This window comes from Numenius arquata, unplaced genomic scaffold, assembly GCF_964106895.1.
Source record: "Numenius arquata unplaced genomic scaffold, bNumArq3.hap1.1 HAP1_SCAFFOLD_429, whole genome shotgun sequence".
NCBI classification, from domain to species: Eukaryota; Metazoa; Chordata; class Aves; order Charadriiformes; family Scolopacidae; genus Numenius; species Numenius arquata.
In genome coordinates, this window is record NW_027415565.1 from 28298 (window position 1) to 98592 (window position 70295).

Consider the following 70295-nt stretch of genomic DNA (forward strand, 5'->3'; position numbering starts at 1 on the left):
TCTTACCACGCTGAGAACAAACAGGTTTCTGCCCAATACGCTGTTAATTTCAGAGAGTTAGAAGAGGCTTAGCTAAAAGTAAAATTAGTGAACAGAAAGCTTCATGTCTTCCAGGTCTCCTGGGACAGGGTCATTGGTTCTTTAGTGGAAAAGAAGTCAGGGTTAATAGTCCAAGGGATGAACAAGCTTCAGCAGCCTCTCAGCAATGCCCCCTTTCATCAAGGACAGAGCTCCTTAGAAGCTGCGAGAGCTTGCCAGCAGCTTCCAGCAATCATGGTCTGCTCTGACCAGCCTTAGATGGCAGCAACATAGAGCAAGATTGAAGTTCCCCAAGGAAAGTCTTGCAAAGTCCTCAGAAGAGGTTTTCAGGACTCTCCTGGACAAAGTGAATTGGAAGGAAGTTGTGGTGAATTCATTGTTGACCCTGTTGTGAGCAGGAGGTTGGTCTAGAGACGTCCCAAGCTCCCTTCACACTTGAACAGTCCCATGATAAACCTGTTGTCTCTGATGATGGCTGCTGTGGTTCTTGCAGCCATTAACTCCTCATCTGCATGTGGGTCAGCACCAGGCATGGAAACCCTTGAGTCAGACCCTCACAGTGGTCTCATGGTGCCACCAGGGCCTGGAACATTGGAAGTTCAGTGTGTCATTGTGGATGACAGCTTTTCCAGACAGAACAGGCTCTCCTGACAGCCTGCAAGAGCTGTGCTTTGCAAGAGGATGACAAATGAGAGTGACACATGCAGGAAGTGATGACATGAGGGTGATGATATTCCAACATCCCTGAGGTCCCTTGGAAATCCAGTAAAATCCAGTAGGACTGGAAGAGCCCTCACCCTCTCAGGCAGCATTTGCAAGGTTGAACTTATCAGTATGAAAGGCTGAGAGAGATGAAGTTGTTCAATTGTGACAAGAGAGCTTTGGGAAGAACTAAAATTGACCTTTCTATGACTACCAGGAGGTCATCAAGAAGGCGGATCCATGCTCTTCCCTGTGGTGTGTGAAGAAACACCATCTACCCATGAAACACTGCACTGTCCAATACAAACATCCCACCTCTGCTCCCTCTTTCCTCACTGGCTGTGGCTTTGCAGCTGTTTCTGAGATGGCCACCATGGCTAACCCTGCATTGGAAAGAAATTGCAATAAAGAGCACCACCTTTGAGTATTTGTGGTTCCCTGCAGGCCCCCATGCTGTTCCCTTGTGAGGGACACCACCATCGGGGTAACCATCTGCACGCTAATATGGACAGCTGACAAAATGGAGCTTCAGTCCAGGGGGACCTTGAGAAACCCTGGGATTTGGGCAACAGAAGCCTCTGGAAGTTTCACAGGGAGAAGTGGCCAGAGCTGCATCGGGGGGAAGAATAACCCCGTAGATGAGGGCAGCCTGGGACCTGACTGGCTGGGCAGGGATCCTGAGGAGAAGGGCCTGGGCACCCCGAGGGATGCCATAGGAGCCAGTAGTGCACGGTCACCAGGAACAAGGGCAGCTGCATGTGGGGCTGCGTTAGGAGGAGCGTGGGTCACCCACCCCAGGGGAGCTGTCATCCCACTCCTCTGAAACCTGGTGTGGCCACCTCTGGACTCGTGTGGCCCTCTTTGGGGCTTCCTGTTCTAGAGAAGTGGGGAGGACTGGGGAGTGTCCAGAGGAGCTCTGCCAAGAGGGGATTCATGGCCTCAAGGCCATGAGGCCCCTTTCTGGGGAGGCTGAGGGACATGGCCTTCTCCAGCCTGGTGAAGTGGAGGCTCAGAGCACCACAGTCACAGCCTGGAACTGCTTGAAGGGGGGTTTCAGAGATGGTGGAGCTTTTCTTCATAATGGAAAAAAAAACCATGGGAAAGGAAGGATGCCACAAACTGTGTCTGGGGAGGTTGAGGTTAGAACTGAAGACAAGGAGATGTCATTCCAAGGGCAGTGCTGTGGTCCAAGAGGTCAATCAGAGGAAGGCTGGACCAGCCCATGGCTTTTTTGTTCCAGGAACAGCCAGGGAGGATGGAGAGATATCAGGAAGGGTAGTGAGCTGTTGGGGTGAAACTGAAAAGACAATTGGGTGCCTTTAGAGACAGAGGTGCAGGTGTGGGACACCGTAGGACAGACAGTGGTGGAGACCGTTGAGGGCCATGGAAAGCCTGAAAGCCCCCAAAAGAGGTGACCTCTCTGTCACCATGGCTATTGTCTCTGCCACCAAGTCCTACCAGAAGGTCCTTTAACCTCACTCAGGAAGACCTCTTGACCTCCTTGCCCCACCCAGATGGGTCCTGCCAGTGTCCTGCCCTTGGCATTGCACATCCCCACATCACACTGCCCCAGGAAGAGCCCTGGGCCAGGTGGGAGGGACAAGATCTCCTTTCCCAGGGGCTGGGGGTCAGAGCCTGGCCCTTTGCCTTAATGGGACGCAGTCAGGTTTCCTCAGCATCAGAGCCACCGTTAATTGTCCTTTGCCTGCCTGTCCTTATTGCCTCCAGTTTTTTGCTCTAACGAGCCCCGGGGGAGGCTTTGTTGGGAATGGTCCTCACTGGGACCCATGAACACCACCAGAAAGTGTTTCTTTTGGAGATGATGTCACAGCTTGACTTCTTGAGAGGTTTCTTCCACTTGCTCTCAGTGTCTGAGGTTCATGGGCTCAGTACCAAACCCACCAGAGGGGTCATTAAACTGCCTCGGGCTGGTCCTCTGCTGCTGAGCTGGGCCGGGCTCTTGGGACAGAGGCAGCTCCTGGCAAGCGGGCAGAGCTGCAGAGAGACAGTTTTAGCCAGCGCAGCAGGGCTGAGGGAAGAGCTTCAGGCGCGAGGATGAGAGGATCAATGCGGAGAGAGGTTCAAGGCAGTTGGGAGTGGTAGGAGAGCTGAGAGCTGACGGTGGGACAAAGCTTCACAGCCCTCTCCACGGTGAGTCTCGGGCTGCAGGGCAACGGCCCTGCAGATCCTGAAGGGTTCTCCTCAATCTGTCATCGCCCACAGCCTTTGGGCTCTCTCTGCAGTGCAGAGGAGGATGAGGGTGTGCTCCAGAGCAGGGCTTCCCTGCAGCACCCTCAGAGGGACAGGAGAGGATGGGTGCCTTGTGCTGGGGATGGTGCAGGGTGGGAAGGTGGGTGAGCAGCCAGGGGCTGAGTATAAACCTTGTACATTTTATATTGGTATCGGAAAGGATACTGGTTCTTTACTATTTAATGTACTTAGAAGTGTTTCAGTGTTAATTATTTCATCTTATTCTACAAATCTGTTTATATTTAAATCCTTTGGGTTTCCTTTATTTTTCCTCATGTGGGAGGTATCATAGAGTGATAGAGTAATTGTCTAAACGACAATAAATGGTTGTGAGATCTTCAAACTCAAGCAAGGTTTCAGCAGGAGCTCAGACACTGACCCTTCAGGTCCTGCCATGCTGATGGTGCCCCCAGTCCTCTTCGAAACTGTGGGTCTCCAGGCAATGCAGTCCATGGGGTGGGGGTAACGTTAACTCCCCATTAAGGACACCCCATCTTCTGGGCATCCAAAAGCTGACAGATCTTCACTGGGGAGGGGAGTTTGCAGATCTGCACTTTGGAACTGGACTCCTCTGCTCTCCATGGGATCATCCTCCAGACCAAAGGGGTTCCAGCACAAAGCAGCTGAGAGCAGGAGTGATGGAGAGAGCAGCTCTCCTCCTTCTGCACTGAGGGTCTGTCCTGTTGCCTCCCAGGACTCTCAAAACAGCACTTGTAGTGTAGCAAAAATGCCAGGGATTTCTGCCTTCAGAAATGACTCCTCAGGTGGGACAGGGGCAACAGCAGAAAAATACACACACACACACACACCCCCACACACACCCCCTCTGAGCTCTGTTCCGCATCCAGGGGACCTGGGAGTGACAATGGTCAGAAGCTCTTTCCTCTCAGGGGTAGATGTAACCTGCGACCACTCCTGGTTCCTCTCTGCCTGTTGCTGCACAGCACGACTGACTCCTCTGGAGCCCCCAGCAGAGTCCCCTGCTTCCCATTGCACCCTCAGCCAGCACCAACCAAGGATCACGCCAGGATCTGCACCAAGGTCTCCCTGGAAGGACAGAGGTCATTTGGGGGAGCTCAGTGTGACAAGTGGAAGAGGTTCTGCTCAGAGGTGTCTGTACTGACTCCTCGTTCTCTTTTCCTTTTTTGAACAGGCCCACATGTGTAGAGGGAACAAATGTCCAACGGCAGCTCCATCACTGAGTTCCTCCTCCTGGCATTCGCAGACACACGGGAGCTGCAGCTCTTGCACTTCTGGCTCTTCCTGGGCATCTACCTGGCTGCCCTCCTGGGCAACGGCCTCATCATCACTGCCATAGCCTGTGACCACCGCCTCCACACCCCCATGTACTTCTTCCTCCTCAGCCTCTCCCTCCTCGACCTGGGCTCCATCTCCACCACTCTCCCCAAAGCCATGGCCAATTCCCTCTGGGACACCAGCATCATCTCCTTCTCGGGATGTGCTGCCCAGGTCTTTCTTATTGCATTCTTGATCTCAGCAGAGTTTTATCTTCTCACCGTCATGTCCTACGACCGCTGCGTTGCCATCTGCAAACCCCTGCACTACGGGACCCTCCTGGGCAGCAGAGCTTGTGTCCACATGGCAGCAGCTGCCTGGGGCAGTGGGTTTCTCTATGCTCTTCTACACACGGCCAGTACATTTTCAATACTCCTCTGCCAAGGCAATGGCATAGACCAGTTCTTCTGTGAAATCCCCCAGATCCTCAAGCTCTCCTGCTCACACTCCTACCTCAGGGAAGTTGGGCTTCTTGTACTTAGTGCCTGTTTATTCTTTGTGTGTTTTGTGTTCATTGTAGTGTCCTATGTGCAGATCTTCAGGGCCGTGCTGAGGATCCCCTCTGAGCAGGGACAGCACAAAGCATTTTCCACGTCCCTCCCTCACCTGGCCGTGGTCTCCCTGTTTGTCAGCACTGCGGTATTTGCCTACGTGAAACCCCTCTCTATCTCCTCCCCATCCCTCGACCTAATGATGGCTGTTCTGTACTCGGTGGTGCCTCCAACAGTGAACCCGCTCATCTACAGCATGAGGAACCAGGAGCTCAGGGACGCCCTGAGAAAACTGTTCAATGGATCTTCCACTATCACCAGTAATTTTCTTCTCCTTCACTGCAGAGCTCCCAAAATTTATTATAGACAAAACCTCTGCTTTTCTTTCACTGATCATACTCCTTCGAGGTAATTTCTTGGGTTCATAGCACTTCTGTTGGAGCTCTGTCCTGTTGCGTCTGATCCCTGAAGAACCAGGAGTCACCTCTTGCCTCCATAACGGCATCTCTGAAATAAAAGGAGACCTTTGAAATATAGTGTCTGAAGGCTGGACTCTCCTTGATAGAGTTATAGCTAAGGAAAATCCAAAGGAATTGGACTTTCCAAGTGTCTTTCCACCTTGTTTTCTCCTTGTATTTGTGGGAATAATCTCACAGCATCACTGGAATCTGTTGGATACAGAGAACTTTATGAAGGCTCTCTTCTTGGTGTCCAGGAGCATTAGAATCAGTATATCAGCTCCCAGTCCCCTTCCTCAGGCTGTCCCAGCTATGATGGGTCTGATGGCAGGTGTCAGTCCATGTGGAAAGCAATCTGGAGGGGTCAGGAGAGGATGGAGACACTCCATGCACTCTGGGGTGGGAAGTGGATGGAGATTCAGAAGGTGAAACACTCTCAGAGGTTAATTCCCCCCCAGGATAAAGCACTAGAGGCAGGAACCCAGAGAGCAGGAGTGTGCAGGGCCGTGGGAGGCAGTGAAGATGCATCAGGCAGAGGGAAGGGAGACTGGAGAGATGCGGGAGCTGCCTGAGGAGCCCCAGGGCCAGGACTCTCCTGCTGTCCTGGGGAGCAGGGCAGGCGGGGAGGCAGAGCGGGGCAAAGGCAGTTTGGGCTGGGGATGCCCTGCAGCTGAATGCAGGAGAGGCAGAGAGTGAGTGGCCTCTGCTGGCACTTGGGGCCAGCTCCAGCCCCGGGGGGACGGGGAGGCTGAGAGCCCTCTCTGCCCCCAGCAGCTGCTGTGCCCTTCAGAGGGGCTGGGGCTGTGGGGGGAGTGCCCAGAGCTCTGCAGCACCCTGTGGGGAGCAGCGCTGTGGGGCCAGCCCAGACTGGGGGGCTCTGCTGGGCTGGGCTGGGAGAGGGCAGGGGAGGTGGGGGAGAGCCAGAGAGGGGCTGGACTGGTCTGGGAAGGTCCCAGGAGAGGAAAGCCCCAATGGCAGCGGAGCTGTGTGACCATGCCGGGTGAGGACCTGCTCCAGTGGGCATGTGGGGCAGAGCCAGGTCTCCTGGAGAAGGAAGCAAGTCATGAGAGGGGCAGAGAGAGGAGCTGGTCTGTGCCATGTTCCCTGGCCATCCTGGGGAAGCTGCCCCAGGGCAATGGGGAGGGGATCGTCCAACTGGGGGGCTGCTGGGGGTGGGGGCAGGGAGGGTGGCCATGGGGACTGTGCTGGTGGGGACCTTTCCCCACCTCATGAACACACCCTGATCTGTGTGGTGCCTTCACCGCAGGGCTGTGGGGCCATGCTGGGCAGTGGGGCTTGTCCAGCCCCAGTGAGGAGGTCTCCTCCTCTTGCCCCACGCTCCCCAGCACAGTTTCAGCCGACAGGCGTTGCCACAGTCCCTGTGGGCTGGGTGTTGGGGGTCTCCATGTGTCCTGCTGGGATCCCATGCAGGGACCTGCCGTGTGTGTCTCCGCTTGGAGCTGGTCACCATGGCCTGGCTGTGCAGTCCCAGGAGATCCTGGCCGGGCTGTGCTTGGAGATGGGCTGTGATGGTCCTCACCCACAGCAGGAACCGAGCACCAGCAGAGAGAGCTTCCCAGGGGACGAGTGCCTCACGCTGTGCTGGGTGCACGTGTGAGCCTTGGGGGATGTCCTCACACTGAGATTCTTCCTGGTACAGAAGGGGAACCATGGTATCCCAAAGTAACTGGAGCTGGGTGGGAGCCGTGAGTGTTGCAAAAGGCTCACACACAGAAAGACTATTATAAAAAGAAAAAAAAACCCTTTATTGATCTCTACTGATTCCAGTGCAGTGGGGGTGCACACAGACAGGGCTCTGACACCCAATTCACCACCGCTGTCACTAAAGATCAGAGCGGTTTCATGCTGGCACCCACTGACACCCCGTGTCCCATAGCTCTTGCCAAAGTTGGTCTCTAACCCAAAGCCCTCCTCAGACACCTCCCCATAGATCAGGGGCTCAGGGACTAGTCTCAGCAAATTGGACCACCCTTCTGGCCGCTGCTGGAAAGTCCCCATTCTGTCAGGGTCTTTCTCGCTGCTGCTGCCAGAATCATGCTCATGAGGGCTTTTTTGTTTTCTAATATTTTACTTTCTTAGGTTTTTAGGATTATATTTTCACCAGCCCTAGGCCTGTGTTTTCCATTCCTTTAGGGCCCTCCATGGAGACTTCAGCTTGTATTAATCTCTCGCCCATCATGAAGGGACTATCCTGGGATCATCCATCACCATCCTGGGACTGAGCATTCACCCTGAGCTGCGGGTTCCTCTCTTCCTGCTATTCCTGATACTCTGCCCCATGGCCATGGCTGCAAACTTCTCCACTGTTGTGCTGGTGGTGGCTGACAGGCACCTCCCCACCCCCATGTACCTCTTCATGAGAAACTCATCCTGCCTGGAGGCCTGCTGCAGCTCCACCATCCTGCCCAGGCTGCTGGCCACCTTCCTGATGGGGACGGGGCCATGTTCAGGCATGTTCCCGTGCCTTCAAGATGCCATTCAGCAAAACCCTGGCAGGTGGGACACTTTGCCACAAACCTCCTGAAATCCAACAAGAACTACCAATGGGTCCTGAACCTGGGATAGAGCAGCCCCCTCCAGTGATAGGGGCTGGGGATCATCTGACTGGGATGCAGTTCTCTGGAACATACCCATGGGACAAAAGGCAAAACACCTTCCATTAGCATGTGCTGGGTAGGGAAGAAGTGTCCAGGGCTGTATGAGCAGGAGCTTCACCCAGAGATGGAGGGAAGTGATTATCTCTCCCCACTCATCACTCATTAGAGCACATCAGAACACAGGGCCAGCTTTTGGGCTCCCAGTACAAGGCAGAGGTTAAGAACTGGGAGCAAGATCAGCAGAGACCCACAATGGTGCCCTTGACCTGGAGCACTTCCCAGCCAGGAGAAGCTGCAGGACAGGGCACTGTCATTCTCTGGAATGGGAGGGCTTTGGGACCCTCAGAGTCTTCATCCTTCAGTATTTTTAATTCCTTCCTGGATTAAGTCCTGAGCGACCCGATCCCATCGCTGAGCCTGTGGTGAGCAGGAGGTATGAGCAGAGACCTCCTGAGGTGCCTAAATGCCTGAACGATGCTGAGTTCAAAGAAGTAATGCAAGACATACTGTACCGCTTCCCATGACTCATTCTATGTCTGTTATTCAGTACCGCTCGCCATAATTTGTTGTATACCCGTTGCTAATTAACACAATACATACCTTACCGCTTGTTGTAACTTGTTATTTACCAAAGCAATTATCATGGACCTCGTTAAGACCTGGTCACTGACCTAATAAATGTTTGTATTTGGACCTTGAGCTTTGTCTCACCTGAGTCCGCGCCGCTGGGCATTTGTGAATCTGAGTCACTCACCCCCCTCTTTCCTGAGTGGGACATGACAATGTCCCAGCCTCTCATGAGGCCCCGTGATGTCACAAAGGGGGGCTCTGACTGCACCGTGATGTCACAAAGGGGGCCGTGTCTCCCTGCCCTACTATAAAAGGGGAGCACGGATGCGCTGGGCACCACAGTCTGGCATCGTGCAGGCAAACTGCAGCCTCTGCTCCCCAGCAGTGTTGGGGTCCCGTCACTGGGGACCCCGGAGGTCACTGGGGATCCCCATCACGGGCCTGTGCTGGCCACTGGTGGGGTGGTGTGTGTCGCTGGTGAGGGAGCCAAGGAGGGAAGGAGCTGGACCTGCTGTTTGTGACCAGGGAAGGACTGGTCTCCTCTCGCTGAGGAGCCCAGCTCCAGTGCAGGTGAGTCCCCACTGGGGAAGGGAATTGTGGCAAAAAGGGCTGGCAAGGGGCTCTTTTGGGGGCTTCTCGAAGCCGGGGAAAGTGGCCTGTGCTGGGAACCAGCAGGTTGTGGGCGGCTGCTGAGGTGGTGTGGATGGAGCCAGCACCACCGGTGGCAGATCTAAACGAGGCATAAACGGTGAGGCCACTTTCCCCCTCATAAAAGAAGCTCTTTTTTAGGGATGAGCAAGGAAGCAGCGAGTGGGCATCACCCAGGGCGTTCCTTGGGAGCACCATGGCAAGGACAGGCTCCCTGGGTGGGCAAACGGGGCACGGCACGACAGTCAGGGCGCAGCAGTTTGCACAGCACTTTGCACCGGAGAGCACTGAGAGACGGCCAACTCAGCCAGGAAACAACGGTGTCCACTGGGAAGAAGAACCACGGCACCCAGGAGCTCTGCACCCAGCAGTTCTGATGCAGCTTCGCAGACGGCGCTCTCCTGGGAACACGCTGCCCCCCAGACGTGGGGCTGCAGAGTGTGCCCTGCTCTTAGGCGGGTGTCCCATGGCAGCGGTGAGCGCCTGTGGGAGCTGTGCCCCAGGAGAGGAGCTCCTCCGCTTAGGGATGGAGCTCAGGGAGGAGGGGAGCAGGTTGAGGGCCATCAGGGGATGTGAGAGAGAGAGACAGATCCCTGGAGTCGCCGCCGGCCTCCCGGGATAGAAACCCAGCAGGCAGACAGAGCCCCTGCTCCAGAGAACTCTCTCCCGAAACGAGTCAGGAATCTCGCGAGGGAGTCGAGAGGCTGACGTGGCTGGGGGCGGGCCGGGCGAGCCGCGGCAAATTTAGAAGCGGCTCCAGCCGCAGCAGGGGCAGAGCGCGTGCCGGGCGCACGTGAGCGCACGGGCGGGTACGTTAGCGCGCAGGTGCATGTGCGCAGAGAGTGTGGGGCTCGTGCACAGGACAAAGAGGGAGAGTCTGAGGGCAAACGGTCCGTCCGGGCTCAGGAGAGGAAATGGCAACGAAACGCCCCAAAGCCCCTGTGAAGAAGAATGTGGGAACTCAGACCAAGCTCCCGCGCCAAGACGCGGCTGTACAGGGCCCTGGCTGCACCGAATGCCTGAGCCTGGCTGTGGTACCACAGGGACCCAGAGACATCCATTGTGTGCGATGCGAGCAGATAAACGACCTGCTCAGGCAGGTGGTGGAACTGAGAGAAGAGGTGGAAAGATTAAGAAGCATTAGGGAATGCGAAAGTGAAATAGACTGGTGGAGCCGTACCCTGAGGCAAAGGCAGCAAGAAGAGGCTCTAATAAAAGTAGATGATCCCCTCCCACCCTGTCACCGGGCAGAGAGAGGGGACTTAATAGAAAGGGGGGAACGGAGGCTGGTTCTTCCTCGGAGAGGCAAGCGGAACCCCCAGCAGCCTCCCTCACCTTCCCAGTTACATCTGCATAATAGGTTTGGAGTTCTGGATTTTGGGGATGAGGTAAATGAGAACGAAGAGGACGATCTACACAGTGAGGCACCCAGGACCAGTCACCCACCCCCATGCCTCAGGACCTCATCAACTAAGAAAAAAAGAAAGGTGATTGTAATAGGTGATTCCCTTCTGGGTGGAACAGAGGGCCCAATCTGTAGACCAGACCCGTCCCACAGGGAAGTCACCTGCCTCCCTGGGGCCAGGATTAAGGATATACAGAGGGAAATTCACTCCCTGGTTCAGCCCTCAGATTATTACCCACTTCTGATATTTCAAGTGGGCAATGATGAGGTAGCCACCAGAAGCCTAAAGGCAATCAAAAGGGGCTTCAGAGTGCTGGGACGACTGGTCAAGGGATCAGGAGCACAAGTGGTGTTCTCTTCTATCCCACCAGTCACAGGGATGAATGGGGGGATAAATAGGAAGAATCAAAAGATCAACTCATGGCTGAAAGACTGGTGTAAACGGCAGGACATTGGATTCTTTGATCACGGGCAGATCTACAGCTCACCAGGCATACTGGCAGCACGTGGGGGAAGCCTAACCCAAAGGGGAAAAAGGATATTGGGACAAGAATTAGCAGGGCTCATTGAGAGAGCTTTAAACTAGATTTGAAGGGGGACGGGGCTGGAACCAGGGTTACTAAAGTGGTGCCCGGGAGTAGCGTGCCAGTGCTAGTAGGTAAAGGTGCCAGCACGGCCTTGCAGCCTGTTGCGGCAGTTGATGAGGGAGAGAAGGACACATGTGGCAGTGAAGACATGAGTAGTGATAAGATGGTAACTGCAGAAATGTCTGCACATGAACAGGTGGGAATTAGTGCTTGCCCTCCCAGCAAAATAGTGGGACGATTAGCCCAGCTGAAGTGTATCTACATGAACGCACGCAGCATGGGTAACAAACAGGAGGAGCTGGAGGCCATCGTACAGCAAGAAAACTATGATCTAGTTGCCATCACAGAAACGTGGTGGGAGGACTCGCATAACTGGAGTGCTGTGATTGATGGTTACCAACTTTTCAGAAGGGACAGGCAAGGAAAGAGAGGTGGTGGGGTGGCCCTTTATGTTAAGAGCAGTATTGTATGCCTCGAACTTAGCAATACGCACAACGTTGAGTGTCTATGGATAAGAATTAAGGGGAAGACCAATAAGGCAGACATCATGGTGGGAATTTGTTATAGACCCCCAAACCAGGATATAAAGGCAGATGAAATATTCTATAAGCAGCTGGCAGAGGCCTCACAATCACTCCCCCTTGTACTCACGGGGGACTTCAACTTCCCAGATATCTGCTGGAAATATAACACAGCAGAGAGGCAACAGTCCTGGAGATTCTTGGAGTGCATGGAAGACAACTTCCTAACGCAGCTGGTGAGGGAACCAACTAGGGAAAGTGCCCTACTGGACCTGCTGATAGTTAACTCAGAAGGTCTTGTGGGGGATGTAGACGTTGGAGGTCGTCTTGGACAGAGTGATCATGAAATGATACAATTTTCAATTCTTGCTGAAGCAAGGAGGGGGGCCAGCAAAACTGCCACCTTGGACTTCCGAAGGGCAGACTTTGGCCTCTTCAGGAGCATGGTTGAAAGTGTCCCTTGGGAGACAGTTCTGAAGGGCAAAGGTGCCCAGGATGGCTGGTTGTACTTCAAGGAGGCACTCTTAAAAGTCCAGGAAAGAGCCATACCGAAATCCCAAAAAACAAGCAGGAAGGGAAGAAGATCAGCCTGGCTAAATAGAGAGCTTTGGCTGGAGCTCAGGAACAAAAAGAAGGTTTATGATCTTTGGAAAAGGGGCCTGGCAGGCAAGGAGAAATACCAGGAAGCGGTGAAGATATGCAGGGGAGAAATTAGAAGGGCCAAGGCTCAAGCCGAGCTCATCTTGGCCACTACAGTTAAGAATAACAAAAAAGGTTTTTTTCAGTATGTAAACAGTAAAAGGAAGATTAGGGATAATGTGGGCCCACTGATGAATGAGATGGGCACCCTAGTGGTGGAAGACACGGAGAAAGCAGAGTTGCTGAATGCCTTCTTTTCTTCAGTCTTCACTGCTAAGGTTGTCCCTCATGAATCTCTGGCCTTGGAGGCAAGGGGGAGGGTATGGAGAGAGGAAGTTTTTCCTCCAGTAGAGGAGGACCAGGTTCGGGACCACTTGGCCAAACTGGACATTCATAATTCCATGGGCCCTGATGGGATGCAGCCACGAGTGCTGAGAGAGCTGGCAGATGTTATCGCTGGGCCACTCTCTATCATCTTTGAAAGGTCATGGAGAACAGGAGAGGTGCCTGAAGACTGGAGGAAGGCCAACATCACTCCAGTCTTCAAAAAGGGCAAGAAGGAGGACCCTGGGAACTGCAGACCAGTTAGTCTCACCTCCATCCCTGGGAAGGTAATGGAGAGACTCATTCTAGATGTCATCTCCAAACAAGTTGAAGAGTGGGGGGTTATTGGAAGTGGGCAACATGGGTTTACCAAGGGTAACTCATGTTTGACCAATCTGATAGCTTTCTACGATGCTATAACTGGTTGGTTGGATGAGGGGAGGGCAGCAGATGTCATCTACCTTGACTTCAGCAAGGCTTTTGACACTGTCTCCCATAACATCCTCATTGGGAAACTAAGGAAGCGTGGGCTGGATGAGGGGACAGTGAGGTGGATTGAGAACTGGCTGTGTGACAGGACCCAAAGGGTAATGATTAATGGAGCAGGTTCAAGCTGGAGGCCTGTAACCAGCGGTGTCTCCCAGGGGTCAATACTCGGTCCAGTCCTGTTCAACAGAATCACAGAATCACAGAGTCACCTAGGTTGGAAGGGACCTTTTAAGATCATCTAGTCCAACCGATGAAAAAAAAAAAAACAAACAAAAAAACACACAACACCCACAAAGAAACAACACACACCACCACACCACCCAACACTAATTCATATTCCCAAGCACCATGTCAATTCCTCTCTTGAATACCTCCAGGGATGGTGCCTCAACCACCTCCCTGGGCAGCCCATTCCAATGCCTGACAACCCTTTCAGTAAAGAAATATTTCCTGATATCTAACCTGAACTTCCCCTGGCGTAACTTGAGGCCATTGCCTCTTGTCCTATCATCTGTAACTTGGGAGAAGAGACCGACCCCCGCCTCTCTACAGCCTCCTTTCAGGTAGTTGTAGAGAGCGATAAGGTCTCCCCTCAGTCTCCTCTTCCCCAGACTGAACAACCCCAGCTCCCTCAGCCTCTCCTCGTAAGACTTGTGCTCCAGACCCCTCACCAGCTTCGTTGCCCTTCTCTGGACCTGCGCCAGCACCTCAATGTCTTTCCTGTGGTAGGGGGCCCAAAGCTGGACGCAGTACTCGAGGTGGGGTCTCACCAGTGCCGAGTACAGGGGGACGATCACCTCTCGGGTCCTACTCACTACACTGTTCTTGATACAGGCCAGGATGCTGTTGGCCTTTTTGGCCACCTGGGCACACTGCTGGCTCATGTTCAGCCGACAGTCGACCAATACCCCCAGGTCCTTTTCTGCCAGGCAGCTCTCCAGCCATTCTTCCCCAAGCCTGTAGCGCTGCCTGGGGTTGTTGTGACCCAAGCGCAGGACCCGGCACTTGGCCTTATTGAACCTCATTCCGTTGGTCTCAGCCCATCCAGCCAGCCTGTCCAGATCCCTCTGCAAAGCCTCTCTACCCTCCAGCAGATCAACACTCCCACCCAACTTGGTGTCGTCTGCGAACTTACTGAGGGTGCACTCGATCCCCTCGTCCAGATCATTGATAAAGATGTTGAAGAGAACCGGCCCCAGTACCGAGCCCTGTGGGACACCACTTGTGACCGGTCGCCAACTGGACTTCATTCCATTCACCACCACTCTCTGGGCCCGGCCCTCCAGCCAGTTTTTTACCCAGCAGAGAGTATACCCATCTAAGCCATGAGCATCCAGTTTCTCCAGCAGAATACTGTGGGACACTGTATCAAAGGCCTTGCTAAAGTCTAGGTAGATAACATCCACAGCCTTTCCTTCATCCACCAAGCAAGTCACTTTGTCATAGAAGGAGATCAGGTTTGTCAAGCAGGACCTGCCCCTCGTGAACCCATGCTGGCTGGGCCTGATCACCTGGGCATCCTTCATGTGTTGCATAATGGCACTCAGGATGATCTGTTCCATCACCTTCCCAGGCACCGAGGTCAGGCTGACAGGCCTGTAGTTCCCTGGATCATCCTTCCGACCCTTCTTGTGGATGGGCGTCACATTTGCTAGGCGCCAGTCAGCTGGGACTTCCCCAGTTTGCCACGACTGTTGGTAGATGATGGAAAGTGGCTCTGCAAACACTTCTGCCAGCTCCCTCAGAACCCTCAGGTGAATCCCATCTGGGCCCATAGACTTGTTTATGTCGAGGTTCTGGAGCAAGTCCCTCACCATCTCTCTTAGAATTATGGGGGCCTCATCCTGCTCCCCGCCCCTAACTGCTAGCTCAGGGGTCTGGGTCCTCGGGGGACACCCTACTCCACTGCTAAAGACCGAGGCAAAGAAGGCATTCAGTACCTCAGCCTTCTCCTCATCCTTTGTCACTATGTTACCTTCCATATCCAGGAGAGAGTGGAGGTTCTCCCGAGTCCTCCTCTTGCTGTTAATATATTTATAGAAATTCTTTTTATTGTTTTTAACATCCAGGGCCAGGTTAAGTTCTAGCTGAGCTTTGGCCTTTCTAATCTTTTCCCTGCATAACTTTACTACACCTTTGTAATCTTCCCAAGTAGCCTGTCCTCTTTTCCAAAGGACATAAACTTTCCTTTTTTCCCTGAGCTGTGACCTTAACTCTTTGTTCAGCCAGGCCAGTCTCTTCCCTCGACAGCTCGCTTTCCTGCGCACAGGGACGGCCTGCTCCTGTGCTTTTAAGACTTCCTCCTTGAAAAGTGTCCAGCCTTCCTGGACTCCTTTGCCCTTCAGGGCTGCCTCCCAAGGGACTCTGTCAAGCAGACTTTTGAAAAGACCAAAGTCTGCCCTCCGGAAGTCCATGATGGCAGTCCTGCTGGTTCCCTTTCTCGCTTCCCTGAGAATCAGAAACTCTATCATTTCATGATCACTGTACCCCAGACGGCCTCCAACTGTTACATCCCCCACAAGTTCCTCTCTGTTTACAAACAAAAGGTCAAGTAGTGCTCCTTCCCTAGTTGGCTCACTCACCAGCTGTGTCAGGAAGTTATCCCAACATATTCATCAGCGACCTGGACAAGGGGACCGAGTGTATCCTCAGCAAGTTTGCTGATGATACCAAACTGGGAGGGGTGGCTGACACCCCGGAGGGCCGTGCTGCCATCCAGTGAGACCTGGACAGGCTGGAGAGCTGGGCAAGGAAGAACCTCATGAGGTTCAACAGGGAAAAGGGTAGGGTCCTGCACCTGGGGAAGAATAATGTCAGGCACCAATACAGGTAGGCGTGGACCTGCTGGAGACAAGTTCCGAAGAGAAAGATCTGGGGGTCCTGGTAGACAGCAAAATGACAATGAGCAAGCAATGTGCTCTTGTGGCCAGGAAGGCCAACGGAATCCTGGGCTGCATAGGGAAGAGTGTGGCCAGTAGGTCGAGGGAAGTCATTCTCCCCCTCTACTCTGCACAGGTGAGGCCACAACTGGAATACTGCATCCAGTTCTGGGCTCCCCAATTCAAGAGGGACAGGGAACTACTGGAAAGAGTCCAGCGAAGGGCAATGAGGATGATTGAAGGATTGCAGCATCTCCCTTATGAAGAAAGACTGAGAGAGCTGGGACTCTTTAGTCTGGAGAAGAGAAGGCTGAGGGGAGACCTTATCAATGCTTATAAGTATCTAAAGGGTGGGTTGAAGGAGGAGGGAGCCAGACTCTTTTCAGTGGTTGCCAGTGAGAGGACGAGGGGCAATGGGCACAAGTTGGAACATAGGAGGTTCTACTCAAATATGAGAAAAAACTTCTTCACGATGAGGGTGCCAGAGCCCTGGAACAGGCTGCCCAGGGAGGGTGTGGAGTCCCCTTCTCTGGAGATTTTCAAGACCCGCCTGGATGCAGTCCTGAGTAACATGCTCTGACATGCTCTGGGCAATCCTGCTTCAGCAGGGGAGTTGGACTAGATGATCTCTATGGTCCCTTCCAACTCTAAAAATTCAGTGAAATTCAGTGAAATTATTCCCTTGGGAGAAGAGCCCAACACCCACCTCTCCACAATCTCCTTTCAGGCAGTTGTAGAGCGCAATGAGGTCTCCCCTCAGCCTCCTCTTCTCCAAACTAAACATGCCCAGTTCCCTCAGCCTCTCCTCATATGACTTGTTCTCTAGACCCCTCACCAGCTTGGTGGCTCTCCTCTGGACACGCTCCAGCAGCTCAGTCTCCTTCCTGTAGTGAGGGGCCCAGAACTGAACACAGCAGTCAAGGTGAGGCCTCACCAGTGCCCAGTACAGAGGCACCATCACTGCCCTGCTCCTGCTGGCCATGCTGTTCCTGATACAGGCCAGGATGCCGTTGGCCTTCTTGGCCACCTGGGCACGCTGCTGGCTCATGTTCAGCCGGCTGTCCACCAACACCCCCAGGTCCTTTTCTGCTGGGTTGGGGCTGACCTGCTGGAGAGCAGCTCTGAGGAGAAAGACCTGGGAGTCCTGGTGGACAACAGGATGACCATGAGACAGAAATGGGCCCCTGTGGCTGAGAAGGCCAATGGCATCCTGGGGTGCATCAAGAAGAGCGTGACCAGAAAGTGGAGGGAGGTCATCCTGCCCCTGTGCACTGGTGAGGCCCCATCTGGAGCACTGGGTCCAGTTCTGGGTCCCCCATTTCCAGAAGGACAGGGAACTGCTGGAGAAAGTACAGCAAAGGGCTACGAAGTTGATGAGGGGCCTAGAACATCTCTCTGCCGAAGCGGAGCAGAGGGGCAGAATCACCTCCCTCGTCCTCCTGGCCACACTTCTTTTGATGCAGCCCAGGATGCGGGGGGCTCTCTGGGCTGCCAGCACACGCTGCTGGCTCACGTTGGGCTTCTCGTCCACCAACATCCCCCAGTCCTTCTCCTCAGGGCTGCTCTCCATCCATTCTCCACCCATCCTGTATTTGCGCTTGGAATTGCCATGTCCCATGTGTTGGACCTTGCATTTGGCCCGGTTGAACTTCATGCTGCCTGCTGTCCCCTAAATGCTCTGGACTCCCTCAAATTCCATGCACAGGGGTTTGTAGATGTGACCCAAGAAGACATGTGATAATGGAACAGGGTCATCCTGTTGCAGAGGAGATGTCTGGAAACGGAGACATCTTGCTGTTCAGGTGTTTGTTAGACGCTGTGGGCTGGAACGGGGGCCTGAAGTGGTATGGGAAGGTCAAAACATTGCCACCAGAAGTATCTTGGGTTGACTGAAATTCCCCAGAGAAGGTCGCAAACCTGTAATGGGCTGTAGTTGGAGGTAGCTTCACTCTACCCGAGATGGTCTACTCTATCTCAATGATCTACTCTATCTCAATGGCCGAGATGGGCAAGCCAAAGTTTGCAAGGAGGATCCAAAAATTCTGTTGCACCTACTGCTATCAGATGGGCAGAGCAGGGAACTTCCCACCGTGCCTGAGCTGTTCCTCAGAGCTGTGTCCAAAAGCTGATTTCCTTGCCTGAATATCTGAGGGCCTTGTGAAAACCACTCATCTCCTGAGTCATTACAGTTCCCTCCACAGAGGTGGATGGAAGAGGTTGGCCTGTAGTTCAGATTCCACCCTTCTTGAGTTTAAACACTCCCCGTGCATCGGCATTCCTCAGCAGGCGATAATTGAGCCTGGAGAAGTTTGACTTCCCTCTGGCCCTTTGTCGGCTCTGTCGGCAGGTGGTCATTAAACCTCAAGGAGCCTGTGCCTGAGAGGTGTCCCAGCTCAGGGGAGATGCTGGTCACAACCCACTGCCATCCAGGAGAGCACAAAGGGTCTCACTCACAGGCTCTGAGAGACAAAACTTTCATCACTATTGTCAGATAATTGTGGTGCCTTCCCGAGTGGGCTACGACCCAGGCAGCAGGAGTTCCGGGGACAATTCCCCAGTAACAGGAGTTCCAGGTACGGTCAGAGAGTGCCCGACTCACTGGACTTGTGACTGGGACAAGAAAGCCCCCGATTGTCCAAACTCACTGCCCCTGCAACCAAGATAAGAAAGTGCCAGATCATCCCAGTCCTGCGCTTGTGACCAAGACAAGAAGACAATGTTGGCTGCTCCCAACATGGCAATGTGGCCCAGGGAGGGTCTGCACCAAGCACCAAGTAGCCTCTGGACCTCCTGCTCCTGCCTTCCCAGCCAGGGCAGAGGCTGAGGAGATGGTTCTCCCAAAGTGGAAGCCCAACAGGACTGGAAGGAGTGATGGCCACTCGCTCCCCTTGGCTAGCCAAGGAGTAAGGGGTCCTATGCCCCTCCCACGCTGGAGAGAGGAATCCTACCTGGAAGGACATAGCCACTGCTCTGTTGCCTTCAGCTCCCAACAAGGCAGGCCCCTCTGCCTCAGCAGGTCTGAGGCTTTCTGATGCTGTGAGTCATCTGAAGGGAGCTGAGGGGCATGAGATCTCAGGGGATTTTCTTGTCCTGCTCACACAATTCAGAGATGTCCCTGGTTCAGTTGCCCGGCCTCAGTTTACGTCATGTTTCTGGGGGGTCAGCACTGCCTGGAGCTGCTGACGCAGCCTCTACCACCTCAGAGCTTCCATCCCACCAGGGAGTCAAGTCTGTTGTTTTTACTCTCTGCAAATCCTCTGGAGGGACACGCTGCAGCAGGAACCTTCAGAGTCTCCTTCCTGCTATAAACCCTGGGAGACTTCCGAGAGCAGGGAGTCTTCAGGTGCTGCTGGAGACTCACCTTTGGATGTGCTGGGAGAAGAGGGCAAGGGCAGAGCAAGGAACGAGCCCTGGTTCAGGGCTTGCAGCAAGGTCCAAGAAGTGAAGGACATGGTAGGGAAGAGGCAGAAGGTGAGACCCTGAGCTGGGACTTCATTGCCATGATCCATCAGAGCAGATGTCTCTGCTCCATGAGGAGGACTGCAGGGCTGGGCCTGATGTGCTGCGGGTGAGGGAAGGCTGAGTGTTATTAGTCAGGCTGCTGGGTCTTTGAGCAGAAGAGATGAGAGCATAGAGTCCCGAGTCTCACCCTTGTCCTTTCCTGCCTGTCGTCCCAGCCCAGCTCCTCCCTTCTCCCAGACCCCCCCGAGCCCCTGGCACCGCACAGTGAGATCCCAGGGACTGCCCCGGGACACTCTCCCACCTTGGCTGGGTGGGGGGAGCCTTCGGGCAGGCTGTGTGGGGCCACATTGCCCGTGCCCGTCCCTTCATCCTTCACAGGGCTATTTCATCCCTCTCTTGTTTTCTTTCTCTGTTTTGCTGCTGTTTGTTGACATCATGATTATGTCCTCCAGCTCTCAGCCATCTCGCTCCCATGCAGTGGAGAGGGCTGGGGGCATCAATCGATTTTATAGCTTTTGGCAAACTCTCCCTGTGATTATCACCGCTGGAAGACATGGATTCCAGCCCAAGAGGTGGGTGTGAGACACTTGGAGGGCACTGCTGTTAGAGAGAGCTGTGCTTCTCGGGCGTGAGCTTTCTCCAACCCTGCGCTGAGGCATGTCCCTGGCATTGCCCATGCCCCTGACCCTCATCCTGTCCCTCCTCTCCCCCGGCACCCTGGGGACGCCCATCTCAGTGTCCCGCTCTCTCACGGAGCCCCAGAGCGCAGCCGGCTGTGCCATGGGAAGCAAATGGCTCTGCCCAGCAGCTTTCATTCACAGAATGACAGAGTAGCTGGGCTTGGAAACCACCTCAGGATGTCATCCTGTCCAAGCCTCCCCTCTTGACAGCAGGGCCAGCTGGAGCAGGTGGCTCAGGATCACGTTTGGTCCAGTTTTGAATGTCCACAAGGATGGAGCCCCCGTAAGCTCTCTGGGCAACCGGTTTCCAGTGTTTGACCACCCTCTCTTTAAATGGAATTCCCTGGATTTCAGTGTGTCCTTTCCTCATGTCACCGCTGAAGAAAGTCTGGAGTTGTCTCCTTTGTCTCTCCCATCCTTCCTCCCTGCACAACCTCTCCCACATGGCTGTGGCTTGGTTGACTAGCTATTTATTTTTTGATTGCTTTCTTGTCACTTTTTATGCTATGTTTTGACCTACAGTGCTATTTTCCAGCATGCTTTCTGGCGGTCCCAGATCACAGTTCCCTGTTCTTTTGAGGCTGTAATTCCTGACTTGCCCTTTCTCAATGGCAGAGATTGGCCTTTTGGGTGGTGGGAAGCAGTGGGATGAAATAATTTCCTCCTTCTGTGAGTGTTTCAGGGAGCTGTGACCACTCACTCTGTGGTGTGCCCATCCCTTGCTTTGGAGGAAGAACATTATTTTTTTTTCCTGCTTTTATGAGCAATGAAACGCAGAAAGCTAATGTGAAGAGAGCAATGTCCTACAGAAAAAAAAATGTTGAAGGTAAACACTGAAATGTGTTTCTCCCATAGTTCCTCTTTGTGGAAACTGAGGAAATGAAAGAAAAACAACATGGAGGAAGGGGAAAGGGACAACAGGACATCATCCACGGATTTTGTGCTGCTGGGAATAAGTGATGTCCCCACCCACCAGAACCTGCTCTTTCTCCTCTTGCTTATGATCTACTCAGTCACCATGGTCGGGAACATCCTCATTGTTGTGCTGGTGGTGGCAGACCGGCAGCTGCACACCCCCATGTACTTCTTCCTGGGCAACCTCTCCTCCTTGGAGTCCTGCTACAGCTCCACCATCCTGCCTCGGTTGCTGGTCAGCTTCTTGACAGGGGACAGCACCATCTCTGCGCACGGCTGCATGGCTCAGTTCTACTTCTTTGCTTCCTTTGCGACTACCGAGTGTTATCTGCTGGTGGCCATGTCCTGTGACCGGTACCTGGCCATATGCCAGCCCTTGCTCTATGCAAGCCTCATGACCTGGAAGGTCTCCATACATCTGGCAGCTGCCTCTTGGCTGTTGGGTTCCCTGCTGCTGGTGGTAGTCACGGTCTTCTTATCCCAGTTGCAATTTTGTTGCCCCAGGGCAATTGACCACTTCTTCTGTGACTTTACCCCATTGCTGGAGCTTGCCTGCAGTGACACCAGGGTGTTCACATTCATTGGGCTCATCTTTGCCTTCCTGGACTTAATCTTTCCGTTCCTGTTTACGCTGGCCTCCTACATGTGCATCATAGCTACCATCCTGAGGATCCCATCCAGCAGCGGCAGGCAGAAGGCCTTCTCCACCTGCTCCTCTCACCTCACTGTTGTCACTGTTTTCTATGGCACCCTCTTTATTGTCTATATGTTGCCCAGAACCGCTAGGCTAAGGCAGCTCAACAAAGTGTTCTCCTTTTTCTACACCATCCTCACTCCCCTGCTCAATCCCCTCATCTACAGCCTGCGGAACAGGGAGGTCAGGGAGGCCATGAGGAAAATGATCAGGAAATGTTCATTTGACTAGGCAATCTCTAGATACCAGCTGGCTCTTCAGACGTGCATGACTCTGAGACTGCTTGTCTAGTGGCAAAGGGAAGAAAACACAAGGTCCTTTTAGAGAAATATTACTGTTTAGATAGCAATGCTGAAAATGTCATGAGTTTGCTTTTTCCTTGATAACACGCACTTTGGTAGGCTTACATGTGGGAGCTGTTGAAGCGTCAAGGGTTTCTTTTCTGGAGGAGACAAGAAAGCGCATTTGCCCTAATGTGTGAATATGTTCCAAGGGCCACCATGAGGGTACCTTTCTCACTGTGGGTTCCCAGTATGGGAGTTATCCCCCCCAGTGTCGGGCGTTTCAGGAGCATGAAATTTGCTGTTCAGCAGGTAATAAAGATCTATTTTCACTGCACTGCCATGGAAAAATGGGCCATTTCTGGTGGTTGGCTCATGTGGGTTACAGCCACGCACCCCTCATCCGTCCAGGCCAGGCTCTGTTACAGGCATGTCTCAGGAACCAGGCGGGGAGGCAGCAGCTGAGTAAGAAGCCTTTGCTTCTCTTGCTGCAAGAGGAGGTGGAGAGGCTGGAGTGACACAAGCAGTTCCTCTTTTGAGGGCTAAAACAAGATCATCACCTGGATCTCCCTACCCCAACTTTTTCCTCTGCTCTTCCCAGATAAATCATAGAATCATAGAATGGTTAGAGTTGGAAAGGACCTTAAAGATTTCCAACCCCCCTGCCATGGGCAGGGACACCTCCCACCAGACCAGGTTGCTCAAAGCCCCATCCTGCCTGGCCTTAAACACTTCCAGGGATGGGGCATCCACAACTTCCCTGGGCAACCTGGGCCAGTGTCTCACCACCCTCACAATGAAGAATTTCTTTCTAGTATCTAAATCTAAATCTCCCCTCTTTCAATTTAAAACCATTACCCCTCATCCTATGACTCTCTGACCAAGAGTCCCTCCCCATCTCTCCTGTAGCCCCCCTAGGGTACTGGAAGGCCGTTATACGGTCTGCCTGGAGCCTTCTCTTCTCCAGGCTGAACAATCCCAACTCTCTAAGCCTGTGCTCATCGGAGAGGTGCTCCAGCCCTCTGATCATTTTCATGGCCCCCCGCTGGACCCCTTCCAACAGGTTCATGTCCTTCCTGTGCTTAAGGGCTTCAAAGATGGATACACAATCCAGGTGGGGTCTCATGAGAGCAGAGTGGAGGGGTAGAATCCCCTCCCTTGCCCTGCTGGCCACACTTCTTTTGATGCAGACCAGGATGCGGTTGGGTTTCTGTGCGGCCAGCGTGCACTGCCAGCTCATGTCGAGCTTCTCACCCACCAACACTCCCTTCTCCTCAGGGCTGCTCTCCAGCTATTTTCCGCCCAACCTGTATTTGTGCCTGGGGTTGCCATATGCCAGGTGCAGTACCCTGCAGTTGGTTTGGTTGAACTTCATGAGGTTCACACGGGTCCACCTCTCAAGCCTGTCCAGGTCCCTCTGGATGCCAACCCTTCCCTCCAGTGTGCTGACGGTGCCACACAGCTTGGTGTTGTTGGCAAACTTGCTGAGGGTGTACTTGATCCCACTATCCACGTCTCTGACAAAGACATTAAACAGCACTGGTGCCAATACCAGACTCCGAGGAACACCACTCGTCACTGGCCACCACTTGGACATTGAGCCATTGACCACAACCGTTTGAGTGCCAGTTCCTGATCCATTGAGTGGTCCATCCATCAAATCCATGACTATCCAATTTTGAGACCAGGATATAGTGTGGTACAGTGTCAAACGCTTTGCATAAGTCCAGGTCGATGACATCTGTTGCTCTGCCCTTGTCTACCAAGGCTGTGGCAATATCATAAAAGGCCACCAAATTTGTCAGGCATGACTTGCTCTTTGTGAAGCCATGTTGGCTGTCACCAATCACCTCCTTATTTTCCATGAGCCTTAGCAGCGATTCCAGGAGGATCTGCTCCATGATCTTGTCAGGTACAGAGGTGAGACTGACTGGCCTGTAGTTCCCTGGGTCTTCCTTTTTTCCCTTTTTGAAAGTGGGGGTTCTGTTTCCCCTTTTCCAGTCAGCGGGAACTTCACCAGACTGCCACGACTTCTCAAATATAATGGAAAGTGGCTTAGCAACTTCAGCCACCAGCTCCCTCAGGACCCGTGGATGGATTTCATCACGTCCCATGAACTTATGCACCTTCAGGTTCCTTAGATGGTCTTGAACCTGATCTTCTCCTACAGTGGGCGGTTCTTCATTTTCAAAGCCCCTGCTTTTGACTTCTGCGACTTGGGTGGTGTGGTTACAGCCCTTGCCAGTGAGGACTGAGGCGAAAAAGTCATTCAGTACCTCAGTCTTCTCCATGTTCTGGGTGACCAGGTCTCCCGTTTCCTTCCGGAGAAGGCCAACATCTTCCCTAGTCTTGTCTTTATCCCTGACGTATCTATAGAAGTTTTTCTTGTTGTCCTTGATGTTTCTGGCCAGATTTAATTCTATCTGGGCTTTAGCTTGCCTAATCTGTTTCCTGGCCACTCGGGCAGTTTCTCTATATTCCACCCAGTCTACCCATCCTTGCTTCCACCCTCCATAGGCCTCCTTTTTGGTTTTGAGCTTATCCAGGAGCTCCTTGTTTGTGCATGCAGGCCTCCTGGCTTTTTTGCCTGACTTCTTTTTTGGGATGCACCTCTCCTGAGCTTGGAGGAGGTGATCCTTGAATACTAACCAGCTTTCTTGGGCCCTTCTCCCCTCCAGTGCTTTATCCCATGGTACCCTGCAAATCAGATCCCTCAAGAGTACAAAATCTGCTCTCCTGAGGTCCAGGGTAGTGAGCTTGTTGCACACCCTCCTTGCTGCCCTAAGAATCGTGAATTCTACCACTTCGTGGTTGCTGCAGCCAAGGCTACTCTTGGGTTTGACATTCCCCACCAGCCTGTCCTTGTTGGTAAGGACAAGGTCCAGCACGGCTCCTTTCCTCGTTGGCTCCTCTACCATTTGAAGAAGAAAGTTGTCATTGACACATTTCAAGAACTTCCTGGATATCTTGTGCCCTGCTGTGTTGTCCCTCCAACAGACATCGGAGTGGTTGCAGTCCCCCATGAGGACCAGGCTCTGTGAACATGATGCTGCTCCTATCTGTCTATAGAAGGCCTCATCCTCCCTGTCACCCTTGCAAGGTGGTCTGTAGCAGACCCCTACTGTAACATCACCTGCCCCTGTGCTCTCTTTAATCCTGACCCATAAGCTCTCCATTGGGTCTTCATCCCTCCCCAGGTGGAGCTCCGTGCACTCCAGTTGGTCACTGACATAGAGGGCAACGCCCGCTCCTTGTCTCCCCAGCCTGTGCTTCCTGAAGAGTCTGTATCCCTCCATTCCAACACTCCAGACATAAGAGCCATCCCGCCATATCCCTGTGATGCCAATAAGATTGTAGCCCTGGAGGCGTGCGCACATCTCCAACTCCTCTTGCTTGTTCCCCATGCTCCATGCATTTGTGTGAAGGCACTTCAGCTGGGTGCCCCATGGAGCTGACTTACTGGCTGGAGTGGCCGCCTTTCCTTCATGTCGCTCTTCAGGTGACCTTCCCTTGAGATGTTTTATCTGTGACTCCCCGATTTCTGTTGCCTCAGGAGCCCCTCACTTATCCCCATAAGACGACCTCTGCCCCAGCAAACTCGGTCAATGAGCTCTGCTAGCTTGTGAGCTAAAAAACGTTGAGCTTCTCATCCACCATTATACCCACGTCCTTCTCCTCAGGGCTATTTTCAATCCTTTCTCCACCCAGTTGGAATTTATGCTTGGGATTGCCCCAACCCAGGTGTAAGACCTTGCACTTGGCCTGGTTGAACTTCATGGGATTCACACGGGCCCATCTCTCAGGCCTCTCCAGCTCCTCCTGGGTGGCATCCCTTCCCTCCAGCATGTCAACCGTGCCACACAGCTTGGTGTCGTCAGCAAACCCGCTGAGGGTGCACTCAATCCCACTGCCCATGTCGCTGACAAAGATGTTGAACAGCACTGGTCCCAGTACCAACCCCTGAGGAACCCCACTCGTCACTGGTTGCCACTTGGACATAGACCTGTTGACCACTACTCTTTGAGTGCAGCCATCCAGTTAGATTTTTGTGCACCCAGTGGTCCACCCATCAAACCCATGTTTCTCCAAGTTAGAGACCAACATGTCATGTGGGACAGCGTCAAACACTTGATGGCTGTGACACCATCATAGGAGGCCATCACATTTGTCAGGTTAAATTTGCCCTTAGTGAAGCCACGTTGGCTGTCACCAATCACCTCCTCATTTCCATGTGCCTTATCATAGTTGCATTCAGATCACCCATAGGAGGATCTGTCCATGATCTTGCCAGGCACAGAGGTGAGACTGACTGGCCTGCAGCTCCCTGTTTCTTCCGATTTTCCCTTTTTGAAAACAGGGTTACGTTTTCCCTTTTCCAGTCAGCAGGAACTTCACCGGACTGCCGTGAGTTCTCAAATATGATGGATAGTGGCTTGGCAACTTCATCCACCAGTTCCCTCAGGACCTGCAGATCAATCTCATCATGTCCCATGGACTTGTGCACCTTCAGGTTCCTCAAGTCGTCTTGAACCCAGACTTCTCCTACAGTAGGCGGTACCTCATTCTCCCAGTCCCTTCCTTTTCCTTCTGTGTTTTGGGCAGTGTGGCTGGAGCCCTTGCTGGTGAAGGCAGAGGCAAAACAGTTGTTGAGTACCTCAGCCTTCTCCTTATGCCAGGTGACCAGTTCTCCCGTTATCTTCCTGAGAAGGCCCACATTTTCCCTAGTTTTCCTTTTCTCACTGAAGTTTTTCTTGTTGCCCTTGATGTCTCTGGCCAGATTTAACTCTCTCTGGGCTTGAGCTTTCTTAACCTCATCCCTGGCTGCTTGGACAATGTCTCTATTCCTCCCAGGCTTCCTGTCCTTGCTTGTACAGCCTGTGGTTCTCTGGGTTGCACTTTTGGACTCCTTCAAAGACAGGTGCAACACTTGCTTGTCTTCTCTTACAAGAGACCTCTGTCAATCCCATGGCTCTCAAAAGGGATATTCTAAAGAAATATTGATCTTCCCTGTAACATCACTACAACTCTTCTCCCTGTTATACAGTGTATTCAGTTTCTCTAATTTTTCGTATACTTGTCCTGATACAATGACTATTTGCAAAGTCACGTTTTCAGATGCAGACTGTCGAGGCAAAGACCCTTTCCTTTATTCTCCAGTTTTCTCTTCCCTTTTACTCTTAGTTTATACAGACATCTCTCACCTATGCTGCTGCTTTCATCTTCAGGGACTAAAAAGCTTGCCTCTCTTTACACAGTCTAATTGTGTCCTGAGCCAGCTCTTTAATTATGTTTATATCTATATTTTTAAATCTACCTCCCTAAAACTTTTCTCCTCAGATTATCACTAGTAGAAAGGCAACCTCATTAGGGGTAGCTTTTACTGAGCATGATGACAGAGTGTGTTTTATTGTGTATAAAAACTGATTATTATGTTACTTTTCTTTTCTTAGAAAAAGGCAGAATCCTCCTGTGCCTGTGAGCAGCCAGGTCTCTGAGGAGAGCAGGAGGGAGATGGTGCAATGGAGCTGTAACATCCAGACTTCAGTGGAGAAGTCTGATGCAAGGGGCAGTGATGGAAGTCCCAGGTGGGCAATGTCAGACATGGTGGGCTTGGAGAGGTGAGGAGCAAAGCTATCCCTACAGTGATGGACATCAAGGCACTGCTTTTCCTTCCTGTCCACACCTCCTGAGGAGACACTCTGCCTCAATATTCCTTGGAGAATGCTTCTATCACCTCTTCCTTAAACTGAACAGTAATAAAATACATCCTTTAAAACCAAGAAATCCTTTTCATTAGGTGCATTTTGAAATCTTCCTCCTTAACTACATCACTAAACCTCACTCATTAGCTGTACAAGTCTTGAAGACCTGAAGAAAATGACAAAAAGATAAATACCTTGTGAAGGCTTTCTGTCTTATAACGAGCCCCATGGGGTATTTGCTGCTGAGTCCATGAAACTCAGATACTGAGAGAAGATTGAAGAAAGCACTCAAGAAATCAGAAGCCAAACTCCAAGTACCTGGAAGCATTAATGAGCCCCACTGAGGGAAGCTACTGACAAAGGCTCTGCAGGGACTCCTTAGAGCAGACAATTGGAGGCTGAGATTGCAGGTTGGCAAAGGCAGAGTGCAGGTGGCTGTAATGCTGAGGAACCCCTGCCTTTGATGAAGCAGAAAGGCCAAGCCCTCACCCCCAGGCCCTGCCAAGGCAGACCCTGTCCCTCACTCCTGGCTCTGGGCTCTTCCTGGGGGCAGTGGGATGTGAGGGGGAGCAGTGACCAGGGCAGGAAAGTTTTATGACACCTCCTGGCCTCACTGAAGAAGGGGCAAGGATGAACCAAAGTCCTGAGCCTCAAAAGAATCATAGACTCATAGAAGCATTCAGGTTGGAAAGGACCTTGAAGATCGTTGAGTCCAACTGTGAACCTCGCACTGCCAAGCCCACCACTAAACCACATCACTATATGCAACCCTTCAAGTCTTTTAAACACCTCCCATGATGGTGAGTCAGCCACTTCTCTGGGCAGCCTATTCCAGTGCTTGGCAAACCTTTCAGTGAGGACATTTTTCCTAATATTCAACCTACATCTCCCCTGGTGCAACTTGCAGCCATTTCCTCTTGTCCTATCACTCCTTACTTGGGAGAGGAGACTCACACCAACCTCGCTATAGCCTCCTTTCAGTAGTTGTAAAGAGTGACCATGTCCTCAGCCTCCTGTTCTACAGGCTGAACAACCCCAGTGCCCTCAGCCACTCCTCACAAGGCTTGTTCTCTAGACCCCTCACCGGCTTTGTTGATCTTTATTTGGACACACTCCAGGACCAGAATGTCTTTCTTGTAGTGAGGGGCTCAAAACTGGACACAGCACTCAAGGTAGGGCCTCAGCAGTTCCGAGTACAGGGAGACGATCACTGCCCCAGTCTTGCTGGCCACATTGCTCCTGACACAGGCCCGGATGCCTGGAGAAGTAGTGATGGACCCAGTGCACATGAGCTGTGTGGGGTGGCTGAGGGACCTGGAGTTCTTTGCCCCAGCAGTGTGTGGACTCCAGTCAGTACAGGAGTAGCCTGAGAGTGCTTGAAGGCTGATTTTCAGAGATGATGAAGCTTTTCATTACGCTAAGATCCAGCGTGAGAAAGAACTAAAGCCACAAAGTGCAGCTGAGGAGGCCCAGACTGGACACAAAGCAATGTCCCTCACAGTGCAGTGCTGTGGGAGGGAGACGGGATCAGCCCAAGGCTTTGCGTTTCCAGGAACTGCCCGGGAGGAAGGAGAGATGTCAGCAAAGGAAGGAAGATGCTCAGGTGGGAGCAAGGTGTGGTAGCAGGGGGGATGTCTACAGCCTGCAGGGAAGGAGGTGCAGGTGTGGGACCCGGCAGGACAGCCTATGGTGGAACTGACAGAGGGATGAAGGAAGTCTGAAAAACACCAACAGAGATGAGCTCTGTCTCCCCTCGGCTCTGGCTGTTGTCTCTGCCACTGATGCCTACGAGGAAGCACCTTATCCTTACAGTGCCAGGGTCTCATTGCCTCCCATTCCCCACCTGAGAGCCTGGGAGGTATCGGACCATAGTCCTGCCCTTGACGTTGCAGATCCCCACATCACACTGCCCCAGGAAGAGCCCTGAGCAACGTGGGAGGGACAGGATCTCCCTTCCCAGGGGCTGGGGGTCATGGCTTGGCCCTTTGGCTGAATGCAACACATCCAGGTTTCCTCAGCTCTGTTCCACCTTTACACTCCCTTTGTCTACCTGTCATCTCTGCCTCCAGTTTTCTGCTCTAAGCACCCACTGGGGAGGCTTTGTCAGTAATGGTCCTCAGTGGGACCCATTAGCCCTCCAGGAATCTTTGGACTTTGAATCTGACTTGAAATTCTTGAAAGTCATCTTCAACTTGCTCTCAGTGTTTGAGGGTCATGGACTCCGAACCAAACCCACCAGAGGGGTCATTAAACTGCCTTGGGCTGTTCCTCTGCTGCTGAGCTGGGCCGGGCTCCTGGGACGGAGGGAGCTCATGGCCACGGGGCAGCACTGCAGAGAGACAGCTCTGCCCAGGAGCAGCTCCTCTGCCAAGCGCAGCAGGGCTGAGGGCACTGCCTGCAGGTACGGAGGGGAGAGGAGTGAGGCTGGGAGAGGTTAAAGGCAGTCTGGGGTGGGAGGATGGAGAGTGCTCAAAAGAAGAGAAATCTTTGCAGTCCTTGGCACAGTAATTCTCTGGGTGGAGGGCAATGAAGCTGCAGTTCCTGAAGGGATCTTCTGAAGCTGGCATAACCCACAGCCTGTGGGGTCTCTCTCTTCTGTAGAGGTGGAGGACGTGCTCCGGAGCAGGGCTTCCCTGCTGCACCATCAGAGGGACAGGGCAGGACGGGGATGGCTGCCGGGGTCTGAACCTGAGTGTGCAGCCAGGGGTGTCCTTCAGAGCAGGGTCCCTGCGCTGCAGTGAGCTATAGTCAGGGCAGGGACTCTGCTGTCGTCCAGGGTCAGCTCTCAACCTGCCCAGGGAGCTCCTCATGGTGCTGTGGGGAGAATCTGTGGGTGGAAGGAGCAACCCCCGTCAGGGCAGGGTCCTTTTGCTGTCAAGAAATTGCTGTGTGGGTCGGGGCTGCTCACAGCTCCAGGTCACAGCCAGGACACTGGCAGAGGCAGCATCTCAAGAGGAATGTCAAGGCGGGGGCTACCTTAAAGATGAAGATCTTTCCAGGCTCTGTGATCTCAGCTTGCTTCTAAGAGAAAGGGGAAAGGGGCTGTGGAGGTTAATTAAGTCACCAGGAGTCCTGTACCATTACACTGAGGGATCAGTAGATCTGCCAGAAGCCTCCTAAGTGCCTTCACCCTCTCCTCTCCCTACAGACAGCCCCAGCATCACCTTTGCCCGCAGTGCCAGCCCTTACCTGACCTCCTCCTGAGGACCTGCATCCAGGGAGATGCCTCTGGGCAGTGCCCTGCTGCCAGGAGGGGTCTGCAGGGCAGAGCTGAGCTCAGAGCGGGTGGGATGGGGTCTGTGAGCACTGACAGGGAGGAGACTTGGGGACAGAGAAAGAGCTCCCAGCAGGGATGCCTCCAGGCAGCAGAGACCCAGATCACCCCTCTGCATCCCTCTCTGCTCAGCTGCACGGGGAAAGAGAGAAGAGTTTGGAGAAATGGACTTTGAAACAGGGCTCTTCTGTGCTCACAAAAATCCATTCAGGCATGTTTCTAGTGAGAACATCCCCTAACGGAGAGACGTGTAAGCACAGGGCACCTGCATGGTGACCAGAAGGTAACTCGTGGGCAGAGCAGCTCTCCTGACCCTGCATTAGGGCACAGGGACCCTTTTGTCCCTCAGAGCTCACCAGTGGTCAGGCTGAGAGCAATGGGGGGTTGGAAATCAGTGATCTTTAAGGTTCCTTCCAACCCGAACCCTTCTCTGATTCTACTGTGAAAGATGAGGATTTCTGCCCTTTCCAAGACAGTGCCCTCACTCAGCAGCACAAACCTGAGGTCACGAAAATGAGACGAATGAAGTTCCCTCAAAGAAAGAGAAGTAATTTTGAGGACTTTTTTTGGGAAATAGCATGGGATTGAGTCAAAGAAGTCTGCCCTAACTAGTCAATGTCTTCTCCTCTTTCAGGAGGCCCCCATGCCCAGAGTGAGCAAATGTCCAACGGCAGCTCCATCACTGTGTTCCTCCTCCTGGCATTCGCAGACACACGGGAGCTGCAGCTCTTGCACTTCTGGCTGTTCCTGGGCATCTACCTGGCTGCCCTCCTGGGAAACGGCCTCATCATCACTGCCATCGCCTGTGACCACCACCTCCACGCCCCCATGTACTTCTTCCTCCTCAACCTCTCCCTCCTCGACCTGGGCTCCATCTCCACCACTCTTCCCAAAGCCATGGCCAATTCCCTCTGGGACACAAGGCACATCTCCTATGTGGGATGTGCTGCCCAGGTCTTTCTATTTCTATTTTTGATGTCATCAGAATATTATCTTCTCACCATCATGGCCTATGACTGCTACGTTGCCATCTGCAAACCCCTGCACTACAGGACCCTCCTGGGCAGCAGAGCTTGTGTCCACATGGCAGCAGCTGCCTGGGGTGGTGGTTTTCTCAACGCTCTCCTGCACACGGCCAGTACATTTTCAATACCCCTCTGCCAGGGCAATGTCCTGGGCCAGTTCTTCTGTGAAATCCCCCAGATCCTCAAGCTCTCCTGCTCACACTCCTACCTCAGAGAAGCTGGGCTCATTGTGGTCAGTGCTTTTTTTTCTTCTGTGTGTTTTGTTTTTATTGTGCTGTCTTACGTGCAGATCTTCAGGGCCGTGCTGAGGATCCCCTCTGAGCAGGGACGGCACAAAGCCTTTTCCACATGCCTCCCTCACCTGGCCGTGGTCTCCCTGTTCATCAGCACTGCCCTGGTTGCCTATCTGAAGCCCCCCTCCATCTCCTCCTCATTCCTGGATCTAGTGGTTTCATTTCTGTACTCGGTGGTGCCTCCAGCAGTGAACCCCCTCATCTACAGCATGAGGAACCAGGAGCTCAAGGATGCCCTGAGGAAACTATTGCAATATGCTGTATTTCGGCATCAATGAAATAACTGTCTCCTATGAATCCCAGGATTGTCTCTTGTTCATAAGCTTGTTTCTTTTCTGTCCGTCCTTCCTTCCTTCCTTCCTTTTTTCCTTTCTCTATTTCTCTCTTTCTTTCCCTCTTAATTTTTGTTTTCTGATGTTCTCGTCTTCTTTCTCTCTTTGTCTCTTTCTCAGACCTGTGGCAATTTTATTCCTAATTTCATTTCCTAAGCATTTAGGTATTGTTCCTTGCCCAATGCCCTGATGTACATGACAATCCAGGCTCCCTCTGTAATTGAAACAAAACAAAGGCAGCAGCAGAACATCAAGTTTTTCAGCTCCTCTTCCTGAAAACTGTCCCGGAGCTGAGGGTGAAGCTCCTCTGACTCTGCCATCCCAGGAGGGGCTGTTTGCAAGCAGAGGCCAAGGGATGTATCACTCGGCAGTGAGTCATGATACCCTGTTGTTCTGGTTTTTGGTGGGATGGAGTTAAATGTTTTCACAGTAGCTCACAGGGGGTTGTGTTTTGGGTTTGTGATGAAAACAGTGCTGATAACACAGGGATGTTTTAGTTATTGCTGAAAGGCCCATCAAGGCTTTTTCCGCTCCTCACGCTCCCCTGCAGCGAGAAGGCTGGGGGTGCACCAGAAGTTGGGAGGGGACAGAGCTGGGACAGCTGACCCCAACTGACCACAGGGATATTCCATACCATATGACGTCATGCTCAGCAATAAAAGCTGGGGGAAGAAGAAGGAAATCAGGGATGCTTGGAATTATGGCATTTGTCTTCCAGAGTAACCACTATGCACGATGAAGCCCTGCTTTCCTGGAGATGAACACCTGCCTGATGCTTGGAAGGAGTGAATGAATCCTTTATTTTGCTTTTCTTACACATGCAGCTTTTGCTTTACCGATTAAACTTTCTCTCCACCCTCGATTTTTCTCAATTTTTCCATCCAATTCTCTCCCCCATCCCACCCAGGGGACAGTCAGCGAGTGCCTCTGTGGTTCTTGGCTGCCCACTGGGGTTAAACCATGACACCGGTTTGAAACGCCACAGCCCAGACTTAGTGCAGCACTCAAATGCAGAGGCACTGGAAATGCCCCATGGTCCTACCAAGCCCCTTCCTTGGCCAGAGGCCCATCAGGAAGTGGAAGATGGAAAGGGGCTCATGCACAGTGATCCCTGTCCATCTGAGTCTGCTTCCCACCCTCACCATCTCCGCCAGGGCAGGGTCACCCCGTAGCCCCAGGGCACCACAGTCCTCTCCCTCTGAAGAGCAGCACTTTCAGCTCCGGGCCCTGTGGGGAGCATGGGCAGGGGGGCAGGAACAGCCGGCCAGGCCAGCACGGACACACTCACATGGGGAAAGGCTCTCTGTGGGTGGGGAGGTCCCAGGAGAAGAGCAGGACACCCCGTGTGTGGAGGGGACAGACAAAAAGAGCCACCCATTGCCGTGTGTCCCACTGGGGCGGCTGCTGTGCTGCTGGGGCCACAGGAGCTGCCAGAGGAGCCCCAGGGCAAGGACCCTCGGGCTGTCCTGGGGAGCAGGGCTGGCACAGGGGGGCTGCAGGCTGCTGCTGGAGGGCATCTCCTGGGCATGACAGCAGGAGAGGCTCTGTCACAGACCTCTGTTTCATCCTTCCATGTCCAGCCTCCAGCCCTGGGACTGATGGACAGGCTGAGACCCCTCTCTCTGCTCCCCAAGGGCTGCTGTGGGGTGAGTGCCCCGAGCTCTGCAGCACCTCGAGGCAGGCACTGCTGGGGGGCCAGGCCAGACTGGGGGGCTCTGCTGGGATGGGAAGATGGCAGGGGAGGTGGGGAGAGCCAGGGAGGGCCTGGGCTGAGCTGGAAAGTGCTCAGGAGAGGAAAACGCCAGTGCAGAGCTCAGCTCTGGGAGTGTGAAGGCTGGGTGCACACAGCAGTGTTCTCACACAGCCAGCCATGGGAGAGACATGAAGGACCAGGAGAGCAGGACCTGCTCTGGGCCATGGTCCCTGGACACCCCGGGGAAGCTGCCCCAGGGTCATGGTCACCAACCAGCCTCTCACAGCTGCCCCTGCCAGCAACAGCCCCTCACCTCAGCTCAGAGAGGTGGTTTGTCCCCAAGGAAAACGTCCTTAAAGAGCCACCAGCTCTGTTCAGCTCCTTGGTCTTTGAGGGCAGTTTCCCAGGGGGTCCATCCACTAAGTCCTTAACCCCTGAAAGCTTGCTCTCCTAAAACTCATGGTCCTGATGCTTCTCTTCACCAGGCCCATATCCCTGAGGACTGGGAATTCCACCAGGGCATGGTCACTGCAGCCCAAGCTGCTGTCAGTCCTGACCTCTCTCATTAGTTCTTCCATGGCGGTGAGCAGCAGGTCCAGTGACGCTTCTCTTCTGGCCAGGCTGTCTGTCACCTCGATTAAGAAACTCTCCTGGACTCTCTCAGGGAGACTCCTGGACTGCTTACACCATGCTCTGCTGCTTTTCCAGCATGTGTCAGGAGGAATGAAGTCTCCCGGCAGGATCAGACCCCACGAGCATGATGCTTCCTGGAGCTGAAGTAGGAAGGCTTTGTCAACAGGCTCCCCTTGGCTGGGTGCCCTGTAGAAAACACCAGGCTCAAGGTGTCCTTCGTTTGCTTGGCCACAAATTTTCACCCATGAGCTCTCGACCTGTTCATTGCTCGTTTCCAAAGGCCTCTCTGTGCAGTCGATCCATTCTTTTACATCGAGGTCAACCCCCCACCCCTCCTTCCTTGCCTGTCCCTTCTGAGCAGTTTATAGTCACCGATAGCAGCTCCACTCCTGTGACTCATCCCACTCCATTTCAGTGACAGCAATCACATCACAGCTTTCTTGCTATATGTGGCTCCCAGCTCCTCCAGTTTGTCACCCATCATGCACGTATGGGTACAGAGACATTTCAGCTGTGCTGTGGATCATGTCACCTCTTCAGAGGAACATGCCCTAACTCCTTTGGGGCGTTTCACAGGTGGTTTCCCTGTTGGTTCCTCAAATATCAGCAGCCCCTGGCTCTTCTCTGTGGCCAGAAACTCCATCCCCTTACCCTGCTAAGTCGAGTTTAAAGCTGTCCTTGTGAGCTTGTTGGTGAAGACCCCCTTGCCCCACATGGTCAGGTGAATCCCATCAGCTCCCAAAAGATCCAGCTGCTCAAAGACCATGCCATGATCACAGAAGCCCAGACCTTGGGTATGACACCAGCCAGTTTGTCTCCCCCTTCTGAATCCCCTTCCTCTGACTGGGGGAACAGAGGAGAACACCACCTGCGCTGAAGGAAACGGGGCTTGTTCTGAAGCTTCCCAACAACCTGGGCGATTGCTTGGTTCCTCCTTGTCTCTGCCCAGTGACTGCTGCTCGACGGCTCCTTTCTTTGGCTGCCCTTCCTCCCGCAGGGTTTCCCGGTGCAGGGAACAGCCCTGTTCCCAGGAGATCCTTCCCTCTTGCAGTCACCCCGAGAGCGGGTCCATGGTGGGACACCAACCCCGGGAGCTGCGTGTCGGTGCGTGGTGCCCGCTCAGGCCCATCTCTGCAGCAGGGTGCTCTGCGGCGCTGGTGGGAGCTTGGTTCTGGAGCAGCTGCAGGAGTCTCTAGAGTTGTATTCCTTGGCCGGCAGGACTGTCCGTCCATCCGTCCCCATGTCCCCGGGGGCACGGCACAAAGGACGCCCCTGTCGCTGCCCGCAGGGAGGCTGCCACTGCTGACAGCCTCATTCCCCACCTCTTTTCATCCTGCATTGTGATTGGCTGACAGCCATTTCCGGGTACCTTCATGCCCACGTGTTCCCAGGCAGCCCCGCGATTGGCTGCTGTCCCGGTTTGAAGTAAAACCGAACCAATTTTCTGTTCTGTAACTTTACATCCTAGCTAGGCCTCCTCTAACTCTCTGAAATTAACGGCATATTGTGGAGAAAACTGCTCGTTCTCAGAGTGATAAGCCCAATGTTTGTGCTCCATGCCAAGGAACAGTATGCAGGGAGGCCTTTGCTTATACTTATTGTTATAACAACCAAGGTCAGCCAATTTCGTTATTTGCCCCCTTAGAGGGTCGGAAACGGAAAAAACGTAGAGGGGTCACATCGGTGGGGAGGAGTGGACAGGACAGGTGACCCAAACCTGACCAACTGGGGTATTCCATCCCATCTGCCCCATGCTCAGTATAAAAGCTGAGGGATCAAAGGGTCAGCCCCTTCCTGCGATGGCTGACGTTCAGAGAGGACTCTGTCTGTTCATCTGCCTTTGATCCCGATCCGTGTGTTCCTGACTCCAGAGCTGGAATCCAGTTCCCATTCGTCACTGAGTCCAGTCTGGGACTTCCCCAGTGCCTGCCGGTGATGTGACTGTCATCCTGGGAGCTTGATACGGTTTTGTGCATATTGTATCTATTTCATTATTTTCTTCTTTATTTTTATTTTAATATTAATTCTTCATTAAAGTAGTTTAGTTCATTCTAAACTTCTGAATCTCCTTATCTCTTTCTCCTCCTCTCTCCTCTTTTAGTGGGGGGAAGGGGGGGGGAAGGGCCATCTGCCGGTCCGGTTTTGGTAAATTCAGCCAAAACCACGACAGCTGCCCCCTCCTTCGGTGGAGGAAGGGCTGAGACATAAAAATATATACCTTCATGTAATATATAGAAATATTTATAAATGCAAATAAATACGAATATATATTTTATTTATTTATAAATAGGTAAGTATTTGTACATCTATACTTCTATATATCTATTTTTGCATGGATTTTTATATATATGTAAAAATTTATAAAGCTATGGAAACAAATATAGACCAAGAAAACCACAGGTATGAAAGGGAGACAACCTTTTTTCATGGGAGCTCACAGAGTGATCAATTAAAGTTTAAATGTGAGCAGAAGCCAAGGGAAAGGCCAGGTGGGGGTCCCCCACTTCTCCAGCTGCAGAACAAGCCCTGACAGGGCGGGCTGGGGGGGATTCCAGAGGGTGGAGGGTGCCTGGAAGGTGGTGGGGCAGGGACAAGCGGGAACATGCCCAGGGGCTACAGCCCCTTCTGGGCGGGGGGGAGCAAGTGAGCGAGAGGGGGTTTAGCTCCTGTCTGGGGTCACCCCAAAAGAGGAGCACACAGCAAAGGGGCTGGTATGTGCTTGTGAGGTCACTGCTGCTGAGTAGCCAACAGGCCAAGAGGAGGCTTCTCGTTGGGGTAGGAGCTTGTGAGGTCACTTATTGCCTGGTCTCTCCCAGGGGAGCAGAGAGCAAAGAGGGGGAGATGTGGTGGTCAGGTCTCTGGTGCCTGAGTAGCTGATAGAGCAGTAGCAAGGGCAGGGCTCTTGTAGGGGCTGGCGAGGGCACTGGTGCTGGTGTCCATGACAGACCAGAGGGAGACACGTGGCTGGGGGTTGTCCTTGGGATGTCACTCTTGGCTGAGGAGCTGATAAGCCAGGAGCAGGTCCACAGCTTGTGTAGGGGCTTGGGAGGTCACTGCAGCCTGAGCACCTCACCGGCAAGTTCATGGCAAATGGGCAGAGAGGTACTTGTGAGGTCACTCTCAGCGAGAGGCCATGAGCCCACCCATGGCTGGTGTAGCTTTTGTGACGTCACTCATGTCTGAACACCTGACGGGCCAGGAGCAGGCCCGTGTCCTGTGTCTGTGCTTCTGAGGTCACTCCTACCTGAGGAGCCAGTTGGCCAGGAACAGGCCTATGGATTGTGTAGGGGCTGGTGGGGTCACTGGTGCCTGCGCAGATGATGGGCCAGGAGCTGGAACCTGGCTGGTGGGTGTCTTTGTGCTGTCACTGGTACCTGAGGAGGCCAGGAGAAACATGTCCGGTGTGGGAGAGTTTGAGGCCACAGGTCTCTGAGGATCTTATCGGCCAGGACTAAGCCCCTGCCTCGTGTAGGTGTTTCAAGGTCACTTGTGACCGCTCAGCTGATGGGCCTGGAAGAGGCCCATGGGTTGTGTAGGTGCTGGTGGAGTCACTGCTGCCCTAACACCTGAGAGGGCAGGAGCAGGGCCATGGGCTGTGTAGGGTGTTGTGGTGTCAGGGGTGCCTGAGGAGATGATGGGTCAGGAGCCAAACCATGGCTTCTGTAGGTGTTTGTGAGGCCATTGGTGCCTGAATCAGGCCAGGAGCAGGAGCAGGGCTTGTGACTGTCGAGCTTGTGCTGTCACCGCTGATGTCACCGTGGAGCTTTTAGGCAAGGAGCGGGCATGTGGCTTGTGTGGGTGCTTCTGACGTCATTAGAGTCATATGGAGACCCCACCAAAATAGGGCTTCTTGGAAGAACCATCGTCAGCATGATTCGGAGAATGAATGGTTAAACGTAGTTAGTGTAAATCTACAGTACAGCTTGGCAAAGAACAGAGCTCGGAGCCCAGGAGCCCAGCATTCCAAGACAAGGAACTGGCCTTGTGTATAAGATAGCAGGAACAGCCTGCATGCTAAGGAGGAACCCAATTGTCTGGGGGAAGTGTCCATCTGGTCGGGACCAGTTTCGCGGTTTGGGGTCCAGCCAGCCCAGCATTCTAGGACAAAGGTAAAAGTACACGGTGAAGAAGACTGCGAGCCTTCCTCCAGAAGACCCCGGCCCACGACCACCAGGCGACAGTACGCATGTGGCCAGGGGAGGAGACTTATGATAATGAGTTCCTAGAAATAATTAGAATAGTAAGGCCTTTTCTTAGAATTAATTATAATAACCCAGCCCACATTAATGAATATGTATGCTTTTTATCATAAATAGATGCTTGTTTTACGAGCCAGTGTGCAAGTTAGGAGGAGCAATCCCCCTTGCACCCGGTGCTGCAATAAACATGCCTGCTTTATAACTCTCTGCGAGTTGTAGAGTCTGTTTCCACACCTCAAGTAGAAACCCGTACCCAACACACACACAGGTGTGACAGTGTGACTCCTGAGCAGCCAGGGGTGGCAGCAGGAGGGTGTGAGGTCACTGTCACTATCACCCCTGAGTACATGGGGGTGGCAGCAGGAGGGACGTGAGGTGACGTCCCCGGTGTCCCCCCGTGGCCGTGGGGTCGGTGCATCAGAGGGGCATGGCGGGGGCCGGGAGCTGCCCGTCCCTGTGTCTGCGAGGCCGAAGGAGCAGCCCCTGCAGCCCCGGCTGGAGCAGTCGGGGTGGGGGTGGCTCGGGGGCACCGCAGGGATGTGCCTGGGCCTGGCGCCAGGAGGAAACCACAGACTTCCTGCCTGGGCACTGCGGAGGGAGCAGGGGGAGCACGGCGAGGCCACGGGGGCTGTGGGTTGTGCACCTGCAGGCTCCGGCTCCCCATGCGCCCGCGGGGAATAACGGCCCCCGGGTGAGAGATGCTGAGAGTCAGGGAGACGTCTGAGCCTCTGGGCTGCCTGTCTGCTGCCAGGGCAGGGACGTGTTCCAGCTCCGGCTCCTGCCAGGGACTCACCGTGGGGCTCTCCAGGGAGGGACAGACAAGCCAACGCTCCTGGCATGGAGCTCTTCCCCTGGCCAAGGAGCTCTCCCAGCACAGCCAGCTCCGGAGCAGGGGCAGGGGCTCTTTCCTCCCCATCCTGACACAGGATCTGGTGCAGTCCCCGCTCCAGGCTGGACGCGGCTTAGGGGCGGCTGGACACTTGCCTCGTGGCTTCTTGGGCCAGCCCAGCGCGGGAGATGCTCAGCGCTCCCAGTCCCCACAGCGGGGTGCAAGGGCTGACCCACCCCTTTCCCCTCCACACCCGCCTTCTCCCGTCACGATCCCCCACCCCAGCCACCATGACACCCACCGTGGGACATCCGTGTTCCTCATATATGGTCATGAGCGGCGCTGGAGAAGTTCATTGGAGGGCTGGGCTGTGTCGGAGGGGAGATGGCTCCCGATAACCTCTAAAAAGGTGCTGCTGCTTCGATTGGCTCCTTCTGCAGCTGGGTTGGCGTCTGCAGAGATATATCACCCTCCCATCGTCGTTGTCCCTGTCAGGAGCCGTGAGAGGGAGTGGGGTGCAGCAGGGCCGTGCCAGCGGGGCAGGAGGCTGAGGATGGGAATGGAGGGACTCCTGTCCCCTCGCGTGCTGTGGCTGCTCCTCTGGGTGCAGCTCTGCAGAGGTAAGTGCTGGCTGCCTTTTCCCACAGCCCGGGGCCATCGGGTACCAGTGGGGTCATCAAGATGCCTTCGGGAACAGGGTTTCTTTCCAAGGGCCACTGAGATGAGGGTCAGAAGGTGCTCGAGTCCATGGACCTTGGCCCTTTGCCTGTGTCCATCTGGGTTAGAGATGGTGTCTCCACTTCCAGGGCCCCAGTATTTAGGGTAGCCCATGTTTGGTTGTGTTTATAGACACCCCATCTTCAGGTACCCTTTTGGGTACCCAGGTGGTGTGCAAAGGGAGCTTCAGGCTTGGGGGACATGGTGCTGTTAAGGGGTGCTGGGCTGGGGAGGAGCAGATGGCCTGTGCGGGGCCGGGGGTACAGGTTTTGGGTGGACATGGGCCCACCTTTGAGGTGGGAGGAGGCGCTGAGGGCTGTGGGGCAGCAAATGGCCCAGCGGGTCTGGAGTTGGCACCCCCAGCCTGCACAGCCCATGGGGAGGGGAGGGACACCCACCCTTCCCCAGGGAGAGCCTGGAGGGGAGAGGGCTCCATCCTGGTGCCTGTGACGGGCAGGGGGGACCCCAGACCTGCAGTCTGTGGCTCGGTGCTCTCCTGACCAGTCCCATGTTGGTGTTTGAAGGGGCTGCAGAGGTGAGGCTGGAGGATGGCGGTGGGCGCTGCGCTGGGAGAGTGGAGGTGAAACACCAGGACCAGTGGGGGACCGTGTGTGATGACTCCTGGGACATTCATGATGCTGCAGTGGTTTGTAAGCAGCTGGGCTGTGGGGCTGCTCTTGGAGCTCCTCGATATGGACACTTTGGGCTAGGATCTGGCCCCATTTGGATGGATGATGTTGGGTGCGATGGCACCGAGTCTGCGCTGTCCGACTGTAAACACCGTGGATGGGGTCAAAGCAACTGTGATCATTCTGAAGATGCTGGAGTGACATGTTCAGGTAAGGAGCCACCATTCCCCACCTTTGGGACCGGGATGGGGGAAGGGACCTGGCTGTGCCCTCGGGGAGCAATGAAGGGATGCCAGAGCAGGGTCCTGTGTTGCTGGTCCCACTGCCCAGCTGGGACTGTCGTTGCTGGTGTCCCTGGTCCCTGAGGAAAGTTCAGTGGGTTCCACCCTGGGTGTCCACCCACTGCCGGGCCCCAAGATGGTTCTGCCCACCCTCAGTTGGTGCCTGGGGTTGGGAGATGAATCCCCCTCCCTGCCCCAGGGTTTTTGTTGGTTCTCATCTTTCTCCTCCAAGTCAGCCAGGACCTGTCTGGCATTGCTGAGGGCCAGGTTCCCCTGTGCCAGAGGCACCGAGAGCTGCTCACGTGGACACTCACAGCCCCAGAGAAGGGCACAGAGTGTCCAGGGGCTTTTGGGTTGTTCCTCCTGGCAGACACGAGTTCCTCAGCCAAAGCAAAGGGGCCGCTCAAAGGGAAGCAGCCCCACCTTGGGCAGAGGAGCCGGGTGGCACCCGGCACCCCATTCCTCTCCCAGGTTCACCCCGTGAGAGCCAACCCATGGGGACATGGCCCTGCTCTGTCAGTGCTGAGCCACCTTCCCCAGCCCCCGCCTCCCTGTGCCCAGGGGCTTTGCCAGCACTTTCTGGCTCTCCCGGGTGCCTGTCCTTGCCCTGGGAGCTGGTGTCAGCCCAGGGCTGCTCCTCTGCCCGCTCCCCTGCCCTCTGCCCGGCCGTCGGTGGGGATGTGCGTGCCTGGCAGTGCCCTCTGGCCCTGGTTGAGTACCCCCTCCCCGGGCAGGTGCCGTAGTGGGGGGCTGGCGCAGACACCGGCTGCAGGTACAGCCGTGCCACACCTGTACCCTGTGACACCTCCCATCTAACAGCAGTGTCCCAACAGCCTGGTTGGATTTGTTGTTATCTCAACCATTCGATCGATCCCCACATTGGGTGCCAAAAAGGACTGTGGTGGTTTAGCCTCAGACGGCAACAAAGAACCAGGCGACTGCTCTCTCAACCCCCCACCACCGTGGGGAGAGTTGGAAGAAAAAGGCAAAACTTGTGGATTGAGACAAAGGCAGTTTAACAGAACAGCAAAGGGCACAGGAAAACAACAGCAATAACACTGACAGAGGGATGTACAAACACAATTACAATACCATGGCCGTGCATGTCCCCTGAACGAGCAGGGTTCAGCTGCTGCCGTGAGTGAGGTGGCAGGAGCAGAGCTGAGCCCCGCTCTCTGCAACACGACTCCCCTGCAGCAGCCCCTTCCCCACAGCGTTTCCTTCTGCAGGGAGTCAGCCAGAAGCGCCCCTGGCCCCAAGGGCTGCGTGCCCCAGCCCCACCAGCTGCTCCTCTGCGTGCCCCTCTCTCCTGGCAGGGCTCTGCCCGCTGTCCCGCTGCCCTGGGAGGTCTCTGCCTTCTCCAGACAGGGAGAAGATTCGTGCCGTGGGAGGCGAGAAGGGCTGCTCTGGCCGAGTGGAGGTCTGGCACCGCGGCTCCTGGGGGACGGTGTGTGACGACTCGTGGGACATGCAGGATGCCCAGGTGGCCTGCAGGCAGCTGGGCTGTGGCCCTCCGCTGTCTGCCCTGGTCAAGGCTGCGTTTGGGGAGGGCACGGGCCCCATCTGGCTGGAGCAGGTGGAGTGCCGGGGCACAGAGCCATCTCTGCAGGACTGCATGGCCCGGCCTGGGGACAACGGTGCCTGCCGCCATGAGGAGGACGCTGCCGTCAACTGCTCAGGTGAGCGGCAGGGCTGGGACACCTCACAAGGAGCCCCTTTCCCCTTTGGGTCCCATCGTGGCTCCAGAGCTCCTGGATGTTTGGGTGGGATGTGTCAGGGATGTCTGCACATGCCCCCGTGCGCACACACACACACACACGGTGTGTCAGAGAGGAGGCTCCCTGGTACCTGCACCCCCACCCTCTCAGCCCAACTCTCCTTCTCCTCCTCTGCAGATGCACCCAGGACGGCAGCAACAATCCCGCGAGCAGGTAACCCGTCCTCCCCACCAGCGCTGGGTCTTCCTGGGGCCAGGCTGTGACCCACAGCCGGAGGGAAAGCCTCCTTGCTCGGCTGTGGAACTCTCAGGCGGATGCATCGAGGTGCAGGGGGGGAGAATTTGGGGAGGGCTGTCACCCCGGAAGGTGGGAGCTTCCCCATCAATCATCCACTGAACCCCCGTATGAAATGGGGATCAGGTCTGGGGTGTCCCGGCCCCCCACCTCTCCCAGCCCTGGTGCTGCCCTGTCTGTGTTCCTGCCATGCAGATCCCACCCGGGGCCGTCCGACTGGCAGCGGGAGAGTCTCCTTGCCCGTCATCATCTGTATCATCCTGGGAGCCCTTCTCTGCCTGCTCCTGGCCCTCCTGGCCGGGCAAGTGCGAAGCGCCAGGGCTGGCCGCAGGGGTGGGTCCCTTCCCAGGGGAAGATGCCTCCTGGCAAGGCCAGGGGTGCCCTGGGGTGTCAGGGAGTGGTACAGGCAGAGCCGGGGGGACAGGAGTGTGAGCTCTCTGGGGGATCCCATCCTCTCTCTGACCATCCCTGGGCCAGCCCTGCCTCTGTCCGCAGGCTCTGAGAGAGCTCAGGAGCCCTTCCCGGAGGCCGTGTACGAGGAGATCGGTTACAGCCCAGCATGGCAGAAGCAGGCAAGGTTCAGCGGCTCAGGTTGGTGTGCGTCCCTCATGGAGGACACATCTAGAGTGCTCTTGGCCCTGGCTCCCACCCAGGGTTGGTCCCTCCATCCCCCTGGCCCATGGTCCGTGTGGTGCTGGGGCTGTGGGGTGTGTGGAGGGAGCAGCCGGGCCCTGGGCCCAGGAGAGAAGCTTTCTCTGCCCCAGCTCTGCCCGTCCCAGGTGGGGACAGCCCCTCTCTGCCGGCCCCTGCACCCTGGGGGACCCCTGAGGGGGGAGGGCAGGGTCTGTGCCAGGGCAGCCCCGGGAGATGGGGTTTGTCCCAGGGGAGCAGGGTGACTCCTGAGCCCTCGTCCCCATGCAGCCGTGGCTCTGCGGGTCCCCCGTCCCCAGCAGCGCTGAGCACAAGCTGGGTCAGCAGAGCGCACTCCCCTAACACCCGCTGGGCCTCTCTCCAGGCTCCTATTCAGAGGGGTCCCTGACCAAGCTGCAGTCCTACCCTGGGGACAGCGAGGAGGAGGAGGGTGCGGGGTCAGCACCAGGTACCGGGGGGCGGGAAGGGGTGGATCTCTCCTCCCTGCAGACGTGTGATAGACAGCAGTGTCAAGGGGGGTCACCGTCAGAATTGGGGAGGACATGGGGGATCTCCTGTGGGGCTGCCAACGCCAATGTCTGAGCCCCACGTCCCTGCGTATCCTCCCATCCTCTGCTCTGCAGAACGCATCTGCTCCCTGTCACCAGCTCCCCTCTCCTTTCAGACGTCCCTGTCCTGCCCGGAGGTGACCCAGCAGATGGCTATGATGATGCCAGGGAGGTTTCTGACCCTGGGCAGGATCCTGCCCCTGGGAGGGAAGCCTGGGAAATGCCCAGGATGCCAGAGGAAGGAGCAGGGCCCAGGGATGCAGCTGGAGGTGAGAGGGAAAGAGCGAGCGGCCGGTTCCTGGGGTGCCATCCCTGGTGCTGGATGAATCGCTGCCACCCTGAGAGCCCAAGCTGCTGGGATGGGGGAACCTGCCCCAGGAGTGTTCCTTGGGGGCACCGTGGGTGGGAGAGGGAGCTGACCCTCTCAGGAGTGGTGAGGAGGAGGGAGGAAGGTGATGCACAAAGCAGGAGGGGCACCCCATGGGCTGAGCGTGCCATGGCCTGCCTTGCTGCTCTCTGGGGCAAAGCTGCTCTCCCAGAGAAGTGCTGGGGCCCCCGGAGCAAAGGGGGATGGCTGGTCCCTGTCCCCAGAGAGCACGGGCTATGACGACGCTGCAGAGGTGTCTCTGGCACAACCCCCTGAGGACACAGAGGCTGTGACAGCGGAGCTCAGAGCACAAGAGTCCCTGAGCCCCGGGCCAGGAGAGCCCGTCCCTGCAGTGCAGCTGGGTGCAGCCAGGAGGGAGGAGAGGTCTGTGCAGCTGGGAGAGCCCTGAGCACCAGGGAACCCTCTCCCTTTTCCCAGGGGCAGCACAAACTGCCAGAGGGTTCCTCCATTTGTATTCCCCTGTTTTCACCCCCTGCCCCCAGATTGGTTCTTATTAAAAGCCTTTGAGCCAGAGCTGTGCTTGCCTGCCCGGGTGCTTGAGTGTCTCCCTGAGGAGCACTGGAGGAAACCAGAGCACAAAGACGTGGCAGTGGGGAAGGGGCATGTCTCGGGGACAGCGGGCTCGGGGTCAGGCCGTGGGGCTGTGAGAGCCCACGGTCCCTGGGAGCTATTTCTGCTGACAGAGACATTTCCATCCTGCCAGCCCCATTTTCCAGCCAAAATGGTTCTCTGCAAGGTCCCGTGATGGACCTCAGCCCATCTCCTCACCCCAGGGTTCCCCAGTTGCTCTTTCCCTCAGGCTCTGCCTGGGCCACGCTGGTCCCGTGGCGCAGAGGTGATGACAGAGCTGCTGTGTTGGGGTGAGCCCTGGGCTGTGGCCCCACAGAAGGGAGCCCTCGGGTGTCTGCAGTGCCCTGAACACCCCAGCCAGCCCCAGGGGGTTCCCAGCCCATGGATCACCTCCCACTGTGGGGAGGAGGCAGCTCTGCTCCCACTGCCCTGGCACAGAGGGTGCGGAGCCACTTGCTGGGGCACACGGGGCTGGGATTGCCCCTTCCCTGGCTCTGCCAGCACCCCAGTCTCCATGGGCTGGTCACAGAATCACAGAGTCGCAGAAGGATATGGGGTTGGAAAGGAAGCTCTGGAGATCATCTAGTCCAACCCCCCTGCCAAAGCAGCTATACCCAGAGCAGGTTGCACAGGAATGTGTCCAGGTGGGTTTGGACCGTGCTGGGTCAGCCAACTCCAACAAAATTTAGGGCAAGAAAGACATCTGGGGGGCAGCGTGTTCCCAGGAGAGCACCATCTAGGAAGCTGCATCAGAACTGCTGGGTGCAGAGCTCACGGGTGCCATGGTTCTTCTTCCCAGTGGACACCGTTGTTTCCTGGCTGAGTTGGCCGTCTCTCAGTGCTCTCCGGTGCAAGCTGCCGTGCAAACTGCTGCGCCCTGACTGTCGTGCCGTGCCCCGTTCTCCCGCCCAGGGAGCCCGTCCTTGCCGTGGTGCTCCCAGGGGACGCCCTGGGTGATGCCCACTGGCTGCTTCCTTGCTCAGCCCTAAAAAAGGGCTTCTTTTAAGAGGGGGAAAGTGGCCTCACCGTTTATGCCTCATTTAGATCTGCCACCGGTGGTGCTGGCTCCATCCACACCACCTCAGCAGCCGCCCACAACCTGCTGGTTCCCGGCACAGGCCACTTTCCCCAGCTTCGAGAAGCCCCCAAAAGAGCCCCTTGAAGGCCCTTTTCTTCGCAATTCCCTTCCCCAGTGGGGACTCACCTGCACTGGAGCTGGGCTCCTCAGCGAGAGGAGACCAGTCCTTCCCTGGTCACAAACAGCAGGTCCAGCTCCTTCCCTCCTTGGCTCCCTCACCAGCGACACACACCACCCCACACCACCCCATCAGTGGCCAGCACAGGCCCGTGATAGGGATCCCCAGTGACCTCCGGGGTCCCCAGTGACGGGACCCCAACACTGCTGGGGAGCAGAGGCTACAGTTTGCCTGCACGATGCCAGACTGTGGTGCCCAGCGCATCCGTGCTCCCCTTTTATAGTAGGGCAGGGAGACACGTCCCCCCTTTGTGACATCACGGTGCAGTCAGAGCCCCCCTTTGTGACATCACGGGGCCTCATGAGAGGCTGGGACATTGTCATGTCCCACTCAGGAAAGAGGGGGGTGAGTGACTCAGATTCACAAATGCCCAGTGGCGCGGACTCAGGTGAGACAAAGCTCAAGGTCCGAATACAAACATTTATTAGGTCAGTGACCAGGTCTTAACGAGGTCCATGATAATTGCTTTGGTAAATAACAAGTTACAACAAGCGGTAAGGTATGTATTGTGTTAATTAGCAACGGGTATACAACAAGTTATGGCGAGCGGTACTGAATAACAGACATAGAATGAATGACGGGAAGCGGTACGGTATGCCTTCCGTTACTTCTTTGAACTCAGCATCGTTCAGGCATTTAGGCACCTCAGGAGGTCTCTGCTCATACCTCCTGCTCACCACAGGCTCAGCGATGGGATCGGGTCGCTCAGGACTTAATCCAGGAAGGAATTAAAAATACTGAAGGATGAAGACTCTGAGGGTCCCAAAGCCCTCCCATTCCAGAGAATGACAGTGCCCTGTCCTGCAGCTTCTCCTGGCTGGGAAGTGCTCCAGGTCAAGGGCACCATTGTGGGTCTCTGCTGATCTTGCTCCCAGTTCTTAACCTCTGCCTTGTACTGGGAGCCCAAAAGCTGGCCCTGTGTTCTGATGTGCTCTAATGAGTGATGAGTGGGGAGAGATAATCACTTCCCTCCATCTCTGGGTGAAGCTCCTGCTCATACAGCCCTGGAAACTTCTTCCCTACCCAGCACATGCTAATGGAAGGTGTTTTGCCTTTTGTCCCATGGGTATGTTCCAGAGAACTGCATCCCAGTCAGATGATCCCCAGCCCCTATCACTGGAGGGGGCTGCTCTATCCCAGGTTCAGGACCCATTGGTAGTTCTTGTTGGATTTCAGGAGGTTTGTGGCAAAGTGTCCCTCCCACCTGCCAGGGTTTTGCTGAATGGCATCTTGAAGGCACGGGAACATGCCTGAACATGGCCCCGTCCCCATCAGGAAGGTGGCCGGCAGCCTGGGCAGGATGGTGGAGCTGCAGCAGGCCTCCAGGCAGGATGAGTTTCTCATGAAGAGGTACATGGGGGTGGGGAGGTGCCTGTCAGCCACCACCAGCACAACAGTGGAGATGTTTGCAGCCATGGCCATGGGGCAGAGTATCAGGAATAGCAGGAAGAGAGGAACCTGCAGCTCAGGGTGACTGCTCAGTCCCAGGATGGTGATGGATGATTCCAGGATCCCAGGATAGTCCCTTCATGATGGGCGAGAGATTAATACAAGCTGAAGTCTCCATGGAGGGCCCTAAAGGAATGGAAAACACAGGCCTAGGGCTGGTGAAAATATAATCCTAAAAACCTAAGAAAGTAAAATATTAGAAAACAAAAAAGCCCTCATGAGCATGATTCTGGCAGCAGCAGCGAGAAAGACCCTGACAGAATGGGGACTTTCCAGCAGCGGCCAGAAGGGTGGTCCAATTTGCTGAGACTAGTCCCTGAGCCCCTGATCTATGGGGAGGTGTCTGAGGAGGGCTTTGGGTTAGAGACCAACTTTGGCAAGAGCTATGGGACACGGGGTGTCAGTGGGTGCCAGCATGAAACCGCTCTGATCTTTAGTGACAGCGGTGGTGAATGGGGTGTCAGAGCCCTGTCTGTGTGCACCCCCACTGCACTGGAATCAGTAGAGATCAATAAAGGGTTTTTTTTTCTTTTTATAATAGTCTTTCTGTGTGTGAGCCTTTTGCAACACTCACGGCTCCCACCCAGCTCCAGTTACTTTGGGATACCATGGTTCCCCTTCTGTACCAGGAAGAATCTCAGTGTGAGGACATCCCCCAAGGCTCACACGTGCACCCAGCACAGCGTGAGGCACTCGTCCCCTGGGAAGCTCTCTCTGCTGGTGCTCGGTTCCTACTGTGGGTGAGGACCATCACAGCCCATCTCCAAGCACAGCCTGGCCAGGATCTCCTGGGACTGCACAGCCAGGCCATGGTGACCAGCTCCAAGCAGAGACACACACGGCAGGTCCCTGCATGGGATCCCAGCAGGACACATGGAGACCCCCAACACCCAGCCCACAGGGACTGTGGCAACGCCTGTCGGCTGAAACTGTGCTGGGGAGCGTGGGGCAAGAGGAGGAGACCTCCTCACTGGGGCTGGACAAGCCCCACTGCCCAGCATGGCCCCACAGCCCTGCGGTGAAGGCACCACACAGATCAGGGTGTGTTCATGAGGTGGGGAAAGGTCCCCACCAGCACAGTCCCCATGGCCACCCTCCCTGCCCCCACCCCCAGCAGCCCCCCAGTTGGACGCTCCCCTCCCCATTGCCCTGGGGCAGCTTCCCCAGGATGGCCAGGGAACATGGCACAGACCAGCTCCTCTCTCTGCCCCTCTCATGACTTGCTTCCTTCTCCAGGAGACCTGGCTCTGCCCCACATGCCCACTGGAGCAGGTCCTCACCCGGCATGGTCACACAGCTCCGCTGCCATTGGGGCTTTCCTCTCCTGGGACCTTCCCAGACCAGTCCAGCCCCTCTCTGGCTCTCCCCCACCTCCCCTGCCCTCTCCCAGCCCAGCCCAGCAGAGCCCCCCAGTCTGGGCTGGCCCCACAGCGCTGCTCCCCACAGGGTGCTGCAGAGCTCTGGGCACTCCCCCCACAGCCCCAGCCCCTCTGAAGGGCACAGCAGCTGCTGGGGGCAGAGAGGGCTCTCAGCCTCCCCGTCCCCCCGGGGCTGGAGCTGGCCCCAAGTGCCAGCAGAGGCCACTCACTCTCTGCCTCTCCTGCATTCAGCTGCAGGGCATCCCCAGCCCAAACTGCCTTTGCCCCGCTCCGCCTCCCCGCCTGCCCTGCTCCCCAGGACAGCAGGAGAGTCCTGGCCCTGGGGCTCCTCAGGCAGCTCCCGCATCTCTCCAGTCTCCCTTCCCTCTGCCTGATGCATCTTCACTGCCTCCCACGGCCCTGCACACTCCTGCTCTCTGGGTTCCTGCCTCTAGTGCTTTATCCTGGGGGGGAATTAACCTCTGAGAGTGTTTCACCTTCTGAATCTCCATCCACTTCCCACCCCAGAGTGCATGGAGTGTCTCCATCCTCTCCTGACCCCTCCAGATTGCTTTCCACATGGACTGACACCTGCCATCAGACCCATCATAGCTGGGACAGCCTGAGGAAGGGGACTGGGAGCTGATATACTGATTCTAATGCTCCTGGACACCAAGAAGAGAGCCTTCATAAAGTTCTCTGTATCCAACAGATTCCAGTGATGCTGTGAGATTATTCCCACAAATACAAGGAGAAAACAAGGTGGAAAGACACTTGGAAAGTCCAATTCCTTTGGATTTTCCTTAGCTATAACTCTATCAAGGAGAGTCCAGCCTTCAGACACTATATTTCAAAGGTCTCCTTTTATTTCAGAGATGCCGTTATGGAGGCAAGAGGTGACTCCTGGTTCTTCAGGGATCAGACGCAACAGGACAGAGCTCCAACAGAAGTGCTATGAACCCAAGAAATTACCTCGAAGGAGTATGATCAGTGAAAGAAAAGCAGAGGTTTTGTCTATAATAAATTTTGGGAGCTCTGCAGTGAAGGAGAAGAAAATTACTGGTGATAGTGGAAGATCCATTGAACAGTTTTCTCAGGGCGTCCCTGAGCTCCTGGTTCCTCATGCTGTAGATGAGCGGGTTCACTGTTGGAGGCACCACCGAGTACAGAACAGCCATCATTAGGTCGAGGGATGGGGAGGAGATAGAGAGGGGTCTCTGTGTCACAGAGAACGTGGATTGATATATATTTACAAATGGCACAGATAATGCCATTGCTGTGTGGACAAGATTATAAGAAGTAAAACAAAGCAAAAAACCCCAAACTCACGGCCAAAAGGAATAAATACAACCAAAGACTGTGTGGGCCTGTGATGAGTTACATTAGGTTTTATTTGCAGTAGAAGGAGGGCAGTTTAATGCTTCTGAAAATCACTCAGTTCTCAATTTCCACAAGGCATCCTTGAGCTCCTTATTCCTCATACTGTAAATGAGGGGGTTCACTGCTGGAGGCACCACGGAGTAAAGAACTGCCATCAACAGATCCAGGGATGGGGAGGAGATGGAGTGGGGCTTCAGGTAGGCAAAGAAGCAGTGCTGATAAACAGGGAGACCACGGCCAGGTGAGGGAGGCACGTGGAAAACGCTTTGTGCCATCCCTGCTCAGAGGGGATCCTCAGCACGGCCCTGAAGATCTGCACATAGGACACTACAATGAACACAAAACACACAAAGAATAAACAGGCACTAAGTACAAGAAGCCCAACTTCCCTGAGGTAGGAGTGTGAGCAGGAGAGCTTGAGGATCTGGGGGATTTCACAGAAGAACTGGTCTATGCCATTGCCTTGGCAGAGGAGTATTGAAAATGTACTGGCCGTGTGTAGAAGAGCATAGAGAAACCCACTGCCCCAGGCAGCTGCTGCCATGTGGACACAAGCTCTGCTGCCCAGGAGGGTCCCGTAGTGCAGGGGTTTGCAGATGGCAACGTGGCGGTCGTAGGACATGACGGTGAGAAGATAAAACTCTGCTGAGATCAAGAATGCAATAAGAAAGACCTGGGCAGCACATCCCGAGAAGGAGATGACGCTGGTGTCCCAGAGGGAATTGGCCATGGCTTTGGGGAGAGTGGTGGAGATGGAGCCCAGGTCGAGGAGGGAGAGGCTGAGGAGGAAGAAGTACATGGGGGTGTGGAGGCGGTGGTCACAGGCTATGGCAGTGATGATGAGGCCGTTGCCCAGGAGGGCAGCCAGGTAGATGCCCAGGAAGAGCCAGAAGTGCAAGAGCTGCAGCTCCCGTGTGTCTGCGAATGCCAGGAGGAGGAACTCAGTGATGGAGCTGCCGTTGGACATTTGTTCCCTCTACACATGTGGGCCTGTTCAAAAAAGGAAAAGAGAACGAGGAGTCAGTACAGACACCTCTGAGCAGAACCTCTTCCACTTGTCACACTGAGCTCCCCCAAATGACCTCTGTCCTTCCAGGGAGACCTTGGTGCAGATCCTGGCGTGATCCTTGGTTGGTGCTGGCTGAGGGTGCAATGGGAAGCAGGGGACTCTGCTGGGGGCTCCAGAGGAGTCAGTCGTGCTGTGCAGCAACAGGCAGAGAGGAACCAGGAGTGGTCGCAGGTTACATCTACCCCTGAGAGGAAAGAGCTTCTGACCATTGTCACTCCCAGGTCCCCTGGATGCGGAACAGAGCTCAGAGGGGGTGTGTGTGGGGGGGTGTGTGTGTGTGTGTGTGTGTATTTTTCTGCTGTTGCCCCTGTCCCACCTGAGGAGTCATTTCTGAAGGCAGAAATCCCTGGCATTTTTGCTACACTACAAGTGCTGTTTTGAGAGTCCTGGGAGGCAACAGGACAGACCCTCAGTGCAGAAGGAGGAGAGCTGCTCTCTCCATCACTCCTGCTCTCAGCTGCTTTGTGCTGGAACCCCTTTGGTCTGGAGGATGATCCCATGGAGAGCAGAGGAGTCCAGTTCCAAAGTGCAGATCTGCAAACTCCCCTCCCCAGTGAAGATCTGTCAGCTTTTGGATGCCCAGAAGATGGGGTGTCCTTAATGGGGAGTTAACGTTACCCCCACCCCATGGACTGCATTGCCTGGAGACCCACAGTTTCGAAGAGGACTGGGGGCACCATCAGCATGGCAGGACCTGAAGGGTCAGTGTCTGAGCTCCTGCTGAAACCTTGCTTGAGTTTGAAGATCTCACAACCATTTATTGTCGTTTAGACAATTACTCTATCACTCTATGATACCTCCCACATGAGGAAAAATAAAGGAAACCCAAAGGATTTAAATATAAACAGATTTGTAGAATAAGATGAAATAATTAACACTGAAACACTTCTAAGTACATTAAATAGTAAAGAACCAGTATCCTTTCCGATACCAATATAAAATGTACAAGGTTTATACTCAGCCCCTGGCTGCTCACCCACCTTCCCACCCTGCACCATCCCCAGCACAAGGCACCCATCCTCTCCTGTCCCTCTGAGGGTGCTGCAGGGAAGCCCTGCTCTGGAGCACACCCTCATCCTCCTCTGCACTGCAGAGAGAGCCCAAAGGCTGTGGGCGATGACAGATTGAGGAGAACCCTTCAGGATCTGCAGGGCCGTTGCCCTGCAGCCCGAGACTCACCGTGGAGAGGGCTGTGAAGCTTTGTCCCACCGTCAGCTCTCAGCTCTCCTACCACTCCCAACTGCCTTGAACCTCTCTCCGCATTGATCCTCTCATCCTCGCGCCTGAAGCTCTTCCCTCAGCCCTGCTGCGCTGGCTAAAACTGTCTCTCTGCAGCTCTGCCCGCTTGCCAGGAGCTGCCTCTGTCCCAAGAGCCCGGCCCAGCTCAGCAGCAGAGGACCAGCCCGAGGCAGTTTAATGACCCCTCTGGTGGGTTTGGTACTGAGCCCATGAACCTCAGACACTGAGAGCAAGTGGAAGAAACCTCTCAAGAAGTCAAGCTGTGACATCATCTCCAAAAGAAACACTTTCTGGTGGTGTTCATGGGTCCCAGTGAGGACCATTCCCAACAAAGCCTCCCCCGGGGCTCGTTAGAGCAAAAAACTGGAGGCAATAAGGACAGGCAGGCAAAGGACAATTAACGGTGGCTCTGATGCTGAGGAAACCTGACTGCGTCCCATTAAGGCAAAGGGCCAGGCTCTGACCCCCAGCCCCTGGGAAAGGAGATCTTGTCCCTCCCACCTGGCCCAGGGCTCTTCCTGGGGCAGTGTGATGTGGGGATGTGCAATGCCAAGGGCAGGACACTGGCAGGACCCATCTGGGTGGGGCAAGGAGGTCAAGAGGTCTTCCTGAGTGAGGTTAAAGGACCTTCTGGTAGGACTTGGTGGCAGAGACAATAGCCATGGTGACAGAGAGGTCACCTCTTTTGGGGGCTTTCAGGCTTTCCATGGCCCTCAACGGTCTCCACCACTGTCTGTCCTACGGTGTCCCACACCTGCACCTCTGTCTCTAAAGGCACCCAATTGTCTTTTCAGTTTCACCCCAACAGCTCACTACCCTTCCTGATATCTCTCCATCCTCCCTGGCTGTTCCTGGAACAAAAAAGCCATGGGCTGGTCCAGCCTTCCTCTGATTGACCTCTTGGACCACAGCACTGCCCTTGGAATGACATCTCCTTGTCTTCAGTTCTAACCTCAACCTCCCCAGACACAGTTTGTGGCATCCTTCCTTTCCCATGGTTTTTTTTTCCATTATGAAGAAAAGCTCCACCATCTCTGAAACCCCCCTTCAAGCAGTTCCAGGCTGTGACTGTGGTGCTCTGAGCCTCCACTTCACCAGGCTGGAGAAGGCCATGTCCCTCAGCCTCCCCAGAAAGGGGCCTCATGGCCTTGAGGCCATGAATCCCCTCTTGGCAGAGCTCCTCTGGACACTCCCCAGTCCTCCCCACTTCTCTAGAACAGGAAGCCCCAAAGAGGGCCACACGAGTCCAGAGGTGGCCACACCAGGTTTCAGAGGAGTGGGATGACAGCTCCCCTGGGGTGGGTGACCCACGCTCCTCCTAACGCAGCCCCACATGCAGCTGCCCTTGTTCCTGGTGACCGTGCACTACTGGCTCCTATGGCATCCCTCGGGGTGCCCAGGCCCTTCTCCTCAGGATCCCTGCCCAGCCAGTCAGGTCCCAGGCTGCCCTCATCTACGGGGTTATTCTTCCCCCCGATGCAGCTCTGGCCACTTCTCCCTGTGAAACTTCCAGAGGCTTCTGTTGCCCAAATCCCAGGGTTTCTCAAGGTCCCCCTGGACTGAAGCTCCATTTTGTCAGCTGTCCATATTAGCGTGCAGATGGTTACCCCGATGGTGGTGTCCCTCACAAGGGAACAGCATGGGGGCCTGCAGGGAACCACAAATACTCAAAGGTGGTGCTCTTTATTGCAATTTCTTTCCAATGCAGGGTTAGCCATGGTGGCCATCTCAGAAACAGCTGCAAAGCCACAGCCAGTGAGGAAAGAGGGAGCAGAGGTGGGATGTTTGTATTGGACAGTGCAGTGTTTCATGGGTAGATGGTGTTTCTTCACACACCACAGGGAAGAGCATGGATCCGCCTTCTTGATGACCTCCTGGTAGTCATAGAAAGGTCAATTTTAGTTCTTCCCAAAGCTCTCTTGTCACAATTGAACAACTTCATCTCTCTCAGCCTTTCATACTGATAAGTTCAACCTTGCAAATGCTGCCTGAGAGGGTGAGGGCTCTTCCAGTCCTACTGGATTTTACTGGATTTCCAAGGGACCTCAGGGATGTTGGAATATCATCACCCTCATGTCATCACTTCCTGCATGTGTCACTCTCATTTGTCATCCTCTTGCAAAGCACAGCTCTTGCAGGCTGTCAGGAGAGCCTGTTCTGTCTGGAAAAGCTGTCATCCACAATGACACACTGAACTTCCAATGTTCCAGGCCCTGGTGGCACCATGAGACCACTGTGAGGGTCTGACTCAAGGGTTTCCATGCCTGGTGCTGACCCACATGCAGATGAGGAGTTAATGGCTGCAAGAACCACAGCAGCCATCATCAGAGACAACAGGTTTATCATGGGACTGTTCAAGTGTGAAGGGAGCTTGGGACGTCTCTAGACCAACCTCCTGCTCACAACAGGGTCAACAATGAATTCACCACAACTTCCTTCCAATTCACTTTGTCCAGGAGAGTCCTGAAAACCTCTTCTGAGGACTTTGCAAGACTTTCCTTGGGGAACTTCAATCTTGCTCTATGTTGCTGCCATCTAAGGCTGGTCAGAGCAGACCATGATTGCTGGAAGCTGCTGGCAAGCTCTCGCAGCTTCTAAGGAGCTCTGTCCTTGATGAAAGGGGGCATTGCTGAGAGGCTGCTGAAGCTTGTTCATCCCTTGGACTATTAACCCTGACTTCTTTTCCACTAAAGAACCAATGACCCTGTCCCAGGAGACCTGGAAGACATGAAGCTTTCTGTTCACTAATTTTACTTTTAGCTAAGCCTCTTCTAACTCTCTGAAATTAACAGCGTATTGGGCAGAAACCTGTTTGTTCTCAGCGTGGTAAGACCAATGTTTACAGCTGATGCCAAGGAATGGTGTGCAGAGAGGCTCTTGCTTATACTTATTAATATAACAACCAAGGTCAGCTCATGTCGTTATTTGCCCCGTTGGAGGGTCAGCAGTGGAAAAGCGTAGAGGGGTCGCACCTGTGGGAGGAGGGGACAGGAGAGGTGACCCCAAACCGACCAACAGGGGATTCCATCCCATCTGCCTCACGCTCAGTATAAAAGCTGAGGGATCAAAGGGTCAGTCTCTTTCTTCAACGGCGACATCCGAGGAGGACCCTGTCTGTTGATCTGCCTTTGATCCCGAGACGTGTTCCTGACTCCTGATCCGGAATCCAGTTCTCATCCATCACTGGGTCCAGTCTGGGACTTCCCCAGTGCCTGGAGGTGACATGATCATCATCCTGGGATCTTAATATGGTTTTGAATATACTGTATCTATTTCATTATTTTCTTTTTATTTTATTAGTAATATTTCATTAAAGTAGCTTAGGTTTTGCTAAACTCTAAATCTCTTTACTCTCTCCCTCTTCTGCTCAGAGCGAGAGGTGGGGGAGAGCATCTGTCATCTCGTCATGGGCCAACCCAGCCAAACCATGACACGAGGCCATGTCTGGAGTGCTGTGTCCAGTTCTGGGCTCCCCAGTTCAAGAAAGACAAGGAACGACCGGAGAGAGTCCAGCGGAGGCTACAAAGATGATCAGGGACTGGAGCCCCTCTCTGATGAGGAAAGGCTGAGAGACCTGGGTCTGTTTAGCCTGGAGAAGAGAAGACTGAGAGGGGACCTCATCGATGCTGATCAATATCGAAAGGGTGGGTGTCAGGAGGATGGGGCCAGACTCTGTTCAGTGGTACCCAACAACGGGCAATGGGCACAAAGCAGAACACAGAAGTTCCATCTGAACATGAGGAACAACTTCTTTACTGTGATTGTGGCAGATCCCTGGAACAGGCTGCCCAGAGAGGGTGTGGAGTCTCCTGCTCTGGAGACATGCAAATCCCGCCTGGATGTGATCCTGTGCAACCTGCTCTGGGTGACCCTGCTTTGGCAGGAGGTTGGACCACATGATCTCTAGAGGTCCCTTCCAACCCCATCTCATTCTGTGATTCTGTAACTGGAGAAGAACAGGCTCCATGGAGACCTTACAGAGGCCCTTCAATATTTAAGGGGAGTTTAAAAGTAAGATAGAGACTTTTCACCAAGGCCTGTACTGACAGGACAAGAGACACCAGTTTTAAACAGAAGAAGGGAAAAAGGGTAGATTTAGAATAGGCATAAGGTAGATTTTCTTTATGATAAGGGTTGTGAGATGCTGCAACAGGTTGCCCTGAGAAGTTGTAGGTTCCCCAGGATATGAAGGCTATTGGGATATCTTTTCACTGAATTTCACTGAATTTTTTTAGAGTTGGAAGGGACCATAGAGATCATCTTGTCCAACTCCCCTGCTGAAGCCGGATTGCCCAAAGCATGTCAGAGCATGTTACTCAGGGCTGCATCCAGGCGGGTCTTGAAAATCTCCAAAGAAGGGGACTCCACACCCTCCCTGGGCAGCCTGTTCCAGGGCTCTGTCACCCTCACCGTGAAGAAGTTTTTCCTCATATTTGAGTGGAACCTATCAATGCGGGTATGAGGATATGAAGGTATTAAAGTGTAGATTTTCCAAAGATTTCAAAAGGTAGATTTCATGAGGCTTTCGAAGATTGGATTTCAAAGATTAAATTTTACAAGGATTTCGAAGAGTAGATTTCCCGAGGATTTCAGAGATTGTCTGCTGACAAACATCGATGGTAGGAAAGAGTGAGTCATTCTCAACTATTGGATTTCTAGAGCTTTCAAAGATTGTTTCATACTAATTATTTACTGCTTTTCGCAAAAAGATAAGCATCTTAATTATATAGGTTAACCACTGTATCTGTGTGTGCGTGTGCCATTCGATTTAGGAAACTGTTGTGAGTCTTCTGTTTGTGTGTGTATGATTTAATTTAGGAAACTAAATGAACGTCTCAGCTGAACCTTGCCATTTTTGAATCTTTAAAGAAGTTCTCTGTGTTGATTATAGCAAATTTTGTTAAATCATTTTGATAATTGGCAGATGATTAATATTGTGAAAATCATACAACTTAACCCTGTGTTAATATATCTTACGTTGCTGCCACCTCACAGTTGCGCAGGATCCTAAATGAACATTAGCAACAAGACGTGACATGAGGAGAAAGCAATGTCCCTTGAAGGGTAGTGCTGTGGTGCCTGAGGTCAGCCAGAGGGAGCCTGGCTCAGGGCAATGCTCAGTGTCCCAAGGAAGAGGCAGGGAGGAAGAAGAGCTGTCAGTAAAGGCAAGGGGATGCCCCAGCGGGAGCAAGGGGAGGACATAGGTTGGGCGTCCACAGCCTGCAGGTCTTTGTCCCCGTGGCTATGGCTGTTGTCTCTGCTACCAAGGCCGGAAAGGAGACATGTTAATCTCATGGAACGGGGGCCTCATTGCTTCCTTGCACCCCCCGCCAGGGAGGCTGGGAGGTGGCTATCGTGGTCCTTCCCTCGGCATTGCACACCCCACATCACGCTGCCCCGGGAAGAGCCCTGAGCCAGTGTGAGGGACAGGACCCCCCTTCCCAGGGCTGACCCCTTGCCATGATAAAACACAGCAAGGCTTTCCTCAGCATCAGACGCACCTGCACAGTGCCTTTGCCCACCTGTAATCACAGCCTCCAGTTTCCTGCTCGGAGAAATCCATGGGGAGGCTTGGTCTGTAATGGCCCTCGGTGGGGCCAATTAATGCTCCAAGAGACTCTGGCATTTGCTTCTGGCTTTAACTCCTGGAGAAGTTGTTCAAGCTCCTCTCAGTATCTGAGGTTCATGGGCTCAGCACCAAATACACCACGGGCCTTCTTAAAGTGCAGAAAGCCCTAATGAGCCACATCTCTTTTGGAATTTCATTCAGGGCTTCCAGACTTGTACAGCTGATTGGAGAGGTCTCAGGAGTCTACTTAAAGCGGAAGATTTCAATGAGAACTATAAATGAGAAATTCATTTTTCATTTTGAGAGGGGATCTTATTATTTTTTCAGAGGAAGCCATAGCAGCTTTCTCCAATCGACATTGAACCAGAGGGTCTCCTAAGGAGGACCAGAGAGGCACCAACTGCCATCTCCTGGAGGTCCCCCCTCTCTGTACAACTTTCCCCCCACCTCCTCCACCCCACCATTTCTCTTGGGGGCCGCCTGGGACTTGCTTCCTTTTCCTACATCACACTCTGTCACTGACTCTGCAGCTGAATGTTACAGCGCCTTTGCACCAATTCCCACCTGATTTACCCTCAGGTTTGGCTGTAAATAGACACAAGACTCTTATTAATTTTGAACAACCACAAGCATGATATGACACAAATTAATAAAAAGAAGCAACACGTTCCTCGGCTGTGTTCCAAGTACGAACCTTGAATAAGGTCCACCTTCCTCAACTGGGGACCATAAAAGAAATATTTTAGAAGGATAGATCAGAAATGATAAATAAACACACCATTAGTGAGTCGGTTACAGAGATCATTCAGCAGACTCCTGGCAGACAGGCAAGCTTTTAGCTCCCTGAAGGTCAAAGCAGTGAGAGGTGACTGAAGGAACAATGTGTAAGGGGAGGACAAAACTCCTGAGGAGCCGGGAAAGAGCATATGGCCAGAGAGTCTGCTGAGAAGGTGTCTATGGACACAGCCCATTTAATCAGGAGAGGTGGGAATACCTGAAAACTGGTGAGATTAAGTGTAACAGAGTATGGACACTGCAAGTCACGGCAGGATCCATATTTATTCTTCTGCAGCTAATACATATCCTGAAATTCCCCAATTTGGCATGCTTTGGGGAAAATTTGTTGGTTTTGGTAGAAGGATTCAATCTTTTCAGCTGGTGAAAATGTGCTCATATTTTTTTAAATCTGAAAAAACTTTCTCAAGCTCTCAGGAAGAGCCCCAACATCCATTTTGCCTTATTCTTGGCTAAATTTTCAGCCCAGAGCCTTGTTCACCAACTCATGTCTCTGCTGATCTCCCTGCCCATCTTCCCGTGGTCACATCTACTCGGCTGGCTGTGTCGCCTCATCCCATGCCCACCTCTAGCGAATGAAATTAGTTGTTGTGGGGCAACATTTTACAGTAAAATGAAAAATCATTTGTCAGAGTGGAAAGCATTACTGAGTTATGACTGAGAAAGAAAAGAACCTGGGTTACACCATGTGCTCATTCACACCATTGCATTTAGTAAAACTTTTCCTCAAAGACAGTCTCTCCTCAAAGTCCCCCTGCAACCGTACGGAAATTGAGATGCCAGAACAAACTCATTCTGGTTGCCGCACACTAACAAGTTCCCAGCGGAAAGCCACAGAGCGTGGAGGCTGTGGAGGGCCATGGCAGGAATAACGAGTCTTAGAGGTTTGGAAGAGTCTGCTGAGGGCTGTGGACGGATGAAGCCCCCATCCCTGGGGGCTGATTAGAGCAGAAAATCAGAGGCAGTGATTTCAGGATGACAAAGAAAGGAGGCAGAGACGTCCTGTAGCCCCTTGGATGCGCCCTGTCAAGCCAAGGGGCCCAGTGCTAATCCCCAGCCCATTGAAATGGTGATGCTTTTGGTCATCACCACATGAGGTTTCCCTCTGCTCACCAGGAGGGCCCACACACGCCGAGCCCTTACACACTCCTGCCCCTCAGACCTGGCACTGCCCCGCTCACCCTAAGCCTTTGCCTGTGTCCTGACCCTAACACCTGACCTGGAGCTCTCATCTTTAGCCCTTTCCTGAACACCAGTGCCAAAACTGAAACCCTCACCCACTGCCTGAAGCCTAAACCCAAACCCAACTCCCTAATCCTGGCCCTCAACCTCCCTTCATCTTCAACCCCTCTCCTAAGCCTAACTCATGTTTCCCAGGAGGCAGAAGGAGGGCAGGGATTGTGAGATTCTGGAGGGAAAGGCCAGGGAGATGAGAGGAGAAGTTAGGGGCAGGCAAGAGGAAGATGAAGGTAAAGGTCGCGTTTCCGGAGAGTAGGTTGGGATGTCATCTCTACTGGAGGAAGCTGACAGGGAAGAAGCAGCACTGTGAGGTGCTCGGGATGCCTGAGAGTTTCATCGAGGAGAGAAGGGAGTGTGGGTCAGGTCAAAGAGAGGCGTGTTTGAGGAACAGCGTTCAGTTTCTGCGTGTGAGTTCCCTACTCCTGAAATACAAGCCTTAACCCTGGCCCTCACCTCTGGCCCTAACCCAACCCCCCAACCCACAGAGCCAACCAGTGCTCAGAGCAGTTACAAGAATCCCTAGGGAGAATCCCAAACCCTCACCTGAGCCTCACCCGCATCCCTTACCCTCAGAGGAGAGCTCTCCCCCCTAGCTCTACCCAGAGCACAAAGCAGAAACTCACCGGAGTTTTGAGTTTGAGGGAACCCAAACTGCCAACAGAAACCCCCAACCCCTAAGGCCTCACACCCTCTCTCGAAACCCCCAACCTTCCTCCTCTCCTCTAACCCTCACTCTAAGCTGGTTTTCTCCCAGGAGGCAGAGTGAATGCTGAGATTGTGAGGTCCCGGAGCAGTCCCGTGACATCGGAAGACAATGTGAGATGCCGTGTGTCAGATCAGCTTGCCGGTGACAAGGTGGGTGATGTTATGTCAGCTGTGCTTCAGAACCTCACAGGGGAGTAAGAGGCAGGTGGCTGTGAAGGTGACTGTGAAGTCATTTCTCTCTGAGAACCTCACAGGCCAGAAGCAGGAAAATGGCTGGAATGTTGATTGTGAGGTCACATCTGTCTCTGCAGGTGACAGGCAAGAGAAGCCTCATGGCTGGGTCAAGCTCTGTGATGAGATTGACCCCAGCCACGGTCACCAGGCAGGCCAGGCAGGAGGGCAGGGCACGGACACAAAAGGACTTTCTTTGGATATCTTGGCACTGTAGCAATGCTGGAAATATCCTTTGGGACACCTCCAGCACGAATGGTGGGAAGGGATTCTCCTGTCATGGGGAGTCTTTGGCCACATAATCTCCAGCACCTCCAGTTTCTCTTCGTGGGGTCAGAGCTTGTGCTTTCTCCTCCTCTTTTCTCATAGTTTGCCGGGAAACTCCCTCAGTTCTGCTGCAGTCTCCACCGAGTGCCCTTCTTGGAGTGTGAACAACCAAGCTGGAACTGGAGGGCTTCCAGAGCCCTAATGCCCAACTGGGAGAAGGAGTTAACATTAAGGGGAGCAGGCGATTCACCACCAACCACGATAAGGTCACGTGCCCAGTGGAGGAAGGGAAGGCGGTGGATGTACTTTTTCTGGATTTTAGTAAGGTTTTGATAGCGTCCCTCAAAGCAGCCTTCTGGACAAGTTTCTCCAGGTAGACGGTGCGCTGGGTGAAGAAGTGGCTGAATGGCAGGGCTCAACCCACGTGTAGACTTTCAGAGTAAGACATCAAGGACTGTATGAAGCTCACACAGGCAGGAGATGCTCTCTCCTGGAAGGGTTATTTTTGCTATTGCCTATATAGCCACACAAGGCTGCCCTGCTCAAAGACACTCATCCATTTTTCGGGTCACATTAATCTGTACAAGCATAGATATCTGCAGTGCAGCGACAGGACACGCTTTCTAACCTTCCCAGGAACCTCCAACCTGAGCTTTCTCTCTGCACCCTCTTTGGAGGTGAACCTGAGTACAGACAGCATGAGCAATTGCAGTTGGACCTCTCAAGACCATCTCCACCTCGGAGCTAATATGGGGCACAGCCAAGGTGGAGGCCCAGGGAGGAGACGTTGCAGAGCAGCCTTTTCTGTTGCTGCAAACTAAAGCCAAACATAGACTGAATTTGCTTATTTTCTGCTCAATCCTTGCCATTTGTTGTTGTTGTTGCTGTTGTTCTCCCCCCTCCCCACCCCCACCCCCGCAAGCATAGCAGTTTTCCTTTGAGCTGCTAAATCTCATTTCTCGGTTTCTCTCTGTTTGAAAGTCACCTTCTGGAAGTTGCTCAGATCCTGCTAAAGATGCAAACGTCCATTATTCTGGTAGTCTAGCTACTGCAGTAGCCACCCTGGGGGTCCAGAAAGCTTCCTCCCCCCACATGCAGGGCACGAGGGCCACCTTCGTGGCGCAGGAGCACCTGGCCAACGCGGCCCAGAGGAGCCCTGGCAAGGGGCCGTGCTCAGTGCTGCAGAGGAAGGCAAACAAACCCCACAGACATTGGCTAGCCCGCCTGGGGGGGAGAAAAAGCCTTCCTCCCCCCGGCTGCAGGGCAGGAGAGGCCATCCCCGTGGTGCACGAGCAGCAGGCAGAGACCCAGCCCCCATGGACCAGAGGAGCCCTGACACAGGGTCGTGCTCAATGCTGCAGAGGAAGGCAAACAGCCCCCAGGGACCAGTGCCAATCTGTCCCGGGGGAAAATGCCTTCCTGAGCCCAGAACTGGCCATCGGCTGCTCCCTGAGCACAGGAGCAAGACCGGCCTCCTGCTCCCACAGGCTACTCACGCCTCCCCGCAGACACCAGCACTGACCATCCCCTTTCCTCCCTCCACCTGGAGCCATCTCAGGGGCTTCCAAGAGCAGTACAATGGCCCCCGCCTCCTCGGCCTTGGGAGCAGGAATCCTTCCCGTGCCTGGCAGGACACCGGTGGGACCTCCACAAGGCTGGGGGAGGCTGCTGGGACACCCACACCTCCCATTGCTTACAGCTGCTGACCCTGTCTGCACAGAAGATGAGGACGGCGAGCTCTGCTCCAGTGCTCCTCAGGTGCCAAAAATGCATCGCCTTGGTGCCGCCGCTGCTCTCCAGCTGAAAAAAACGGAGAGCTTCGGGCACCTCCAGGGGCTTGGTGGTTCTTCTCATCTCCCGAGGGCATTGCGAGAGGAGGACTTGAGGCTGGAGGAGGCTGCTGGAAGGTCTCCGCCGCAATTCTGCCTCCCAGGGTGGCCACGTGCAAAGCTCCTCTGAGGGACAGGAGTCCCGCTCCATCCTTTGGGGAGCGGAGGCAAGCTCCACGGGATTCCACCAGCTCCTCAAGCAGCTCCTCTCTAATGTCTTCGGGCTGCCCCAGGCCATCTCTGTCACGGTGGCAAAGCCGGGCGGGCTGGCGGCGGGACACAGGAGGATGCCCCTTTGGTCCTGCCCCGGGGCATTGTCACCTCTGCCTCGCCGGGTGGTGGCATTGTGACATGGGGGTGAGGAGGCCCCCCGCGGCCCCACCACCACCCCTCTGTCCACCATCCCTGGGAGGAAAGCCTTTGGGGTGCTGGCCCCAAGGCCAGCAAAGAGACAGGACTGCCCGTGGCAATCGGGTCGGGGCTTGTCGATTCAGCCACAGCGTCTGGAGTAAAAGCAGCTCCATGTGAAGTGCATTCACACCGGTCAAGAGACATAACCGGTCTCTGGTCTGGAGGGGCGAGACTGTCCCAAAATCTGACCCAAATCCTTTGGTCCCACCTCACAGAAAGTCTCCACATCTCATCTGGAGAGTAGGACAATCTTTAGCGTTATTTTCTCCAAAGCCCTTGGGTAAAAAAAGCTATCGGCATATTTGTATCTTAGACCAGTTGGTGAGGGAGCCAACTGGGCAAGGGGCCCAGCGGGACCTGTTGTTTGCCAACAAAGAAGGACTCGGGGGTGATATGAAGGCTGGAGGCCATTTTGGGCACAGGGACCATGGAATGATAAGAGTGTTTGATTTTTGGAGAAGTAAGGAGGGGAGTCAGCAGAACTGCCACCTTGGGCTGCCAGAGAGCAGCCTTTGGCCTGTTGAGGAGACTGGTTGAGAGAGTCCCTTGGGAGGCAGTCCTGACGGGAAAAGGAGGCCCAAAGGCCGGATGCTCTTCAAAAAGCTCCTTAAATTAACATTTCTGAGCCCCAGTTCCCCCTAAATTGCTGTTTCTCACCCCAAAAGCTCCCCAAATCCCTGTTTCAGGGCCCAAAAGCTCCTTAAATTAACATTTCTGAACCCCAGTTCTCCCCAAATTGCAGTTTTTGAGCCCAAACTCCCCAAATTGCTGTTTCTAAGCCCAAAAGCCCTCTCCCTCCCCCCTCAGGCCACACTCGCTGCTGTGACCCCCCCGGGGCAAGAGGGGAGGCCCCGGGCAGGGGACGGCAGTGACGTCATCCCACCTTTACCATGTCCCCCCAAACCGCTCCTGGATTCAAAAGTGGTGGATTTGGTTTCTTTTTTACCTTTTTGTACCAAAACTGCCCCGTTTATCGATGGGAGGAACTGACGTGCAGAAAGCAGACTCCACAACCTGTGGGGTTGCAAAGTAGGTATGTTTATTCGGCGCCGGGCAGCACGGGGGGGTCGACCCACCACAATCGTGCGCACCCACCGCGGCAGTTAGCTTAGGATTTATACAATCAGATCTTACATATTCAAGGGGCGCCTATACATATCCATAACCTTTCCCCGAAAAGGCGGTCTTTATTACAATGAGTTCCAAGAAATTATTTCCATAGTCTCCGCCTTTAACTCCTCCCAGATGCACATGCGCAGTGTCTCCTGGTGGTCGTGGGCCGGGGTCTCGGGGATGAAGGCCATGTCTTCCTCGCCGTGTACCTCTCGCTTTTAATGTTAATGTGTTGCTCCAGGCTACGGGGTTGGGAAACCAGATGATCGCTCTGTCAGGACAACTGAGAATACCAATTGTTCCCTTATCTCCTGTTGCGTGAAGAGGCAAAATAGTTCTGGCAGAAAATAAACCCCCTTGCGTTCTAACACTCCTCACCGAGGTGGGAGGCTAGTGGCAGCTGGGTTTAAATCCTGAGTGATGCCCAATTCACCACTATCAGTCCAGTCGCGTTTAATATATTAAACTGTCACGATTCTGGATACACTGACAGTGGACTGCACCTTCAGTCTAGTCGTGCTCACAAACTAGCATGGCTGCACTCCAGTGTCTGGTCGCGTTCAGTGAGAAACCCAAACAGCTAGCTATTTAAACAGTGCAGTTTATTTAAGCAACAGATATAAAGGTTCTTATGGTTTGCCAGTGATAAGTACAGTCTGCAAAGTATGTGCAAGTAAAAGAAAAAATGTTAATGGTACAAAGCGCGCAACAAAGTTCCAAACAATACAGCCTGGCTCTAAATGTAACAGGTAACCCTCTAGAGAGATTTCTGAGTTCCCCGAGGAAGCACTCGGTATAGTCTAAGTCTGACCCACAGGCATCCCTATGGGGGGAAGAAAGGCTCAGTCCCTCGACTGGTCCCGGGAGTCAGAGGCAGTCCGTGATGGGGTCCTCCCTGACTTGTTTACGATGGTGTCTTCCCCAGCATCCCCCCTTTCTTGGGTTATTTTTATATTATTTTTTACCTTCAAGGTGGAGTTTGAGTGACTTTAGTCATACATACCTTTATTATGATTGGTGTAAAATTCTCTCGCCTCGCATTTAAAGGTAGAGTTTAGGAAAAATTCAGGGCGCAGACTCAAGGAGGAGTGGTCGCACCTTGGAGGCGGGTAGCCTTCGGGCTGGAGGTGTGTTTTGGTATTATAATGACATTAGAATGAGCAAAGTTTGCACAAAGGACAGCATTTCATCAAAATTTGACAGACTGTTGGCTCAGGGTGGCAAGCATGCCGCTTATCACTTCCATAGGATCACCTTGTTCCCATATCTGCTGTGTAATCACAGAGCTTGGCCGTGGAATCTTCACTCCACCACATCCTCCGTGCTGCTTTTGCAAGCAATATTGTTCAGGGGTCATAGATGTAGCAGGTTCCTCGCACACCAGCTGCTGCTGCGTTCCACCCTGGAAACATTTTGATCTTATACCTTTCCTTAATGTGTGAACAACGCTATATATTTCTAATAAAAAATATATTTTAGGTATCATTCCACATCTCCCAGCGGAGGCCGATGTGACCACTTTATGGTTTCAACACATCCCTTCTTTGCCTAAACACCTTGGCAATGGCTTTAGGCTATAGATACACAGCTTAAGCCAAGCAATGGCCCTGCTATTAACCCTTGAGTGTTATTTCCCCTTATCAATCCCCCCTTTTCTAAGAGATTAGTAAATTCTTTTACTTATTCCTACAGCATGTTTTCTTTCTCTAAGCATTTCTTAAAATATTTTCCTGACTCGACTTTTTGTCAAAGCTGATGCTTCTTCCAAAGTTCGTGATCACTTGTGGTTCTTTTTGCACAGCACATAAAGCATCTAAGTAAAGTGCAAATTGCAATCCCTAAGACTATCATTGTAATTAATAATACAAACAACTGCTTCAACCAAGCAAAGTCAGGCAGCCATGAGGTTAATTTTTCCAAAGATCAGAAAAACCAAGTAAAACATCATCTTGAGATACTTGGTGTAGTACCCTTGACTGTTGCCAAATTCGAGCAATGTCCGTTCTGGCCAACCTGAAAAGGTATCAGTTAATACTAATAAATATCGATACCCCCCTTTTCTTGGGAGTTCTGCTGCCATTGTTGCCCAGGCCTGTTGCTCTTCCCAATTTGGCCCATTTCTGGTTCAGGGGTATTTTTGGGATTAGTCTGGAGGCAAAGATCGCACTGCTGAGTCACTTGTCTCACAGTGGTGTATAAATTTCTAGCTACAATTTCTCTAATTAGCTATTTATATAGTGCCTCTGCCCCCCAATGCCTCTTTCTATGTTCTTCCCTTATCAGAGACCATACTAGATAAGAGGGAATGATTAGTTTCCCTTGTGGGGTGAGAGCCCATCCCTCCTCATTATATGATCCTCCTAGATCTGTGATGAGCTTCTGATCTTCCTTGGTATATTCTGGCTTACCTTCTAGGGAAATTTGCCCGTCAGGGATCAAAGCCCCTTCTGTTTTTACCTTTGCTTTGGCTACCTGTTTTGCCTCTCTGTCCGCCAGCTCATTTCCTCTTTCCAACTCCGAGTTTACTTTCTGGTGTGCCTTAATGTGCATGATCGCCACTTTCTCAGGGAGTTTGACTGCCTTCAGCAGTTTCAGGATCTCCTCTGCATGCTTGATGTTTTTGCCCTGTGAGTTCAAAAATCCTCTCTCCTTCCAGATTGCTCCATGAGCATGTATGACTCCAAAGGCGTATTTCAAGTCTGTCAGTTATTTCTGCCTTCTGTGCCGAGGTATTCATGGGCAAAGGCCCTGACTCTGTTACTTCCTGACTGGTGATAATGGCATATCCGGCATGCCTTTTACCGCTCAGGACATAGCTGCTTCCATCCGTGAACCAATTTTCCGTGTTTTCCATAGGACTGTCTCTCAGGTTCAAATGGCTCGAATATGTTGCTTCGATGGCCTCCAGACAGTCGTGATGCACTGGTTCTCCTGTGTTTCCACTGAGGAAAGAGGCTGGATTGACAATGTTAGTGACTACAATCTCCACATCATCTTGTTCTACAATTATAGCCTGATATCTCAAGAATCTTTGTGGGGAGAGCCAGTGTCCGCCTTTCACTTCTAATACTGTATGGGACACCAACACAGTCATTTTCTGGCCCAGGGTGAATTTTTGGGCTGCCTGGATGTTTAGTAAGCATCCAGGCCAACCCTTTGCAGTTGCATCCAAAAGTAGGCAACTGCTCGTCAATACGGGCCCAGATCTTGTGCTAGTATTCCCAGGGCAATCCCCTGCTTCTTGTGAAAAAAGAAAAAACGGTTTACTCACATCTGGGAGTCCTAAGGCTGGGGCCAACATCAGGGCCTTTTTTGCAACTCAAAGGCCTGTCCATTCAAGGTGTTACAGGGGTTTAGTCGGCACCACCCAGTCATCCCCAGGAAAGTTCGTAACTCTTTCACTGTTTGCGGTCTTGGAGTTTGGCGTATTGTCTCTTTTCGGGCCTGTCCCAAAGTCCTTTGTCCAGCACTGATTTCATAGCCCAGATAAATCACCTTACGCTGCATTACTTGGACCTTCTTCTTGGATACCCGGTATCCCTGGACCCACAAAAAGTTTAGCAGACTCACCGTCCAGGCCATACAAGCGTCCTTTGTCTTGGTGGCAATCAGGATATCGTCCACAGCTTCCCCTCCTCAGGCGGGGCTTCCCAGGACTCAAGATCTTTTGCGAGTTGGTTGCCAGATATAGTAGGGATGTTTTTGAACCCTTGTGGTAACACCACCCACGTAAGCTGAGTTTTACGTCTGCTTCTGGGATTTTCCCATTCAAATGCAAATATTTTCTGGCTGGCTTTATGGAGAGGGAGGCAAAAGAAGGCATCCTTCAGGTCTAAAACAGTAAACCAGGTTAGTTCAGGTGTCAATACAGTCAGCAAGGTGTATGGATTCGCCACTACCGGATAGAGGTCTTCAATTATCTTATTTATAGCCCAAAGGTTCTGGACCACCTGGTATGACCCGTCGGGTTTACAGACAGGTAAAAATTTTTCTATTACTGGCTGAATTCCCTCCCTGTCCTCCTTCTTCAGAGGATACTGTTTGATTCTTACCGGCTGTCGTCCTTCCTTGAGTTTGACCTCAACAGGTGGAGCATTTTTGCTTTCCTGGGCACATCGGTGGCCCATACCCCGGGGGTATACCTGGTTCGTGATTTCTTCACTGATTTTTCCTTCTGTGGGAACACTAGCTAGGGATAAACTCATTATTTGGATATACTGCTGGTCATTTACCTCCAGAGTAATCTCTCCCTTTTTAAATTTAATTATTGCACCCAATTGTTCCAACAAATCTCTCCCCAAAAGTGCTTTTAGGGAGTTGGGCATGTACAGGAATCTGTGGACACCCCATTGTTTTCCCAATTTATATCTCAGAGGTTCACAAAAATATGCCTTTTCACTTTGGCCAGTTGCCCCTTTCACCACGATTGTCCTGGGTTGAGAGACACAGGACTAACTTTTCTTCTAATGCTGGGAAAATTACACTTTTAGAAGACTCTAGTGTCTGAATTTGTGAAAATATTTATTTTATAGCCAGCCAGGCTCTGTGGGATTCAAGGTTAGTGTTTTTGAGCCTTGCCAGGTGCAGGGACAAGGAGGAGCAAGGCCTGGGTATTTGACCCAGGCTGGCCAACAGGAGTATTTCATACCATGAACGTCACA

At 53.6% G+C, this 70295-nt stretch overlaps 2 protein-coding genes and 1 pseudogene across 2 annotated transcripts; 2 read left to right on the forward strand and 1 right to left on the reverse strand.

Moving 5' to 3' along the window:
- The first annotated feature begins 20953 nt into the window (after positions 1 to 20953).
- LOC141478799 (olfactory receptor 5AP2-like) lies at positions 20954 to 21898 on the forward strand. The gene has a single exon (XM_074167774.1). The coding sequence runs from the start codon at positions 20954 to 20956 to the stop codon at positions 21896 to 21898; it is 945 nt and encodes a 314-aa protein (XP_074023875.1).
- A 9686-nt stretch (positions 21899 to 31584) lies between these two features.
- Positions 31585 to 32520, forward strand: LOC141478800 (olfactory receptor 14J1-like). The gene has a single exon (XM_074167775.1). The coding sequence runs from the start codon at positions 31585 to 31587 to the stop codon at positions 32518 to 32520; it is 936 nt and encodes a 311-aa protein (XP_074023876.1).
- Positions 32521 to 51217: 18697 nt separating this feature from the next.
- LOC141478801 (olfactory receptor 14A16-like) lies at positions 51218 to 52134 on the reverse strand (annotated as a pseudogene).
- Between the last annotated feature and the right edge of the window lie 18161 nt (positions 52135 to 70295).

Coding starts and splice junctions, on each gene's coding strand:
- LOC141478800 (XM_074167775.1), top strand. CDS start 31,585: ATGTCCAACGGCAGCTCCATCACTGTGTTCCTCCTCCTGGCATTCGCA.
- LOC141478799 (XM_074167774.1), top strand. CDS start 20,954: ATGGAGGAAGGGGAAAGGGACAACAGGACATCATCCACGGATTTTGTG.